Here is a 70376-nt window from a genome sequence, read left to right as displayed (position 1 = left end):
TCTGTTGTCATTTCAACAATGTTCACAGCATCTTGACCAGGAGTAGATTCCATCTCAAGAAACCGCTTTCTTTGCTCATCCATAAGAAGCAACTCCTCATCCGTTAAAGTTTTGTCATGAGATTGCAGCAATTCAGTCACATCTTCAGGCTCCACTTCTAATTCTAGTTCTCTTGCTGTCTCCACCACATCTGCCGCTACTTCTTCCACTGAAGTCTTGAACCCCTCCAAGTCATCCATGAGGGTTGGAATCAACTTCTCTCCATGACCTCCTCCCATGAATCAGGAATGTTCTTAATGGCATCTAGAATGGTGAATCCTTTCCAGAAGGTTTTCAGTTTACTTTGCCCAGATCCATCAGAGGAATCACTGTCTATGGCAGCTGTAGCCTTACGAAATGTGTTTCTTAAATAATAAGACTTGAAAGTCAAAATTACTCCTTGATCCATGGGCTGCAGAATGGGTGTTGTGTTAGCAGGCACGAAAACAACATTAATCTCATTGTACGTCTCCATCAGAGCTCTTGGGTGACCAGATGCATTGTCAATGAGCAGTAATATTTTGAAAGGAATATCTTTTCTGAGCAGTAGGTGTCAACAGTGGGCTTAAAATATTCAGTAAACCATGTTGTAAACAGATGTGCTGTCATCCAGGCTTTGTTGTTCCATTTATAGAGCACAAGCAGAGTAGATTTAGCATAATTCTTCAGGGCCCTAGGATTTTTGGAATGGTAAATGAGCATTGGCTTCAACTTAGTCACCAGCTGTACTAGCCCCTAACAAGAGAGTCGGCCTGTCCTTTGAAGCTTTGAAGCCAGGCATCGACTTCTCTCTAGCTATGAAGGTCCTAGATGGCATCTTCTTCCAGTAGAAGGCTGTTTTTGTCTACACTGAAAATCTGTTGTTTAGCGTAGCCATCTTTGTCAATTATCTTAGCTAGATCTTCTGATAACTTGCTGCAGCTTCTACATCAGCACTTGCTGCTTCGCCTTGCACTTTTATATTATGGAGGCGGCTTCTTTCCTTAAACCTCATGAACCACCCTCTGCTAGCTTCAAACTTTTCTTCTGTAGTTTCCTCACCTCTCTCAGCCTTCATAGAATTGAAGAGAGTTAAGGCCTTGCTCTGGATGAGGCTTTGACTTAAGGGACTGTTGTGGCTGGTTTGATCTTCTATTCAGACCGCTACAACTTTATCAGCAATAGGGCTCTTTCGCTTTCTTATCATTTGTGTGTTCCCTGGAGTAGCACTTTGAATTTCCTTCAAGAATTTTTCCTTTTCATTCACAACTTGGCTCCCTGTCTGGCGCAAGAGGCCGAGCTTTCGGCCTATCTTGGCTTTCGACATGCCTTTCTCACTAAGCTGAATCATTCCTAGCTTTTGATTTCAAGTGAGAGACATGTGTCTCTTCCTTTCACTAGAACACTTAGAAGCGATTGTAGGGTTATTAACTGGCCTAATTTCAATGTTGTTGTGTCTCAGGGAATAGGGAGGCCCGAGGAGAGGGAGCGAGACGGAGGAATGGCTGGTCGGTGAAGCAGTCAGAACACACACCACATTTATCGATTAAGTTCACCATCTTATATGGGCATGGTTCATGGCACCCCAAAACAATTACAGTAGTAACATCCAAGATCACAGGTCAATCATAACAGATATAATAATAATGAAAAAGTTTAAAATATTGCAAGAATTACCAAAATGTGACACAGAGACACGAAGTGAGCATGTGCTGTTGGAAAAATGGCGCTGATAGACTTGCTCGACACAGGGTTGCCACAAACCTTCAATTTGTTTAAAAAAAAGGCAATATCTGCGAAGCACGATAAAACGAGGTATGCCTGTATTGAGTAATACGTTTGCATACAGAGAAGCATTAGCCTTGCTCCAGCCTGGCTTTTTATGAGCTGTCACCAGTTTGGAAACAGTGTTGCTGCTGCCCAGCCTTTTAATCCTAATACATCTAAAACTGTGGCCCTTTATTCAGCTGGAACCTGGAAGAATTTCTCTTTCAAGCTTTGTCCCTAGCTTGATGTGACACTTGACGAACCTTTTTCTTTTCGCTGCCTGCCTTTTTGCTTTGCCTACTTAAAATCTTTTAAAAGACTGTCTGTATGTGCCTAATTCCTTAGTACAGGGACTAAGCAATTGCAATGACACACCTGCGTAGTATGCATCTGTGCTCATGCCTGAGCTAGGTGGATATGTGATGGATTTAATCTAGCAGCAATCTGATAGCATTGACAGGGCACCATCCCCAAGCCACTGTGCTCTGCTTAGGCTCAGCACTTAACTAGAAGGAAACTGCCTGGCTTCTGGACCAGAGTGCGGGCGGCATTGCATAGCTTGGATAGCAGGTAAAACAGGAATCTCTAGGTACTTACTCCTTTGAAGGCATTTGAGACAGGATTTTAAAATGTCAGAGAGGTGAGTTTGTTAGATGTTTATTAAAACTTCCCTTTTTGCAGCCCTCCTTCCCTCCCCCCACCAAATCTACTCACTGGAATAGCTCTAAGCATAACAGAACAGTGCAACAAAGTTAGTGGAGGGTGGGAAAAAGTAGGGAGTAGGCAGGTAATACTGCAGTGTCAAGTAAAAAGCCCTGAAGTGTAGTGTGTGTAATGATTTTCCCTGCTGTTTATCTTACTTTAGGCTCACGTAGCACTTTTAGAAAGCCTCCTGAAGACAGCTGTACCCCCTGTGACAGTCCCTCTCTCAGTATAAAGCACTCCAGTATCTATGGCTGTGGCTGCCAGTTCTGCTCCTACTGAAATCAATGGGAGTTTTACCGTTGACGTCAATAGAAGCAGGCTAGAGGTGGGCATGTTGGATCACAGCCTGTGCGCACAGCAGTAACCATCAACATCAAATAGGAATAGCCCTGGTGGCTTCAGTAAGAGTGGTATTGAGCCAGCAGTGGGTTGGTAATGGCAACTCCATTGAATAGATCTAGAGTGCTTTTACGCAGGTGGGGCTCCATTGATTTCGGCGCAGTCCCCATTGGGCTACACCTCTGCATATAAGAGTGAGGTCAGGTATTTAGCATGTTAGGCACAGTCCTTTGCACAGTGAGGATACTGTGTAATCATATTCTGGTGTATGGATGTGTTTTGTATGATTTATTTTTATATCCTGTAATTATCTTGAACGCTGTGAAAGTTTCTTGAATAAAGAGTCAAATCTTCCCCGCAGTGTTGTGATATATAATGATGTATACAAGTCAGACTGCAATTCAAAGGGCCAGTCATGCAACTTGGATGAATAAACTTTGATTTCAGCTGTCTTAACATCAGGGATACCTTATGTAAGTCAGGTGATTTAAATTTAGTTTGATGCTTGAATTGAATGTTGCTATGCAGTGGGAAGCTTTTCAAAATTGTTTCTACATCTGCATTCTAGTTAAACACCTTGCCTGCATTTTCATGAGGCCAAAACTGAGACATGCAAAAGCTTTACTTCCCATTTGTTTTTAAATATCTGTGAACTCCACTACCAAAATCAGAGTTATTATTAGTGTAACATAATTTTAAATCCTGGACTGCCAGAGTCGTAAACCTTTGCAACAGTCATCATATAGAAATCTTTTGCTAGTATCCTGTTAATGCTTTGCAGCTTTCTTCTTAAAGTCCATGGCATTTTTAGAATAACTGTACCAATTTAAATCACTAAATTGCATTGTAAAGGAGATATTGTGAATATTTGAGTTTTTTCTCTTGGAAAACCCATCCTTTAACAAAAGTTTGTTTCTGTTAGTAGATATTTGGTGTATAAGCAGTATACCTCTGCACAGGTTAGCTGGAATATATTAACTATTCTTCATTTTTAAAATATGTTCTTTGTTATTTTTCTACTGGTAGGCCTATATGCGGGAACCATTACCAGAGCAAATGACTGTTCGGTTGTACAATGGAATGAAAAGTATTGACCTAACTGGGAAGTCATCTGGACCAAGTGAACAGATTGCTAAGGAGCAGTTTGTAATTTTTATGTCAAACCTCTTAAAAGGGAATGCAGATGAGAAGATTACCATAATAATGAGAATGATCTCCCAGACAGAAGGGCCTGTGAAGGGCAAACAAATCCAAGAGGTAAACAAGCAGTTAAATGTGGTCTAATGAAGGGGGGCTATAAGGGAGCAGAGACTGCGGGCTGTTAATTGTTAATTTGAAGGTGATCCTTAGACCGTGAGATTCAGAATAGGGATTTCTGACTTTTTTTCCTCCACGTCTCTGCCAGTGACTTGCTGATCTTGGACAGTGTAAGCAAATCAGGTTATATAAGATGACCATTTTCAAGCATTTTCCATGCCAACCTGCTTACTTGAAAATCGGGAGCTGGATTTTTAGGGTCCCCCCTGACTGCTTCATCTGAGAGTTCACAAGTGCACTCTGAAAGGTGCAGAAAATGGCCAGAGTTGAAAGCTAGCAAATGTTATGGTGTGGCTGGCACATGATTCCTGGAACTGAGGAAAAAACACTTTCCAGAGCAATTATGAGGCAGTGTGACTCCACATGGGAGCACAGCCTGAACTGAGGGGGAACAGTCTGACCCCTTATCTGTGTCTTAGCTCATCCAACTGTCAGAGCTGTTTAACACTTTAACAGCTGTCCAACTTGAATGCAGGCCTCTGCTCACCTCACCCGTCTTCCTGCTGTGGTGTCACTGGTGGTGACGTGGTCCTGCAGGGACAGGCTAGATGTGTGAATCAAACGTGTAGCTTGCAAGGTGGGGGAGTGGGGTCTCACAAAATATTAATTCAATACTGGCTCCTGTCACTGCAAAATTTGCCCCCAACCCACCACTGTGTTTTACAGAGATGCTTTGTCAAGTAACATTTGCAAAGTGTCTTGGAAAAGGGTGTTTTTCAAAATCTATGACACTGAGATAGCGCTTGTGTTCTTTCTGACTCTTCATGAGAAGAGGTTTCTGCCACTGGGAGTACAGTATCAGTACCACTTGACTCTATTCCCGGAAAGTGTGTGGTAGTCTTTTGAAGCTCTTAGCAATTTTATTGAAAAAATACCATAATGGTAATGTTTTAACCTTTTAAGTTCACAGAGGATCTGATCATGTCTCTAGTCCATGTACTGAATTACAGGAAGGAACTAAAAGGTTGGAATTTGGAGAATACTAGAGATTCTGCAAGTGGAGTGAAGGCTTTGGCTTCTCAGCTGCTATCAGAATTGAAGCTTGCAGGTGAGCAGTGCTGGTGTAATATATCCCAGAATGGCACAGAGCTTGCAGGATCACTTATCTCACAAGGATTATGCTCTTTGGGTCATATTTGCCTTGAATTTAAACAGTGAGATCAGGATTTAAAACCTGGTAGTTTGAGAGTGACTTAGGAATTTTGGTTATTTTACCTTCCCAAATTCCTTATCTAAATGCTTTTGGTTTGAAGTCCCAGTTTAAATGGGCTTGCAAAGCTCTTTGTCATGGAACATGTGTGTTTTACAAATGCCTAACTTGCAGGTGACTGGTATTTTGATGGATCTGCATATATTTATGATTATATGTGCATTTGCAGAGCCCAGGATTACCTTTGCCTTGTTGCGATAATAGATTTCGCTATCTTACAAAGAAAATCTCATATAATTAGGAGTTCATGTTTCTTAGGCATGTTAGCCCAACCAATGGATAGCACTTATGCCAGCTAATTAATGTTGCCATGTGTCTTGTTATTTAGATGGGAAGAAACCTGTGGGTCCTCAGCTGATGGAGACCACTTTTGACCAAAGTGTCATTGAGGACTGGGTGTACCGAGTTCCGCAGATCTCAACTTTCCTCAGTGTTGTTATCAGACAAGGCTTCCATGTCTTGCATTCTCTCCTCGATCAAGCCAAAGACATAATCAACTTGGTTCCAGGCTGCAAAGGCATCAAAGGAAGAGGACTCATCAGTCTCTTTGACATCCCATCCATCATATACATCAACTCCCATCTGCCTGCAGAGCTACAGCATAAGTGGCAGCTTTTATTTTCTTCTAGAGTTCATGGAGAAAGTTTTTCACAGTTATGTGGGCATATTGTGAACAAAGGTCCCTGCATAGTGATCTTAAAGGACTTAGATGGTTATATCTTCGGTGGATTTGCATCTCACTCCTGGGAGGTGAAGCCACAGTTTCAAGGCAAGGCTCACTTTTCCTTTTTTTTGCTAATATCTCATGGCTTTGATGAACACTGTTTCTTCTGTACAGCTACAACAATCCTGTCCCCTTAATGGATACTGTTATTTTGCTTATATAACATGAAACACATTTCCTATACTTTAGGAGTATTTTCTTATGGCAAAAATAACAGTCATTTTGCAAGCATGTAAAATACATGCCAAGTTATTCTTTCCTTGTACCTAGTCAGGCATGTTACTTATGAATGTTTGTCTGTTATTTGATAAGAACTTTAAAATTACAGGACTTAATGATCATGGAACAAGTTCTCTTTTAAGTGAAATCCGTCAACCCCTAGAGTTGCACAGGTGAAAATGAAGGAAATACAGCATAGCAGATGAATTAATGTTTAAATAACATGTCCAGCAGATGGCAATCTTCTATCTCGGAACAACTGAGCCAAACACCAGGCTAAGCCTCCTGGACTCTCCTATTGCCTTTTGTGCATTTACTCTGCCTTTGTTTCCCGTTTAAAATTCTGTAGCAGAAGGTTCCTTTGGACAAACTGAACTTTTTGTTCCCTTGAAAACTTAGAGGATTTTTTTTTTTTTTTTAACTCTTTGGAAAGAACTCTTGTGACAGTTTTCAGGAAAAAAAAATCTATGGACTCTGAATATCAATCTATCCTGCTGAGAAACCTCACTTTTGATAAATAAAGCTCATCAGTTCCTACACTTGATCAATATTTGATGATTATTGCTTCACTCAGTTAGTATAATATTTCATTATGTTGACTGGACAACATTTTCTTTTTCTTTTTTACTGATAGGATAACATGCAGGGTACAGGACGATCGTGTCACAGGCCCCTCTGAATACAAAACTGGGCATAATGAAAATTGTTCTCTAAATCATTGAGCCCAAACTGATCTCTATATCTATAGAGTCAGAATGAAGGGAGTCTAGACTGGTATCGCTTTGCATGGGTCTAGCAGTAGGCCAGTTTTAGTGATACAATGCAAGCCTGTGATAGATGTACCCTTACATAGTAATGTAATGTACTAGTCATGCCTCTGACTCTGCCCTTGATCACAGCCATGTAATCCCATTGATTTCTGTGACCCTGCACAGAGTTAACTGAGAGTAAACAATAGGTCTAGATCTTGATTAGACCTCAGGATTGGCTTTCAGAGATTGCAGATGCTGCCTTTGATTTATTCAGCTGCATTTCTTCAACTTTTTTTTTTTCCTATCCTGTTTGTAGGCCAGTTACTGCTTGGCCAATTGGCTGACCTCAGATTCTTTTTCTGTTTGCAGGTGACAACAGATGCTTTCTGTTTTCTGTTTTTCCCTCTCTTGCTGTGTACACATGCACTGGATACAATGACCACTACATGTATTTGAACCATGGCCAACAAACAATGCCAAATGGACTTGTAAGTACTAAGAAACGACAATTTGGAAATTGGATTCATGGCTGATATTTGAACGTGTCCCATGTTTTTGCTTCTGCTGTTTTGAGCACATTTATTTCACTTGTTATTCTCAGAGAAAGTTTTCATCCTTTCTCTGTGCTATTTGTGACACTCTTTTACTAGGAGGTTTAGTTTGTGGGGGTTTTTTTTTGTTTTGGGGGGGGGCTTTTTGCCTTTAAGCGTCTTTAATGAGCATAAAATGTGAACTATGAATAGCTATGGAGAACTGCTTACAGTACTGGTAGAGTTTTTACTTTCCTTTACAGTTGATATTTATACTGAAGTACTAAATCAGTTAAGATAGAATATATTTGTAGCTGACCCAAGTAGTTGAGCTCTGTGCAGGTTAGGTTTATGGAGATTCTGGGAAGAAATTTTTCTCCAAGTTTGGTTATCATGCAAGCCCTTCAAGTAGTCCTCCATTCCTGTTGTCCAGAAGAACTGGCTGCACATATCCGCATCATTTAAACAGAGTGAGCTAGCTGATCTGTATAATTGAAGATTCATCCATGGGCTGTTCTTGCTGCCGCACTGAGTGCTTTTTAAAATATGGAAGACAGAGAAAGCCCAACATAGTGTACACGAGTTGTACGTAGGCTGCTGCTATTGTGTGATCTCAGTGGCAGAAGTTCCCCTTGCTGAAATCCACAGATGAGCTCTCCAGATGCAGAGGACTTTCTACACAACCACAGCACACCACCTATTTTTAACATTTTTCCAGGATTATGTGCTCATAACTCTGGGACTTGCAGCAATCTAGAATAAATTTGCTCTAAAAGTAGAGTACATCAAACTACTTTATCCTTTAACGTGGATATTTTTTCTAAACAAAAGAGAGGCAGCTAAAGCCAGTCCCTCCACCCCATTTAAAATGGGACTGTTAGTCAATAAACGAAAGCCAGCAAGCTAAATTTCTGGAACAAGATACAGCTGAAGTGCTTGCAAATACTGATATTCTGTAAAGCATAGAAGGAGGGCAGTAGCACACAGGTAAATCCTTGTTTGTCTTCAGGAATACTTGATTTGAGTACAGAAGCCCATGTTCACTCAGAATCCTTCTTCACCTGCTCGTAGGTGTGTGGAGTAAATACTGGAACTAGCAATTTGTACTCTAGGTTTCATAACTTGCCCACTGTGTTTTATAAGTGTAGCAAGTATTTCATGTGCTGTTCTGATTCACAGGGTATGGGCGGACAACACGATTACTTCGGACTCTGGATAGACAGCGACTATGGGAAAGGACACAGTAAAGCAAAACCTCGATGCACCACCTACAACAGTCCCCAGCTGTCAGCGAAAGAGAGTTTTACACTGGATGCTATGGAAGTTTGGGCAGTGGGAGACCTCCCAGAAAGTGCAGTGGTAGGTGACAGAAATTGAAACCTGTGAAATTGGGTCCTAATTGGAGTGGGAGATGTGAATAAAAAACTCCCAACTGCAATTTTCTCATTAAACACTGCCTTGTCTATTGTAATGAATATATCTCTACATATGTATATATCTATAAATATCTCTATATATTTCATTCATACATACATACAAACATATATATATATATTTTAATGGCCCTGTGGTGCCATATATTTTGTAGCAAGTAAATGGCAAAACAGTAGTGGCATTATTGAGGTTGCCAGTATGAAAGAACATCAGGAACCATGAGAGAACAGAGTCAGAAGAGCAATATTTTATTCTGAAATTCCAAAGGCCTTTCTGACATTGAGGAATGGTCTCTGAGAGGAACCTCCTTGGAGGAGTTCAGTAAAACCCATTATGTGCAAAACCGAAACCACATACTAGAAACTCACAAGTAAGCGTAATCTGTAGTTCAGGAAGAGAGCTGAGTGACCCAAAAGATTTTTTTTATCAGTAACGTTTATAATTTACTATCTTTTTACAGTAGATTATCTGTTTGTAATCCTTGCAGCTCCAATCCTAGCACTTTTTTTATATGACAGGGGACTAATAAAAACACAGGAGCTGCAGTTAAACAGCTAATACTCTGTATAGAACAGGAATGTACAAAATTTCTGGGAAGTCTTGTTTCTGTAAGGATACATAGGGAGAGCTTTGTTGCTTAAATTGTGTGTGAATAGATTTATACTACTCTTTCTGTGTCTGTTTTGTTTCTGGGAATGAGTAGGAGGCCTTTTTCCAGTCTCCTCTGTCCCTGTAATTTATTCTCTTATTAAACTGTCTGCTCTGCACAGGTGTTTTTTTTTTCCTTTTCATACTAAATTAATGTGTTCTGTCTATTCAGTGGACACAGCTGTAAATAGAAACAGAGCTAATTGTTTACAAAAAATACTGAACTATACTTGAATCTCTTCTTCAGAAAAAATTCACATCTGTACTTGAAATTGAGGTCAGATTAACCAGTGTGTTCTGGCTGTTTTTTAACCTGAATAAATATGAAATAGTCCACTGTCCCCTTAGGAAGATTTTATGACCATTTTATGTTACTGAAGCAATAACATCACTTGATGTATCCCCATGAATCTTAAATGCTGTAATTGGGAAGTACGTATGCTTCATAGTGATGAGCTTACAAATGACGTTACTTGTGGACTTTTTTGAGTATGACTGTTGCTTGTGACCTGCTATTGATTCATTTGTAATTACAGGTAAACTAAGTAGATCTTATTTTTTTTTCATTTTTAAGATAAAAGGTAAGAAGAGTATCCTGGATGTAGATCCTGAGGCTCAGGCATTATTAGAAATGACTGGAAAAAGTCGGCAGAGTGATGGTTTACGAGAACCTGTTGAAGATGATGATGATGGTAACTAAAGGAATCACAGTATCTTGAAAAACTCTTTTTACTCCTGAATGTTAATGTTCCTTGGACAGGATATTTTTCCTCATATTTTTTCCACATTTACTTAGGTATCTGGGACTAAGCTTAAGTCTAGGATTTACATAATATTTAGATCCAAGAAAATACCCTGCCTGAAGGGGTTTTGTTTGGGAGGATAGAAAAATTAACTAGGTAATTAATCATTAGACATCTGTAAGTTCCAGCTGAATATGAATTTGCTAGCATTCCTGATAGATCCTGTCTGCATACACAGTTAAAACCAAGGAACAAGTTATTGACAAAACTGCTTGTTGACCTAGAGTTTGATATGTATTTATATAAAGACCGGTCAAGACATCGATTAAGCTTCTCATACCTCAGCTGAAAGTATTTATTTGCATGCGATGGAATTTGTCAGTGAAGCTTGCAAATTGTTAGTACGTCTTTTGTACATGTAGAACAGTCCAAGTGATTCCATATAAAGGATGCTACTGATTTGCATTGCTCTAGTTAAAGCTGTAAATTTCAGACTTTCGAAGTCTGATTTCAATAAGGTGATACCATATGGGCTGTGAGAAGTACAGAATGCTACATATACAGCATCCACTTTTATAATAACACACTACACTTGCATGAATTTCACTTAATATTTTTCTGCAGAAATCAGCCTATTGCCTTTTAAACTTAGTAGAACAGAGCTGTCGGAGTCATTCAGTCATATTTGTCTCAAGAACAGGCCAACCCTGTGATCCTTGAGCAAACATACTCCAGCAGAAATTCCTAGGCAAGATAACTTTCTTTAGTAGCCTCACTTGAGATTGGAGTAAAAGATTAGGCTGTAAAAAGGAATAGGTAGGAAACACCTGTAGTTAGTTGGGAATAATATCTGCAGATAGCTTGAAAAAAATCTGAGGTTGTGTCTTTAACTTGTTTAAAGAACATTGCTGCACACTTTATTGCCACAGAATTAATGATCACTGTGTTATTGATCACTGTATTATGAAAAAAATGGCTGAAGTCTGAAAATTAACTAGTGGATTGGGGTTTTTGTCCCTGTTCTGTTGTTGTCTGTTCACCAATCAAGGTCAAGTTGTGTAAAGTCTCTTACACTCAGGACTTTTTCTACTTGAACCCATTCACATCTATCACTAATTATTGGTCTCACATTTCTAATTCTCTGTGTGATTAACTTGTCAAAAAACCCCTAATTTCTGCCAGGGATTGTCATTTCTAACTTAGCAAATTGTGTTTGGACTTGGAGGAAAAGAAAAAAATGCAGTGTTTATTCATGTTGTTAGTATGTATGACCATCAGTCTTTCTCCTAAGGAAAAGGACTTTTTTGTACTAGAGTCAGTTTGTCATAGAAAAGGTCTGAATTTCCATGAAGCTTAGTGCAAAAAATGTACTGAAACAGTGTATACAATTATTTATTGTGATTCCTGATCCTGGGGCTTTCATTCCGAATGCTATCCTACAGCACTTTCTTGTATGCACTCTTTTTTTCCCTCTGGTGCTTTTTCATAGGGCGTTGGATTTGAACATTTTAAATAATCTGCATTTGTGCCTTAATTTAGACCCCACTTACTTTTTTTACAAAATGAATTTACCTTTGAAAGGAGATCATGAAGAAAACACTACAGCCACAGATCCTAGAAATCAAAGGTGCATTTTATATATTATCTGGGCTAATGGTTGGGGCATATAAGTTACATATTCCAGTATAGAGCATGCTGGGAAAGGCCTGAGCTAATCTCCTTGTATGTTGTGTCTATTTGAATAAAACAGTCTCCAAAGTCTGTAACGTAGGAAAATGTAAGCATTAAAACTATCCTCAATTAAAACTGATCTTCTTATGTAATTGTTTTCTCCTGTGTATATTTTTAAAAGAATTTTAAATGATATACAATAGAAACTGCTATAGAAGACAATTAAGTGCATGATGCTTTCCATAAGTGGGGTGGTGTTGGCTTTTTCTTTTTTAAACGTTGTTTCCTCTAGCTTCCACCATAAATTTCAAAAATATTCTTCGCTTACACACCTAATAACCTTCTTAAATACTGCTGAAGTGGGGTGGCATATAGAAATGGGACATTGCTGAATTTCTGCAGTTGCACATTAAGCAAACTAACTAGACTTCTTTCTCCCATAATGAAGAGACTTTTCTTTGAGGACTTGAAACCCTTTACAAGGATTTCTTTAATAATGAGCAGAAACATTTGCAGACTGTTTCTGGAAAGGATGAATTGCAAAAAGCTCTTCACCAAAAAATATTTCAGTGGCTGATTTTCTCTCTGTCTCAAAATAAGTGTCAGTCTAGTGGGTTCTTTTCAGGATATCAGTCCAAAATGTAATCCTGTTTAAATATCATCTTGAAAATCAGTGTAGTATTTTGACCTCTGTAACTGTGATAAGTTTGTGTCTGAGACTCCTATCTTCAAATTAAGGTGACGGTGTTAAGTTGGGGCAAGAAGAAGAAAAATAACAATATGGTGCTTTTAGTAAATGTATCCAGGAAGCAGTATTTACTAGGAAACTACTGATCTAGCCAGCAAGCAGGATTATTCAGATTTGCTCTTTAGATGTAGAAGATTGGCTTGATGGACCTAATGATTAAGCAGTCTTTCAAGCCAATCTGTGCTGCATGTTCATGCACACAAAGATGTCCAGAAAGTGTTTGTCAGTAATGGATTTAGCTATGGTCCAACATCTCTCTTAATCATTTCCATGCAGCTGCTATTCCAGCTGTAAAGCTCAAGATCCCTCTGCTGTATGTACATGAGTCATCTTCATTCTAATGCACTTGTGAAAGAGTCTCCTCTCCATTAAATCCCTCCACTGCTGTGCCCGTTTCTCCCTCTTGCATCCCATCACATCAACCATCCGCTCTGCTCCTGTTACTCACCTGGGTGCAGCAGCTCATGACACAGGGCTCAGGTATAGCTGACAGCTGAGGGCTAGCGTTTTTGCTCTCTACTCTTCGTTTCCTTAAGAGTCTTCTTAAGAGTCTTGGCGAATCGAGGCCAATTAGCCAGGAATCTAGAAACACTATAAATTGCCCATAGGAAAAGAACTGCTAGTAAAGGCAGGTCTTTTACATTCTTCTTACTTAAAAGGAAAGAAAGGATCTAAATCAAGAGTCTCACTCAGATAATTCTCTGTAACATTTTAAAACATAGATTTTATTAATAAAAATCATTGCAGTAAAATAAATAAAATTTCAGTTTATGCATAATAGATTTTTCTGTACAGGTACGAAACTGCATTGTTTTATCTGGTGCTATCATGCCATTCTTGACATATAGATCAGTGTGTTATAAAAATATACATGATCTTGGTTTAAACAGGAGCAGCTCTGGAGGTCCCTGCAGACAGCTCAGATAGCTTAGGTAGAGCATGTAACAGAAACAGACTCTGGAGTAGGAAAGACTGTCGGCACAGATTCACCTGAACATCTTCAGAAAGGACGTGCATCGTCAGGAAATGGTGCGTTTGAATTAGCCAGCATCACAGCTCCATTCCAAGTATATCCCTAGAGGAAGCCTGCATCTGTTGCGCTCAGTTGTGATGTCCCTTTGTGTGCTCCGGTCGACAGCAGCGCTTTTCACAGAGTTTGACGAGCTCAGACACAATGAAAACCGATGAAGCCAGTCCAGTGAGAAACAGCAGGTCTGGCAAGATGAAATAGAGCAGAGTGGAACACAGGGGGCAGCTGCATTTTGTGCTAGGCAGGAATTCCCAGGTAAGGACCTTCCTACAGCAGGTGTTTGTACTGATGTAATGACATAGCTGCATGACCAGGCTAGACTTTTGCTAGCTGGTGAATTTGAGAAGTGACTGCAATCGACAAGGAATGCACATACAGCCGGTTGGTATGGTCCACCTGATGGGTGGTGACTTCTGCATTACTCATTTGGGATCACTGAACCCTGCTTCTAACAATGCGCCTAATGTAGGTACGATACCAATACAGTATGGTAGATTTTGCCTAGACTGACTGAGATGGTAAAATATGCATTGTATTTCAATGAGGAAAACATTTACCCTGCTATTTCAAAATGGAGTGACTGTGTAATGATCTTAGATAGCTTTCTTTACGCAAGACAAAGATCACAATACAGAGCTTATGGTAAATCTTGGCATGTCTGCATTTACATTCATTTATGTGCAGTAATTCAAATTTTAAGACCTAGACTGGGATAATATCATTAAATATTAACATTTGTGTATAACTATGTATATGTATATAGGTATATGAGCTGTTGATTGATTTCTCCCACCAGCGTTCTCTTGGGAGCTATCATGTAACAACTGGGCAAATCTCATCTGCTTTTTAAAGTAGCTTTAAAGAAAAAAGCATTACTTATTTTGCAACTTACCTAACACTCCTAAATTCTCCGTCTGGAAGATCTTTTGTAATGGAGGAACGTATATAACAGCCAGCTGTCCCAAAAATGACCCAAGCACAGAATACAAGAACATGCGGTTTCGAAAAAAGCCTATCTCAGATATCAGCTTTGTCTAGGGAGGGGAGAAAAAAAAGGAAATGTAATATTTCCCAGTCTCCTCATAGTACTTGTATGTCAGGCTGTTTCTGTGAAGATAAAATCTATTGCTTTTTTTGAAAATTGGAGTTACATGAATGCTAGCTCAGGCAGAGCTAGATACAGTTGAAAGTGTAGTTACAGTTGAACTATGATGGTTAGTTTTATTTCAAAAGGATGATACAAATTGTGCTGCTTTAAAAGACATTAAAAATCCTCTTCCTAGGCAAAATATTTACATGACTAATATTCATGTTAGTGTATTGAGACAAAAAATTATTGCTGACAGAGCAGTCATTCATCTTACCTGAGAGCGGCATGTCAGGGCATTGAAGAGGTCAAAAAACACAAAACATGTAAAAGTCATTGTTGTGGTTCGGGGAGTTATGCCACTTTTTGGATTCTGAAAGCATATGTGAAAATTCAGGCGCTATTTAAGGAGTGGTTTACAAAAAATATGTCAATACAATACATGAATTAAATATTCCCTTTAAGGATCACAGTCAACTTGAAGTCTAGTAAAGCAAAGGAATAAGTCTAGTTCTAGCTATTACGGGTAGCATTCATTTCTCGCTGCTAATTGAGTTGATGATCTTATCAATAGTGTTTTAAATTCTTAATGTGGAAGTTGACCAGAGAGTCTTAAAACATACTGATGTCTTATATAAAGGAGTGTGTGCAAAAGACAATGTTGTTACAGAGGAATACTTCATATACATCATAAATAGTCACATATTAGCTGGTTTAATAAGAGAATTTTTCACCAGAAACCTGGCCTTTCCTATAGCTATCAATTACATAGCTGCAATAGCAGTAATACTGTCTCAGGATTCATGTTCAAATTTCAGTGTTCCCAGTGTGATCACTGATGAACACTATAATTAATCTGCAAGGTGTTACTTGCTTATCTTCAGAAGTATAATGTTGATGTGTGGTTTATCAAAGAAAAATAATTTAAGTAATTTAATCAGAATATTATTTAACTGTTACAGTACTAACAGTCTTCACTAACAGTAAATCATTGTGCTTATGTACTTGGTACTTTCCACTTATATGGAAATCTAGAGGTGAAAAGTACCTTAAAGCCTTGTAATGATATCAAGTAATAGTTTTCCCATCCTAGATGGGAAGCTCCAAGACAGAGAAGGGATGAGGCAACACAGGAAGGCAGAAGCAGAGCTAGTAGCTGACCTTGGTTTCCTAACACTGTCCTTCCTAATCCTTCCTCACTGAACATACTTCAGAAAGTACCACATGTACTTCAGAGATTGCCCTTCACTTTGTTCTCCACCTTGATGAAAATAAGATACGATTTCCGATTTTCCTCACCTCTTTCCAGAAGACAAAGAGGGTTCCACTGATGATAATTATAGCTGACATGAAGATTTTCAGGATCAATGATTTGCTGAGTATTGTGTCCGTAATACATCGAGGGGGCTGTTTGATAGTATCCTTGTCAACAGGTTCAACTCCCAAACTGCCTCAAATAGAAGCAGAGGACCATGCTTAATTAATGCGGATCGTCCCCGAACAATACTGCTGATGAGGGAGAATGGATCTGGAGGATGAAATCCTTTGAAACAAAGCATGAGGGGTGCCAGTATTGCGTGGCAGGGCTACATAAGGCCCAAATTTGCCTGGGAGACCCATGATAAAGATCTTTTGGATAACGAACTGCTAAAATGGCATATTAGCCTACCACAGTGCATTATATTAGTATTGCAGCCCAGAGGGAGAGCTAGTTGTAAGATTATGGCCAACACCCCTTCCAAAATGAAATAGTTCTAATTAGCAGCTGAACGAGGTCCTAATGTCTTGTGATTTTGGGGCACGCATACCCATTCGTACCCGGTGCCTTATTGCCAGTCAGACCTGCAGGGCTACTAGCAGGTACTGCAACCAGGATAATGGACCATTCCCAGTCAAAAAGTGGAATACTTAAGCGACACCACCCCAAAACAGGAACATCTAAAAATCTCAGGACTTGGAGTAAATGATTTTGGAGGGAAAGGGAAGAGAAGAGCAACTTGTCTTATCTAACTACCAAATGATTGGTTCTTTGATAAGAAATCATAACAGCTTGTGTTTCAAAGCCAAATTCAGACATCTTAAAATCAATGGTTGCATCAAGAATATTTTGCTCATTTGAGTCTTCCATACCTCTGGGCTGGAGGCCCATCCATGATGATGTTAATCCATAAAATCTGCATAGCATTGAGTGGATTTGGTAGATTGAGCACTGTAGACAGAGTAATTAGGCTCAAAGCTGAAATACTCCTGCAAATCACAGAAGAGTGTTATTCTGGGTGGCCTCACCCAAAAGGTGCTTCCACTGAAATCTAAGCAAACAAGAACTTACGTGCTAAGCTGGAACCGCACAAAATTTTTTATGTTGTAAAATATTCCCTTTCCCTCTTCTATTGCATTCCTGGAAGGGAGAGGAGAATTTATTAAATAACTAGCATTCACACTATTTTAAATTGCGCTCCCTGTGAAACTTGAAAGACAAGTGCTGTTTTCCAGCACTTATTTTAGGTGCAATTCAGACCGTAGCTTAGGAGAGGGACACCAATGCAGCTTCTTAGTTAAATGACTGGTAGTTAAGCGTGGTAGACCTGGAAACACTGGTTCTTAAAGCCAGGTCTTGGTTCATAAAGCAGGCATGCGACCTATTTATATCTTTACTCTGCCCACTGTTGTCTGTTGTTATGAACCAACAGAGCATTGCAAATTACACATCTTTCCTCTGAGTTTCCTGGATGAGGCAGACAGAGCAACTTATGAACTACCAAGACTTCTAGGTGCTTTCAAATCCCCACAGTCAGCTATAAAAATGAGAAAACAGGGCTTTTGGATGAAAAGTAGCTTTGTCATCACCACTTGAAACAGAAAAGTCATTGCAGTGTATGTAACTGAAAATGAGACAGTGCTGCACTGGGGTGCCTCCAGCTACTACCTGCTGACTTACATTACCCCACAGCATTTGCAATATTTTCAGGGCTAGTCACATAACAAACTCATTGCAATGGAAAGCAAGAAAGTAGCTGAAATAAGAGGGTTCCTGATAGTAAGAAAGTAGCTGAACGTACATTACTGTTGAGAAGTCATCATCCACGAGGATCATGTTGGCAGCCTCTTTGCTGACATCTGTACCTGCTTGTCCCATTGCAATCCCAATGTCAGCAGACTTAAGGGCCACAGCATCATTAACACCATCTCCTGTCATTGACACAACAGCACCAGCCCTTTGCAAAGCCTGTGGGGGTGGAGAGATGAGAGACTGAAGCCAGGAGAAGACAAATAAGTCCTGTTGGCAATCCCAGGATTTGCACTTAATATGCAAAGAGCAGAAGGAATGCTACTCTGAGGGTCAAATGGACTTTAGCAGCCCACATCTATATGAAGTGTATGGAGCACAGGTAAAAAAAAAAATCAGACTGAAAATGAAGAGACTGGATTTTCAGGAGTATTCAATATCTTAACTCCAGCAGGAATTAAAGGGGACAGAAAAGTCATGAGAAATCAGTTTCCTGATATTATGCTTCAATAATATCTTACTAGTATCTGCTAGATGACCCAGACCAGGTCTGCAAGAGAAACGCTAATGACTTTGGTGTAAATAGTGCCAATGCTCTAGCCTGGGTTTTATTGCCCTGTAGTTTGAGCCAACCTTTTCTTGGAAAACCAGGTGGTCTGGGGAACTCCTGAGGCCCCCTCACACCTTGGTATTGTGAGGCATATAATGGAGTTGAGAGGCTCTTCGTACCTTTATGATTTTTAGTTTGTGCTTTGGACTTGTTCTGAAGAAGATGGAAACCTGCATAACAAAGAAAAAATACAATCGTGTATTAGACGGATGCTGCTGTAGATGAAACTGGACCATGTTATTGTAATCAAAAACTGTTACATTCTTGACAGTGGATGTTAGCTCTGACTCTGCCAGTTGTTCGAGCTCTTCCCCAGACATGGCTTTCAGCTTCCCATTGCAGAGACCAATATTCTGTCCTGCAAAGAAAAGCCCGGAATGACATTTGTCCTTCAGCTCTGGAAGAGGACACTTACCTCTTGCCTTGAAGAACAGAGGCAATGATTTAAGAATTTACTTGGAAATACTTATCAATCGGGAGCACCTGGAGGGGCACAGGGCCCTCTGGCTCTGAGCTGGGCCAGTCCCGCTATCCTTACTCTATTGGAGTTACGTAAGCAGTATGATACCCAGAACTTGATCTAATACTAAGGTACGTTTAACAACAAGAATTCAATTTTATTCCAGAATAACCTGCAGAAAAATTTAGAAACTTCACATTTCCAATTGCAGTAACCTCCCCCCCCCCCATGACATCTGGAGAAAAATAGGGCAGTAGTTAACCCCCTCCTGTCCTAAGTCATCCTTCGTGACTTAACTTTTAAATTAGAAAGAACAGGAAAAGCATTTCTGAGTCAACACAAAACACAAACTGCTCCCTGGGGCAGTCTGTGCTCTGCCACTAATTGCAGGAGAGCAGGGCCAATGGCCCCAGCTGAGAACTCAGTCCTCTCCTGGCTGCTGCTTGGATGGTTTTCTTCTAACCGCAAAATGCAAAGAATGGAAAGTGCGGAGATGCTTGCACTCACAACATTAGCAGGGGCCATAATCCCAGCAGTGCTATTTGTCTCATCATGGTGTATTACACTTGAGATTTTGCCATTTATGGTGCTAAAATAGGGGAATTTAGATTCCTGGAATTTGACCCCTAGTTCTTAGTTGCTTTATTACTGCATTTAATATAAATTGCTTCAATGAAAAAGTAAGAAAGATGTCAGTTAGTGAGACTGAGATTTAAAGCCTATACTGCACATATGAAAAGAATGATAAAGATGATCATTGTTAAGTAAATAACATTTGACTGACCAGACAGAAAGTATAGATTTGTAGGAGTGAAGCTAATTTTGATACCTATAGCCACGGCAGTTTCCAGAGCATCTCCGGTTATCATCTTCACTGATACGCCAGACTCGAAAAGGACTTGAACAGCCTCTCTCACTCCAGCCCTTGGGGGATCAATTATTCCAACCAGACCTAAAAATGTTAGTCTGCCCAGTTCTGGACCTGAAGCCAAAGCAAGTACTAGAAAAAGAGAAAGAAATGAAGACAAGAAGGCTGAATTATTTATTATTCATTAAAAAAACATTAAAATGAACATTTAGAGAAGATCCTAAGTTTCCAGTTTTTCAGCTGAAAAAGTGATTAAACCAGATATTCAGGTCTTGTATAGATACAAAAATTTGCTCCACTTCAACTAGCACCAGTTTATCCAGATCAGTGCATTTCTGCTTCACATTTATTTCTCTTAGGATTTATGTCTGTCTAGTTTAAATTTATCTACCAAGTCTTGCCTAAATATAGATGGATTAAATAGGGGCAGTGCAACGTTAGGGCAGACACTATTGAACAACTATGTTAAACAGCAATGCCTCTGCAGAGACTTACTTTTTTTAATCTAAAAAATATGCAGTGTAATTCCAGTTAAACGAGTGCAACTACCATCATGTAAACAACAACGCTCTGAACATTTTGTTTCTCTTCTTGGTGCCTAACCATATCATTCAGTAGTCCCTAAATAACCCAAGGATATTTTGCCAGGGGTTCGTGTCAGCGTTTCTTTGATGATTGAACCACAAGCTCACACCAGCTACCTGAGCTAATCGCTTTTCTTCAGAGCGGTAATTTGCCATTCACTACAGCAGATGATTCTGATACTGTCAAGCAAACTTCATACGTGAGCTACTAACCGCAAGACACAGGCCTGGAGAACATACATATAAACTATACCTTCTTCCAGATTCTACTGCCAAGACTTGTTCTCACCTATTTATATCCTGGGAACAGGCACAAGAGAAAGTGTCTCTATTATTGTGTGAAAAGTCTAAGATGTTTTTGAAATGATGTTTCTAGTGATGAGGGCAATGGCACGTGTATAAGAACTTCAGTGGGTTGTGCACTGACATGAGTTCAGGATCAAAAAAAGATCATCAGATTTGGTCCTAATAAAGAATTGAACCAAACTTCAAATAAAAATCTCAGTGCCCAAATCCATGTTTTGAGCCCCTCCCCAAGTTGCTTTTTGTTGCTCTTGAAACAGCTTCTCTAAAAGCAAATCTTGGCAGACCGCTGATTAAAACAGGTTGAGCGCAAAGTTTTTCAGGGCAACATTCAGACCGTATCCCAGACAATCAGAACAGTTCGTGGAAGAAAAACATTCACCATTTCCAGTGTTTATTTTCAGCTCTTTTCAATCTCACTAATTTAAACCTAGCAATAACAGATTAATGGAAAGCAAGCATCCAGCAAACCGAAGACAGCGCCCTTGGCCAATGCTGACAAGTGATCGTGCATGCCGGGCTACGGACTGAGCCTCTGTCGATCCTAACCAAAACTCTCCTCTCCGCTTATCTTCACCCCTTTCTACCTGGTGGAAGCTCAAGCAGGTAATTTGCCTAACACCGCACAGTGAGTACATAACATAAGGCAGGAGAGCAGATCTCAGTCTGTCTTCATTTTCCGGGATATGCTGCTTTGCTTTGGAGCCCTTTCCGTCAGTGAGAACACCCTGACCAGATTTTTTCTGCTCGCCAGTCTATCCACAGTTTGCATCCAAAAACAGTTAGAGAAGAAAATCAACATGGTGAAGGTAAGGGGAGGAGGGAGGCAGCTCCGCTAGACGTGCTTGCAAAAGCAGCAGCATGCACACAGCTGTACACATGCACGCACGACAAAGTACAGAAGCAGAGACTTAATAGAGCTGGAAAATGTTAGGGCATGACAACCTGTAAGCTTAAGGGACATAGACCGTAAAGACTGACCCCGTAGACCTGAGGATCCCATTCTTTTCTCTTCCTGCTGGTAGAAGGCTTTCTGCTGGGGCGTAAGTGATAATGAAATGCCACCACTGTTATACATAGTACAATATCGAATAACTTCTTCAAATGCTCCCTTCATAAAGTAAATATCTTCCTCATCCTTTAAAGTAAGGAGACAATAGACTTTATCAAAAAAAGAAAAGAGAACATTTTTAAAATACTGATAGCATATAAGGCTTTACATCTCAGATAAAACAGCTCTTTTGTTCGCTCTTTTACCTGTTTTGTGAAATACCCATATGCATGTATAATTTATAGGATGTGATATTTTTGCTATAGCCATTTTTCATGCTGGGCCATCAGAGGCACAGACAGAATGGTAATGAAAAAGGTGGTGTGTTTTTAAAACGGAGTACAGTATCAGCTAAGATTAGCTCCTTAATCTGGTAAGGGAAAAATGACTAACATTTTCTTCCAAACATTGTGCTTTTCTTCCCCTGTGAGTTTTCACAGAAAAGCTTTTGTTTTCCTGTTCAAACCAGTAAACGATAAGTATCATCTTCCCCCATTCAAATGCAGAACTGCTAGCTAGAATTACACCCAAGTTGGGAATTTTGAAGTTTGCTCAGTTTTTCTCCTGACATAGTTAATTTTTGAAAACCTTATTTGCTAAAGAGATACCATTTCATACCCATTGTTGAGTTGCACAATTAGAAACATGAAACCAGCTAACAGAACTGTTTGCTTTACCTGATTTTTCAGCATGCATTTTACAGCCATCCACTTTTGTTCAGAGCTAAACGGAATTTCCTTCTTTCTTATATAAATATCTTTTATGTCAGTTAATTCCATCTAAAATAAAGTAAAACAAAAAGAGCGCTGTAAGGCTGAACCATACTTGCATATATTTTCTATGTCACAGTATATTACAAGCACCAACCATTGACCATGTACTTTCAGGCAGTCGTATTTCACAGAGCTGCAGGAAGCATGGGGAAGATTAAAACTTACACTTTCAAAACTGTCTTCTCGTTTCGGTGCCTGATAAGGGGTAAGTTAAACTTCAGTTTGAAGCTTGCTACCTATTGCCTTCAATAAAAAACAAGAACCCCCTCATATTCTGCTGTTGCTTGGCTAATGCAGGAGGACAATTTTAATTTAGCATTTAGAGAAATACAGTGTTATTGTTTTACAAAAAATTATGGTTTCACTGTTACAGCTGCACACTTTAAAATGAGGAACCGACAGATGTTTGCAGGTAATATTTCTGTGTAATCATTTAATCAGCTAACTTTTGTGCTTTACAGCCCTCCCGAGGTCTGTGAACCGCAGGCTGAGTAACGCTGATTAGATGATATCTTGAGGTGTTTTACAGCCCTCTTTCTTTATCAATGAGCATGAATACAGTATTCAGCAGAAGTGTTTGTTTTACATACTCATGACTAGAAAAAAGTAGAAAGCTAGCAGATGACCCAACTCCAGGATGACCGTATGCCATGATTTCTAGTATGGCCTGTTCTTGCTCTTTTCCCCGCTCTCCTCTACTCCTCCTGAACTCTTAACTGGAATTGCAGAAAATATAAAAAAAAAAAAAGCAGTCTGATTTGAGCCCAGAAGAAATCCATTATGCAGAGTAATTGCACAGATTAATCAAGCAAAACAATTATTACTATTAATACAGAAGCTCAGGGAAGGTGTTTGTCTGTGACAGCAGGTTTATGTGGGAGAGATGTACATATATGACCTTGGGGAGAAGAGACAAAGAAAAACTAAAACCAGTGTGAAGACTTTAAAGGAGACTGCTCACTGCTGTCAATCAGTTCTAACAATTGCAGCTCTTTTTTTTTTTGGGGGGGGGGGAAGGGGTGAAATTTCTGGAAAATTTATATCTTAGCAATCTTACCTTCATTGCAAGGGCAATGAGAGCTCCTTCTGTGGGCTGTCCAATTACGTTATTTTTCCCAATAATGGCATTATTAACTATGCAGCCAGCCTAGAGAAAGTGACATATTTATGTAGGGTTTTTTTTTTAAACTAAATTCATAGTTTTTTCATCTCTTTTAATGAAGTAAATGTAGATTGAAAGCAGCCACATTCCAAAAGAAGAAATGTCACCAGATTTCAGATAGTCCAAATTCCAAATAGCCTTTGTCAAAAGGAGGAGAGTCAAGCAGTGAGTTTGGCAGAACATTTTGGAGCCTCAGAACATCTTCATGCCCAATAACAGCGTTCTCTTGAGATCAGTTCTTGGGCTTTCTAAACTCACTGAATCCATAGGACACACCAAAATTTCAGTAAAATGTTATGTTTTGGAGAAATTAACATGAAGCAAAACCCAAAACATATCTAATCGGCTTGACAAATCATGATAAGGAAAACCAGTCTCTCTTACTATTGCTTCTGACACGCAATATGGATACCATAAGGCCTAACCTTACTCTGAGATTCCAGTTCAGATCATTTGACTGCCCAAACAGTCTGCTTTAGCTTATACTTGAATGTGCAAATTTTATTTAATGTAACATAAAAACTAGAGACTATTGCTGTAAATTTTATATATTGGCTACTTAGCTGGATGAAGTTTAGAACCTGGCTACATTAAAAACCTGAACATGATCATAGTAATTGTTCTGTCCTCTATCAGAACTGCATTTTTACCCGAGACTTCAATGACACTTCAAGCTGACGGCTCTGGCCTCTCCCTAAATGTCTTATGCTTGCTATCTTTAACCAATAAGCTTCAGATATCTTATAATAATTACGCAAAACCTTTCTAGAAGAATGCTCTAGCAAGGCAGTTCATTTTAGAGTTATTAAAGTAACGTTTTTCACACTCATTACCCAAAGTGATCTGTGCAAGTTAAAATTACATGCAACTAGAACAGGCTGGTTCTTAATTTATACTTACCTCCACTAATTTTCCAACTGAGACGTTGGAAAATTCCTTGAGAATCTCCCTCGATGGCAAAAGATAAACATTTCCTTCTCCGTTGTAGCCCACCCCACTAACCTGAGGAAAGGAGAGAGAGAGAAAGAGCAAACTTCTCAGTATCAAGCAGGACTATACTACTATACTTTATACAGGGAATATTCTTGGTAGCTCAAAGCAATGCTTATAGTAAAGGTTGAACTAAAAGATAGCTGGGCCCTGGTGGGTCTGAATAGCAAAGTCCATGTAATTGCATCGTCCATACCTCTGCCTGGAATCCATCTGAAGTTACGAGCTGTGTCACTGTCATCTCGTTGGCTGTCAGAGTACCTGTCTTATCGGAGCAGATGACATTGCAGCAACCTGATGCAAGAAAGTTTTTAATCAGAACTAATCAGAACTAATCAATAATCAGAACTAATAAATATTGCCACTGAATGAGATTCAAGGCCCCAGAAGAGGGAGAACATGTTGCCCTGATGTTACTTAAACTGCACACGGGCATAAAAGCAAAAAACTACCAAGAAGTGGATGAGTTTCCTAAGAGGACATTGTTAAGGAAAAGATGAGGGGAAAAGAAATTCATTGCACATCAGGGTACCATGCACATAATTTGGATGTGAGATTTGGTAGAAGACAGCTGAAGAAGGCTACGTTGTACTGAGCATCATATCTTGGGCAGTCAGAGAAGGCACTGATTTCCAGAGAAGTGACCAGTGTTTCTGAGCTGCAATATTACACATCAGCAGAACAGCTATTATATACTGAAAAGAGATATTAAATTCCCACTCTGCCACATACTTCCTCAAATAGTCATTTAACCCTTGCTTCCCTGTCTCTAAATCAGAAATAATAGCACTTTCATATCTCACCAAGGGGTTGTGAGGGTAATGTGTTAAAGACTGCAACAAAAAGTACTTACAAATCAAGTGCTAAGAGCAGCAGTTGCCCCATTCAATCTCTGCTTTTTGGCAATACTATTTCAGCAAAGCACATAACAATTTGGAAGCCAGTTCACATTTGTTCCAGAGCCCATTTACACCATAATACAGCAAAGGAGTGAATTAGCACAGGGGCCTCATTAAGTCTAGTTTACACTCCCCAAAAGGGGGGAAAAGGACTTTAACATAAAAGAGAATCAGAATCCAGCTCCCTTCTAAGTCTGGATTTCTCTCGTGGTTCTGGAAGTGACCAAAGGGCTGAAGCACAGACCCTGTTAGCATGACCACCACTAGGTAAGAGCCCTGGGAGAATGAAGCAGATTGGGCTGTGATTAAATTAATTGCAGTTTTGAAGGATTAGCACAGAGCAAAGCCATCACCTCTAATATTTCATTTTTAATTATTTACAATTAAGGAATCAGATAAAGAAGCAGGATTATTTTTCTTCCTTTCAAAAGTTTAACAGACTTGGTGCAATTACTGTGCAGGAGAATACAGCTTTTTGCCACACTTAGACTGTCTTGCAGAGAAGCTGGGCATCTTGCCGTGATGTCTGTTTGGGTGCAGGCCTATTCAAATGAAATTTTAATGAGATAAGGCAGTTCCAGATGTCCTGGGTCAGGGGAGATGCAATAAAATAAGGGTGGTAGGAATTCTTTGCTGCAGAACAAACAAGGGCAGTTCAAACAGGGGCAGCACTTCCAGGAAAGACAAGTCTTAGCTGAAGGATCAGGCTCTGCAGCACATATTTGAAATTGCATGGGCCAGACCTGGAATTTAATTGCGCTTTCTGATTAGAATGCAAATTAGTATTAAATACACAGCGTGTCTTCTCCTTTCTGTAATTCCCATACTGACCAAGAAGGTCAGAGTAGCAGAGACTTGAATATGGTGATCTGGGGACAAGGGCCAAATTGGAAGTAAGGGGAGGCAGAAGAATAATTTCATTATAATCCAGCCCGCCCTGTGGCAGTGAGGATGGTCTGGATGTCTTCTCAAGGTCCTCTCTAGCCCTATTTTCCATGACTCTTTGGATGCCAGGGAAATGGCCACACAGACTGCAGAACAGCAGATGGTTTTGTCTATGCCATTAGGCTTGACTGGAGGAGTTGTAAGGTTTTCTATCCAGACACAAAAAAGGTGGGCAGGATGGACCTGCAGGATTGTCCCACAGGGTGGGGAGGAAAGAGGAACCAAGGAAACCAACTCAAGCAGGCACGTCTACAGAGAGGCTCCGGTCCCCATGGGCCTGTGCCTGGAATTGGGTTGCAGCAGAAAGAAGATGCCCCAAGTGTTTTATCTCTGCACCATTTCTAATGGAGGTTAGCTCCTGCCCATGTTCATAGCACTAAAATAAAGGAAAAGGGAGAGAAATGTAGGGCAGAAAATGTATTTAAGACTGAATGGGTTTCTCTGGCCCCATAAGCATATCCCCCCCCTTTTTTTTTTTAAATCTAATCAAGGCCCACCTGGACAGCCTATCGCTATTCAGTTCAGGCTTTGAAGAAGCCAGGCAGGTGACCAAACTGTGTGGCCTGTTTGCAGGCTTACCTAAGGTTTCTACTATGGGCAGCTTCTTCACAATCACTCTTTTCTTGGCCATCCGGAGAACACCCAGCACCAGCGTTACGGTGACCACGATGGGGAGGCCCTCGGGGATGGCAGCCACCGCCAGGCTGGGGACAGCGGAGAGAGACAACAGCTTCAATGGACAGGTCAAACCACAAGCATCTACCAAAATGTGGCAAATGGACATTTCCACGGCAAGCGCGTTTTCCTGCTTATCTGTGCATGTCTGGGAGGGAATCGACTGCCTGTGCAGCACTAACCACTGGAATTCTTGGTGCACTGTAAATACAAAAGCAGGATATTTATCCAGCCCTTCAACCTTCTTCTGGGTGATTTTGACAGAGCAATTACTTTTCTTCTTTACATTGCCAAAGAGCATTAACTTCTGGCTAAGTAGGGATTTAGGGGTTGGGTTTCATTTCATTTATTTAACTTTCTGAGGATGGAAGTTCAATATTCCTCAGCGTCACTGCTCGTTTGTTAGCTGCTGGCCTCTGGCCGTACCTACCCCCTCGTGCCCTCTCCCACACGTGGGTGCAAGCTATGGAGACAGGGAGCAAACTCCCCAAATGTCCCTATGCTGCAAGGTGAATTGGAGCAGCATTAAAAACTGCAGCTGCTGGCTTGCTAGAAAAATCCAGACACTGTCTGCTTCTGTCCCTCAGTTATTCCATGGATAACTCCGAGCACTTCTAGAAGGGTCCAAAAAGTAATCACACAGGACTTTCAAATCCATAGGCTGTTCTCCAAAGGTTAGACTTAACCGGTTTTCTTTTTTTTGCCACCATATCCCCCTAGGACACAGGCAGGTGGACACTGAGCTAGTTTGGCTTCTCTGTTGTTCCCTCATCTGTGGTCTTATTTTTATTTCCATACAATCTTTTTTTTTCTTTTTTTTTTCTTTTCTTTTTTTTTTTTTTTAAGTGAATGATTTTAGCGCCACGACAACACTGAACAACAGGTTTTATTGATACTACTAAAAACACATGGTTTATTATGTTTGCCTAAGGGGTTGAGCATGCATTTTATGTCACATAAAATGCACATTCTAATCTTTATATGTAAATGCAGTAAGAACAGCAAAGGCTAATATTTGCTGTTGCTACACTCCCACTAAATTCATAGTGCGGATAGTTAAGGACATTCACAGCAGGATGAAGTGGAAACGGTTGTGAAGATTTTTCAAACTACATCATTCAAAGGAAATAAACAAAAAATAAGATCTGAATTTAACATATCTACAAGATCAGATAAACTCCCAAACTTTAGGTCTTTTTTCCTACTAAATTCTATAGTAAAGCTCACATTAATTTTGCCAGTGCAAGATCAATACATATTTATGAAGGATCTTACACAAGTTCTTTTTTGGGAGGAGAAACATCCATTGTTTTTGAATAGAAAAATCCCTGGGACTTATTTCATTATAATACAAAGAGAAAGGTACTTTCTAGTCCTCACCTAACTCCGATTGTGAACATGCTGAGAAGATGCTTCCCTTGTAACCAGCCAATGAGCATTATTAAGCCTGGAGGGGGGAAAAAAATAGTTGATTAAAAAAACCTTAAGAAATTCGTATGTCTCTAACCTGCTATAGCTGTTGTTGGGGAACTGAGTGTGTGATAAGGCCCCCAGACCTCTTCTTCCCAAGCATCCCTGCTTGGACCCTCCAAAATCCAGGTCACCCACATCACCAGGTACATTTGAAAAAAGTGGCCCTGGAGCACAGCGGGTTTTCACAGCTGACCACACAAATATGAGCGTTTCCTTCAACTCACCAATTATGCCGAAGGAGAAAAGAGTGAGTTGTTTGCCCAGTCTATCCATGCTTTTCTGGAGAGGAGTTTTGGGAGTCTGGAAACGTTAGAAAATAGTTATTTTTCTCTGCTTGTTACATAAGATGAGAGGAACGCAGCCTGCGTGGAACGACTGACAAGCACGGTATTGCTGTTATCATTACTGTGGTCCTTAACAGCTGCCCGATACACCCCAGTGCTTAGCAAGCCTGAACCCGGCCCGGGGGTCCACCCGGCGCAGAGCATCCCGCAGAGCAGCTCTGCCTCCGAGCAACCAAGGCAGCAAGAGGCCGGAGAAACAGGAGGAGGCGGCAGTCGCTCTGCTTTGCTGCGATTTCTTGTGCTAAAGGCTCAACCACCTCAGGTAAGGGCGTTAACTAGTTCCTAGACCCTTATCTGTGTTCGCTCAGAGAGCTGGGCCATGAAGGTTTGGCAGGTGTGAAAGTAAAATTTTGGATACCTAGTGGAAATTGCGGAAACAAAGCAACCATGAAGTTTAGGTGACTACAAAGTTAGCTGCAAACTGAGCCTCAAAAGTTTAGATTTAGAAACCAAAATGCTGCTTAAAACCTTCTTTTTTGGCTATGGCCCTTTGCTAGTCCCTCAGTCACATGGGAATTTCAGAGCAGAAGGGGAAAGAGACCCCAGCGCATTAACGTGCAGAACTGCTCCTGCTCATGAGCTTTCAGCTAGGACTTCCACCATTGCAAGAGTGACATAGAGACTTCTTTACCTCTTCAGCTTGCATCATTTTAAACACCTCGCCAAACTGTGAATTTTCACCTGTCCCAATAACTACCCCCTGAAAAGAGGGGAAAAAAAAGAGAGAGATTAAAAAAAACTGGTATGATATCAATCTTACTTAGAAGATTCTGTAACTACTGTGGAGGAAAAGATGGAGGATGGCAGGACTCACTTTTCCCTTCCCATACCGCACCAGCGTTCCCATGAAAACAACATTGCTCAGCGTTGTTATGTCTCCAGCTTCCAGTACTACACCGTCCGTCTTGTTGCAAGGCTCAGCTTCTCCTGTAAAACTGGATTCATCTACCAGCAGATCTGTAACCTAATTAAACACATGCATTTCTGGCACTGTTAAGACTTGAAACTTCCAAAACGGGCTTTTGGTGTGTTACTGTATTTACCTCTATCAGTCTAAGGTCTGCAGGAACCCTGTCTCCCACAGAAAGATGTATGATATCTCCAGGCACAAGCTCCCGTGCTAGAAGGTGCTGCAGTTTTCCTTCCCTTAGGCTGCATTAGGCGAATGGAAAAAAAGAAACAAAAAGCAGGCCGTGAGCACTGTGCCGTGCTCTTTCTGCAGGCCCGGGAATGCGACTGGCAAGGAGGTGAGCGCCCTGCCCCAGAGAGCTTCCCATGCAAATAAGAACGTAAAAATCTGCGTAACAATGAGGAAAGATGATTATGTTCCCTTTTGGGCTGCTTTAATTCATAAACAGATGGGCAGATTATGGAAGATTCACCTTTCAGCAATTAGTGACTTAAATAGCATACAAGTGGTAGGTAGAAAACGCAAGCCGTGCTTTCCCCTGGCTCGCGCTTTAAATAATGCCAGGCAGATTGCTTAGCTTAGGAGACTTGAGAAGCTTTCCGAAGGCAGAATCACTCCTGGCATTTTGCTATTATATTAAAAGTGCAGCTTTTTGAATGCTTAGATGCTTACACTGTCATATTAATTGCAAAAAATCCAAACAGTGGCGTTAGCGAGATCCAAAGCTGGGTAATCTTTGGAACAAGAGCGAGCCGCACCGCTTTACAGGTACAACCTTCCTCCGAGCCTAACGGCTTATTTGTGTCGGTCCTGACGGAACCGATTTGCAAAGACACAAACGCGAAAGCATCTCCTGTAACCCGCCACGCCGGTACCGCGCGTCAAAGCGATCCGGCACGCAGGACGCCATGCAGCTCTTCCGCGGAAACGCGGGCCGTGGCGGGGCCGCGCGAGCCCCCGGCCAGCCGGCAGCCGAACGCCACGCGGGCGCAGGGACAGGCGGGCGCGGGCGAGGAAACACGGCTCACGCGCGCGAGCGAGCCGGGCTGCTCAGCCCCCCGCGGGCGTTCGGCGCCGCTCCGCCAGGGCAAAGCCGCCCGATGCTGGTGGAGCTCCTCCCGCCGCGTGGGGAGCCAGCGACGCGGCGGCCGGCCGCGCGGACTCCTGCGCCACCGGACAGCGAGCGGGGCATCTCTAGGAGCTTTGCGGTGCTCAGCGTTTGCCCCGTTCCTCCGGATGCCTCCGGGCAGATTTGGAGCCGGTGGCTCCATGGAGATGCAACCACCCTGCCGCGCTTCACGTGGGGCTGCACGCGCGCGGGCTGCCTCCTCCCGCCGCGGCGCTTGCTCCCCGCTCCGTGCCCAGGGACCCGAAGAGCATCCTCCTCCTCCTCCTCCTCCTCCTCCTCCGTCGCTTGGCGCGCCTTACCAGTTGCACTCGGGGGGCACCAGCTTGTTGAGCTCCTCCAGCGATTTTTCGGAGCGATACTCCTTGGCAAGGGGAAGGGAGGACAAAGGGGCGTCAGCGGGGGGCGGCGCGGCGGCTCGCCCCGCGCGGCGCAGCGCAGCCCGGACGTACCTGGATGAAGGCCACGGTGACGACGATGAGCACGGCCTGCGAACAAAGAGCCGTTACCGCCGCGGGCGCCGCAGTGAGCCGCGGGCCGGCCGGCGGGCGGGAGGGCCACCTACCATCGCGATGCTCGCGGCGTCCTCGTATTCTCTCGTGACGACGCTCACTAAGGCAGAGGCCAGCAGCAGGAGAATGAGCGGATTTTTAAACTAAAAAAAATAAAAATTACAACGGATGGTAGTGAAACATGGCATCGCTGAAGCTGAGCTGGCATCAGGCATCTATAGAAAGGATTGCAAACGCGGGCCGGTCTCTGCAAGCTGCCTGGAGGCACGAAGGCACACACAAAACCTTTAATTGTCTTTTTAGAATCCGAAACCAGAAATCCTCCCCCTTTTTTTGTTTTTTTTTTTAAATCTGCTAAGCTCTTCCTTGGGCACAGGGCTGCTGAAAGGAGCACAGCAGCGGTCAGGCACTTCAACCCGATCCTCGAGGCAGCCCTGGCACCGCGGGCAGGTTTCACCGAGTCGACAGGTTCTCAGGGAAAAGGGAACTTGTGAAACTTTGGGAAAGCTCCTCACTTTTTGTCATTTTAAATATGAATTTTACGGCCCTTGCTCCTACTTGAGAAAATGATAGCTCTGCTCAGCTAGCAGCACGGGAATTGGTGTCACTGAATGAAGTCAGGCAAAGACAAGACCACCTCTTTTGGACAACAGGACTGCGGAGATGCACGGTGGGAAAATCAAGGCTTAAACATATTCCCTGCTGAAGGCAAAGATTAGTTTCTCTGTATAAAGACTGGATGAAAGTGGATGCTTTACAAAAATAGCAACTGGAAGAAGCCGCTGGAAGGGCCTGCTGGGAGGCACTGCCCAAGAGCCAGGGAACGGACTGCGTGGTCCTACAGGCGGCACCTCCAGGGAGACCAACAGGTTGTGAAAGGCACTAAATATGCACCCAGTAATTCGTGTGGTGTCCTCGGAGCAGAAATACCTCGTTACAGGAATTAAGGTTTAGTGCTTTCATTAACTGACCACTGTGGCAACCGAAATCGGAGGGAGTTTCAGCTCCCGCTGGTTTTCCCAAACCTTTCACGATTTTATTGCTCTTCTTAAAGGGAATAATTGTGCTCCAGAAATCAGGTCACTGATCCATAGCTTTTGATGTGTGGGCTGCATGGAGTTAAAAGGATGTATTTTTATTTTAAGATGCTATCTCCCCATTAAATGAACCCGCATCTTAATTCACATCAGCTTTCCTGTGGGAACAGAGTGTCTCTGTACCCAGGACACATCCTGTCCCAAGACTGAATCCGTGGAAATAGAAACCATCAATATTTCAATGTACCGAAACACTCAGGCCCATTCAAAGCAGGGTCCGCTTAGCAGGTTCACCAGGAAATGAGCATCCGGGCAGAAAATCCTCACCTGGTCTAGATATTTCTTCCATATCGGCTCCGCGTTATCTACTGAAAATTCATTCCAGCCATGTCTTAACCTGCGTTGCAGCACGGAAAACTCAGACAGTCCAGTTTGCAAATCAACCTAGAGGGAAACAAAAAAGCCAGCACGACACACTGCACAGTCGTCACAGAAAACGACTTCAGGCAAATCTAGTTATGTTAGAAAACTTTTAGTAAACTGGGCCGGATATTCATGATTCAGTTCTTAGAAGTCCAGTGACTGCTCTTTCCCTGGCAGAGTGCATAGCTTTGCTCCCGATCCAGCATAGTCCTACAGGAAAAACAGTAAAGCTACCCACTGTTTTTCTGTTTATGGACTTATTTCTACTAAACTATAAAGCTTTACCATCATCCATCACAAGAGCCCATAAAGCGAGCACAAGTTAATTAACAAAACCTATTTCCAGAGGTGGGGAGCCATATAGTAGAGGGCAAATTAAAAATCTGAAACAGTAAAGGAAAGAACTGATTTCTGGTTTCACCGTACGTTCCAAGGAGGGAAAAAAAGATCGTGCTCTGACGAAGTTCAGAGAGGACAAATGGAGAAGGGGCAAGACATATTTTGCCTGCGTTAAAAGATAGCAATGTCAGACACCAAAATAATACCGAGCATTACACACTTCCTTGGTCCTGGCCTTTCTAAATTGCCATCTACTTTTCCTGTCTCTTGGCAAAGGGCTGGGAGCCCTCAGGTTTCTGGTCTACGCAATTTAACCCTTTCCGCTGCAGTCAGGGGTCGCTCAGCCACTAGAAATCCTCCCCCAGCACCAGGCGAAGCAACTGCTCCGCGCCGGGTCTCGGACGCGGTCGATCCGAGGCTTCGCCCCACAGCAAAAGCGGGTGCACCAGGCGCCCCAGAAGTTTGCACGTGAAACCAAAGACCAATTTTGCAGCTCGGTTTCTTCACCGAGTCAGATCACACTGCCTGTGTCGCTGTTTTCACAAATACTAAGAAGCCTCACGTTTAAAGCTTTTGCCAAGTCTTCTTTCTGGCATTTACAGGCATCTTTGGGGGGCAGAGCAGCCACTTCCTTCTCTTGCTCGATGACTTTCAGCTCACACTCCTCGTAGGTCTGAGGAAGAGAGATAAAGCAGTTGTCAGGCAGCACCATCGTTAATAAAAGCATTTCATTGTCTCTTTGGTTCTTCTTTTAATCCCGTTCCTTTCCCTTATCTTTTCAACCATGTGATTTCACAATTAACTAAAACACTTCCTAAATCACAGCCCTTTATAACATTCGCTAATTAAGCTTTGTTACTGCCTCGAAGCTAGGTGCATCTTCTTATCTCTTTGCAGCAAGGAATATGCACGTTAAGTGACTTGTCCAAGGCGCAGGGACAGCCAGCGGCTGAAACAGCAGCTGCGAGAGGCTTCGTCCCCTACGCGTGCGGACACACGTTTCACGGGCCGGGGGCTTCCAGGGAGGGCAGAGACAGCGTTCACCTTCATTTTGGCATGCACGTTAGATGGGAGAACAGGAAAATTGCTATACTCTCCTGACACGGGGGGCAACACTTGCAAACCCACTGTTAATCCTGTCTTTAGGGCGAACCTTCAAGAATTCAGAACAGATGTGGTTGAGAGGGGAAAAAAGGAAAAGAAGCAGAGGCTTTTACAGAAAGTCAGGAGTACAAAACCTTCTTTTATAGCCGGGCAAGCTCAGGAGTCCCAGGCAGGGATTACGGGTCAGCGATATTTTCAGGGGACACAGAAGTACACGCTGCACTTGTAACCGTGCTCCAGCAGAACTGCACCCGCGCCGTCTTTGGGGGCTTGTGTGTGGGTTTTGGTCAGCTATACCACTTCGTCCAGATTTTCCAAACCAGTTCAATAGAAAAAGGGTCCAAGATCAGCCACAGCAAGAGAAATGCCCAGCAAAGAAGGACTTGGGCACAGCTGCAGTTGTATTATGACCATGATCAAACAGCAGAAAGGGCTTTTTTTAAACATATATGCATACATTTTCTATACCTATATATGTATATATAATATTTACATATATAATATTTATTTATAATAGGGATAAATGGGAGGCATAACAGAGGAGGCATGAAATAGCTCCTACTGCAGAGTAAAGGCTGAAGAAATTACAGTCAAGGGAACGGAGACTGATCCACCGGCTAGTAACAAAGCTTCTTTGGTGTGAAATGCGGCAAAACCAGTTAAAGTCGTGCAACATCAGTTGGAATCCAGCTCACGGGTCACTTCCATTTATATGGAGAAGCCTAATTCCAGGCCACGGCAGGAAGCTCAGAGCGGCTCCCTGGAAGAGCCAGGGGTCTCGTCGCGGAGCAGGCCTGCGCCGTCAGGGAAATAACGGCGTTTTTCCCGTGGCCCAAAACCCCCCTCGGGGCCCAGCGACCTGCCGGGTGCGGGTCTCGGCCCCGCTCCGCGCCTTTGCGGGGGGACGCGCCGTCGCCAGCCGCCGCCGCCGCTCTGCTCTCCAGCCACGTTGCGCTTCAGCTGGCTGCAGTTTTTAGGAGATTTCGCTGCGATCTGAGATTCGCCAGGCTCGGCTTTCGTTATGGCTTGCACCCAGCAGTTTGCCTGAAGAAATGACTAGCCCACGAACTGTTTAACACTGAGGCTGGGGATTTCTCAGCGGACCTGGGCTTGACGAATATCCGTTCTCTTCATCATCTTCCTGCCTGCAAAGTCTGGGGATGAGAATAGCTATGATTTTTTGCTCATTCCTACAAATCTCCAAACTACTCAATGACCAACAGGGGAATCGGGCTCCTGCCCAGTTCAGAAACTTCTCAGCCGAAAACACCAGGTATTTCGGCCGGCCCCGAGCTCCCTTCCCCGAGCGCTGCGGACAGCGAGGCCGCTGGCACGAGGTCCTGCCCCGCGGCCGCTGACTCCCACCTCCGCTTTTCTCCGCGCCGCACGGGGCTGCGGGGGAAACCTGGGGTCACGCAGCCGTTTTCCTATCGAGCCCTTACAATGATTCTGATGCCGCCTCGGTCGAAAGGTCGAGCCCGAATCTCATTTGCTATCAGTTCACGGGAAGAAAAGCGATTAGGAGCCGGGTTACCGAAAAGGCAAACACCCCCTGCTCCCCCCCGCCGGTTAGAAGGGAGCTCGGGGCTCTGGCGCGTGCAGGTGTCCTGCTGCGGACAAGGGCTTTTCCCTGCCAATATCTTGCAGTCTGCTGCACACGCAACGCTCAGAACAAGGAAAACCTGTTTTTCCTCATTAAAAACATAATGGGCTTAAACTTGCGAGAGGGGAAAAATGAACAGCAAATGGGAGCTAGAAAAATTTCTGAGCCAGCTGGAGGAAGAGAAATCAGATGGGGGGGGGGGGGCCGACCCGCTCGCGCTTGCTCCGGCGTGGACAGACCGCGCTCTGCTCTGCTCCTGCCCCGGCCGTGCGCCGCGAGTCGCCGCCAGCCGGGCCCGGTCCCAGGTACCCGGGCAGTATAATAATAAATAAATAATAAATAAAAGGCCCTCCGTATCCTTTTTTTTTCCAATGCTCTTTGCAGCGTTCCCCGAAATCCCGGCCGGCCACCTGCCGGAGGCGGTGCGACGGAGCGATGGTGCAGCGCAGGGACAAGGAGGGAGGAATCTCGCCCTTCCCCAGGGACGGGAAAACCCCTTCACATTTACCCTTATTCACAAAGCACAAGAGCGTATGTTAATTAACGGCGCGTTTCTGCGACAGCCGCCTCCTGACCTACAGCTATGTGCCAGGCGGCCCCAAAAAAGGAGCTTTTGTGTCCAGCTTTGGGAAATACAAGACCGTCTCAGTGCAGCTTAGGAAACAATTTAGCCCGATGCCACTGCAGATCACCAGAGCTCCTATCTGAGGAGGCTTACGCAGCGCAAGCCTTAAAATCCTTAACTAGGGGGATTTGGTGAGCTACCCTGGTTTTTCTTTGCTTGCTTGTAGCAGCAGGGCCCTGGGTGGCCACGTTGCTGCTCCGGCCCTGGAGAAACCTCTCTGACCATTCGCACGTGCTGGTAAGAACCAGAGGTGGTTTCTGCAAGCTCTTGCTGGATGCGCCAGCAGCATTGCTAAGCCCTGCTCCTTAAAAAGTCTCCTGCCACCTCCTGGTGTTGCAGGCCTTTTTTAAAATCACTGTTTATTGACCCACAGCCCCGCTGGTAACACACGGGATAGCGGCAGGGGCTGCTACCCCTCGCTCTTCCCTTGCTCCCCGGAGGGGAAGAGGAAGAGCTGGGCCATCTGCACCTGGCCGAGCATGGCCGGGGCTGCTGCCACCAGCCCCGGGTCAGCCCCTGCTCCGCGCAAACCCCCTTGCTCAGTGCAGGAGCCGTTTTGCTCCAGGAGCAATCTGCCTTCCCAACACCCCGGCAATTCACCCCAAATCTCCAGGAGTATTTCTGCTTACACGTGTCCCTCTGCCTGCTGACCACATTTTGTGGTATTTCTCCGCTGCTCTGAGGCGTATTAGCATAGGACACTGCCCTTATTCTAACATTTGCTCAGCAAGTTGCCTTAGAAGTGACCCAAATGTCCTTCTGTGTTTAAAAAAAAAACCCCAATGATTTATCCCTACTTTGTGTCTCCCAACTCTGCATTACACCAACAGCCAGGTAAACTCCCAGTTCATCTCTTCTCCGTGACCTCATCGACTCCCACGAGCGGCGATACCGAAAGCCGCCCAGGCGTGCAGAAAGACGGACAAATCCGCTAGGAATAAAACACAGGACCGTCTCGTATAGAAACGTGCCTCGCATTCATTACTGTGCTGGTTTGATTACAGCAGCTTCCGCGGGCTCCCCGGTGCTGCTGACTCTACATACATGCACGGAGGCGCAGTTCCTGCCCCCCAAAAAGCTTATATTCCCATGAAAAGAGCCAAAGGGTGGGAAGGGAGGCAGGCGCGGGGGCACCGTGCCTGCGGTCACCCGGAGTCGGGGTAGGAGCCAGGTCTCCTAGGTGCCGGCTCGGCACGGCTGTTTACCTAGGGAAGGAGCGGAGGAAACGCGTGACAGCGCTCGCAGGGGACAAACGCGCCCGGGCGGGTTTGCAGCCGGCTCCATCTCGGAATCGATGGCTGCGCCGCGTGCCTCGGAGCCCGGGCTGCTGCAAAACAAGCCTTTGCCCCCTAAGAGTTAATTTGTACCGATTAGCTCCTGCCCGCAGGTGGATTCCCCCCCCCCCCCCGGCTTGTCCTGCCCCTCGCTCCGGCGGTGCGTGAGCCGGGATCGCGGCTGCCAAACCCGAGCCACCTGCTGGCATTCGGAGCAGCCCAGGCGGAAAAGGCGAAAGCGCAGGGCTTGCCGCAAAGCACACAACCCTAACTGCGTATTCTGGCAGAGGGCTGGGGTCAGCAGCGCTGGGGATTTCCCCCCCCCCCCACCTCTGCCTTCACCGAGATTTTGCATATTTTTTTCCCCCCATCTTAGATCACTTTGGACACGTTATGATGTTGTAATCCGGTCAAGAGTGGCCGGGGTTATTTAGTCTAAAGAGCCCTTTAGAACATTAAAGAGAAAACCTGTTCTTGTAGATTCTTCACAGCCGCTGAGAAAATAAATCCCGCCAGCCCCTAGAAAGCCTTTAAGGTCCTTTTCTTGCGCGCATGGAAGGCGAGGGCCCTGCGGCCGCATCTCGGCAGGGCCACCGGCACGGGACACGGGCAGGTGCCCTCCCGGCACAGCCTGGGGCTTTGCGTGCAGAGGGGCTGGCGCCTCGGGATTTGCTCTCCAAGCGCCCCGCTCCGTGCCCGTCCCTGGGCGCTGCTCCTCCCGCCGCGCGGCCACGGCCCCCGGCACGTTCTCGCGCCCCTCTCTGCTTTCTGCTCCTCTGGACCTCGGCACCGCGTTGTTTTTTGCGTGGGCTAGAGCCCCCGCTCACCCTGCTCGTGGATACAAGCCTCCAAATCGGCGCCTTGACCGTTGGAAAGCCAAGGGTTTTGCACAAGTGCCGCGCTAAGACCATGCCCTGCGTTTGAAGTCGCCCCTGCGGCTGCTTGAAGGCAGAAGCAAGGTCTGCCTGGCTGCAAACCCATCGCCCCTGCTTGCGCCAGACCCTCGTCGTGCAGAGCCGCCAAGCCCCGGCACGCTCTTCCTCCTGCTCAGACTCGGCTATTTGTTTTTTAAAACCTCCCAGCTCCCCCAAACTAGAAGATCGCATTGCTATTCTTGCGGGAAAAGCCTTATGCTGCCGCTCGTCTTTCCCACGAGCAGACAGACAGACACCCTGGAGGAGGAGGAGTCCCCTCACCCACCCAAACCTGCCCTACCCAGCACCACGACAGACAAGCCCACAGCAACTCAGGGCACCTGCTCATACCCCCGCTCTGCAGCAGCGAGGGGCGTCAGTCCTCAGCCCTGCTTCGTCCCAAAACACCTGCGCGAGAGCGGGGACGGCCTTAACTCCTCGCCTGCTGGAAGCTTTTCAGAACTGATAAATTTGATTTTGGTTTCTGTGACAGCATATTCCACCATCAGTGACTGTGGTAGCAATTGAGAAGGTCTGAGGACAGGACAGCCCCTAAGGAGCTAGGATGTGTTGGTCGGCTAAACCCTTCCCTTCAGCACTCCTGGACTGAAATCCCTTACGGGCTGTGTAAATAAACGTCGCGGGCACTGCTGACGTGGGTGCGCGGAGGCAAGCTCTCACTCTCCTTGCTTGCACCTGGAAAGGGAAGTTGTGCTACTTGGTTTCACTTTGGGGACATATATAAAGATAGATACCTGCATGGTAATAAAAATGTTGTGGTACAAATGCTCGGCATCTCTGGGAGGATACGAAAACGGAGCCTGTGAAACCCTCTGCAGGTAAATGTTCATTGGTGTGAATCCAAAAATGGAAAAAAGCCTAGATCCAAAAGGAATAGTAACTTAGCAGTGAACATAGCTCAGGGCTGGGAGAGATCTGCCCTCCCTTTTACGACCACTGAGCCTGGCATGGATCAACAGCAGCAGGGGAAAAGATCGAGAAGGGTTTTGGTGCCTAGAAATGGAGCGATTGCAAAGAAGAAGTCCCAGCATCTTTGAAGAAACTCTGAGGAAGATCTTAATATGCCAAAACCTTCTACCCAGATCTGTCTGGACTAGAACCCAGATCCTTCCCAAAGCGAAACCTAAGAAGAGAGAAAGATCCTAAATCATAAGAGGCCCCCGATGAGCTGGAGGTAGATCCAGGTGGGGAGGTCTTCTCCAGTCCTGGTGGCCTCTGAGACATTGGAGATGTTTCCAGCTTGCCATGCTCAATAAGAAAGGGAGCCGCGTCCTGGCCGGCGCAAAGGGCTTGCACCGTGCACTGGTGACACCTGCGCCCGGGACTCCAGACCGGTGCGGTGGCACCCGCAGCAGCTCTTTTCCCCCATGAACTCCTCATCTTCTTCCTCCTCCCCTCCTACTCCAGCCTCTTCCAACTCATTTCCACAGCTGCTGTTGTAAACCCACGTAAGGAGGTTAATATGCCTTTTCCTGGGCAGCAGGATACCCGGAAGGGAGCTCCTTGGGTATTCTTCACCCATCTCTCCATGAAACACATAGGTCCTTCTCTTATGAGCCATAAACTGCCCAGAAATTCACCCTGATTCTGAATGTGTCACTGTAGAAAAAGATCTGAAACAGCATCTAGCAGAGCCCAGATACTGGCTATATTTGAGCTTTGATGAGAAAGTTAACTATTCTGCCATCTCCAGATTGTAACCACCAGCACAGGCTGTGAGCTGGGGATCACCTTTCAGCTACCAAAGTTGCAGCTTTTCCTTCACTCACAGTAATTTTTGTATTTATCCTGTCTTCAGTCTCATCGGATAACCTGTTCAAATTGCATTTCTGATTCGATCATTTCTTTCTGAGTTCTGTCTTTGCTGAAATCACTATAAAACTAGAGATAATGAAAAATAAGAATACAGTCTTAGCGCTGCGATGGATGCTGTAACCCACAGAGTAGCTGCGATACTCAAGGTTTTATTTTGCATTGTAGACAGAAGAAACAGAGTGTGGATCATAAGTCTCATTTTAAAGATGAAGACAAAAAGCTGAGACACAAATTTAAGGATCTGCTCAAGGTCGCATAGGAGACTAGTTTCAAGGGACTGAACTCACATCTTCTAAGCACCAGGACAACCCTTTTACCAAAATACTGTACGAAGTACAAGATTGAAAGTGTTCTGTAGTATTTTCAAATAAAGAAGTGAAATAACATCCTTAGAGGAAGTGTGAGTCAATTACCAGCCTATAAAATAACCTGGGAATATGTTCTTGTTTTATCAAGCTTCTTAAGTTGTGGTACAGTTATTAAGATTAATAATAATAGTAATTATCAGTGGCAAAAATATAAGGAAGTCTTTGGTGAACTTTTATAGAATAAATTAGAAACTTTTGGGGGTGTAATAGCTGTGTTAAACATTATGCTTTCATAATACAGTGTCATCCTCAAAAATCCCCCTGCTTTGAAACTGTTTCGATATGTTCAAGCCTTACTGCGATGGCACTGTAAAAAGATCTTCAGGTGTGCATTTAAGTGAGTCTAGTATCCATATAAGCCTTGGATTCAGGTTATTCTGGAGCTGTCCTTGCGTCTCCGTAGGACATTGCATTTGCATCAGAAAGGGGGCCTGCCTGGAAGTCGTTTCCCACTGATATTTCCCATTGCTTCCCATTGCTTCCTGCTTCCTAGGCCTGCAGCGAAAGTGTTGGGCATTTCACTGGCATATTTTAAATGCATCACGCTCTGCATAGACTAGAGCTCAGACTCCAGAAGGCCGTACATTTGGAAGTAAATATTATATATTATGGTGCAACAAACATGGTACTGCCAAAGCACAGGCCAGGCTAATTGCCAGTGGCTTCCTGACTGCGTAAGATGAGAAATCTTTGCTTCGTGTCAAAGCAAGAATACAAGCACTTTCTGGAAGCCCAGCAAGACCTTCCTTTTCTGTGATTTCGAGCTACGTGGAAGTAGCGTCTCGCAGCATCACACAACACACCGTGCGGTGTGTGGGGTCAGGAACCGAAGGTCTCCCGTCCTCCTCCCTCCACAGCACTGAGCAACCACCGCGCCGCAAAGACAAGACTAGCAGAAAACCAGAAGAGAGCAGAAATGGCTGAAATGCCATCTAGAGAAAGACCGGAGGCACTCACAGGACGCAAGCCACGGCCAAATGGCCATGGAAAAGACCACAAATATCTGCAAGAGCATGGAGGGTGCTTGTTGGGATGGGAGCAGGGACTAGCCCTACGTGCCGAAGGAATGGGACGAACCAGGGTCACGCGGGAGGGCGCCCTGATCCATCCGTCATGTGGGATGAAAAAACAAGTCTTGAGCAAAACCATGAGTTGTGGCAGTGGCAGCGGCCGCAGTGGCGATCCCATGCTGCCGCTGCGCCGAGCAAACACGTGATGATGAGCTTATCCCAGCCCGAAAGGTTTCGCGGAGTAAAGAGAAAAGAAAATGGGACACCTAAAGCACCACTGGCCGCTCCTTGATCCGTCTGCAGCGGTGCCAAGGAGGGGTAGTGAAGGGAGGGGGGGAAAAATCCGCGTTCTTACACGAGCATTTTTCAAGAAAAGCAAACGGCGCTCTGAAGCGGGCTCTGCAGGGCTGAGAACCGCTGTAAAGCTCTTTTTCGGTCGTTCATCGCGAGGTGCGACAACAAATAGCAACGCAGAGGAGAACCGGGGGGTAGGGCCGGACATCGCGGCGGGTGGCCGGGGCACCCGCGGGCCGGCGAGACGCCCAGCGCCTCGCACCAAGCCCACGGACCGCGCTGCGATCGCACCGATACGCGTTTCTTTGGCTTTTAATTAATACCCTCAGCGCAGAGAATAACGCCACCGGTCCGGAGCTTGGCCCGAGCGATGCGTCCTGGAAGCATCACGCGCAAACAGGTCACCTCGCCTCGTCCCGCCGCCCGGTGTCGATTAACGGCACCGCGGGCGTCCCCAGCTCGCGGGGAGGAAGGGGGGCACCCGCGGCACCCCGGGGCGGACCAGGGCGGCGGGGGGGATCCTCACCTCCTCCTCCGGCTCGGCGCTGCCCAGCGGCTGATAGGTCTTCTGCGCCAAGCGGCAAAGCGCCCGTTTCTGGAAGAGCCGGGAGAAGCCTCCTTCGACCATGGTGGCGGCGGCTCGGGTTCCCGCGGGCGCCGGCGGGGAGAGGCAGAGCTACGGGCGCCGGGGGGCGGCTGGGCGCCGTCGCCCTGCCCCGCTTCGCCCGCCCCGAGCCCGGCCGGCGGGATCCTCCGTGCCTCGGAGGGCGGCTGCGGCTGATATAGCGAGGCGGTGGCCGCCCGCCCGCCCGCAGCCGGGGGCTGAGCCGCGGGTCGGTCGAGCCCTCGCCGCCGCCACCGCCGCCGCCGGGCGTTTCCCTCCGCCCTCCGGCAGCAGGAGGAGCATCGCCGGGTGCCACCTCGCAGGGAGGCAGCCGCCACCGCCACCGCCGGGGTTTCGTCGCCGCCGCCGCTTCGCGCGCGGGCGAAGGCGGCTCGCGCTCGCTGCCGAGCCTGTTTGGGCACTTCCCGGCTGGGGGAAAAACTCCCGCAGAAATGCCGCCGTCAGCGCAACGCCAGCGCTCGCAGGTCGGAACGCCAGGGAGGCAGCGCAAACGCGTAACGCGCGTGTCACCCGCAGCCCTGCCCCTCCCGGAGGCGAGCCCAGCTGCGGATTTGGGGCGCTTAGCTGTTAAAAAACACAAATTCTTTCTCATTCGCTGGAGGGGAACATTTTCACGATGCAGCTTAACGTACAGGCACGGAAGTTATCCGGTTACGTCCTTTCGGAGGATTTCTATCCAGCTGCCAGGGAACGCCACGCCGCAGCTCGCAGCAGGGCGCCTCGCTTCTCCCCCGGCACAGGCGCTGCCGGCGCTACGTGAGCCGCTCGCGCTTGAAGCGTCCCGTAGGCGTAAAGCCTGAAGTTGAGATTTTCCTTCGCCAGGTTTAGGGAATAAATGTCATTCCCAGGCAGGGGGAAAACATGTGTGATTTTGTTTTTCCCCGAGAGGTCGGGGTGCCACGCTGCCGGCCCAGGGCCGCGGAGGTGGTGGTGTCCCGATGGGGCCGAGGTGCCGGGCTCCCGCCTGCGCCACGGCCCGGCCCGGGCCGGCTCCCAGCAACGCGGGGTTTTCCCGCAGGCCGTTTCGGTGCCGCACGTTCGCGGCTGCCGGGTGCCACCAGCTCTCGCGAACGCTGCCGTGTCCCTGGGGAGCCGCTGCCGGCGGCTCCGGAAAACACGCGTCGCCCCGCGACGCGGCCCCTGGAGCTGGCGTCTCCGGAGGCAGCGCTCCTTCGCAGAGGCTGCGGGGAAGCCGGAGCGACGGGGGAACGCGCCGTGAACGGCGGGGCCGTGGGAAACCGCGGCCGAGGCTTTCCGGCCCACGCTGCTCCCGATTGAGAAATGCCTCTTCCCGGCCTGAACGGGCCACAGCCGCGGCTGAGGGAAGTTCCCGGATCGCTGCGATGTGGCAACGCTCCTTCCCACGGGAAGGTCTCAGAGGATAACGCCGGGCACCGCCTTGCGGCACGCCTCCGGGCCCGGCCCGGGGTTCAGCAAGGGCTGCGGCCGTTAGCGACGGCACGAGGAAGGCCCGGGCGCCCGGAGCGACTTAAACCTCCTCGGGATCTGCGGGAGCTCGGTGGCGAAACCTCTGCGCGCTCACGTACGCTTCTCAGCCGCTTCCTTCTCCCCGCGGCCTTGCGAGGGCTTGGGCAGAGGCCAGCTGGCTCGGCGTCCGCCTCGCTGCCGCGGGCCAGGTACGGCCTGGCAAGGGAACAGCTTCTCCTATTCATCCGAGGGCGCCGGCAGCCGTCACGGGCCCGGGATCAGGCTGGAAACGTTCCTCCCCGCAGGGAGGAAGACGCCCTGCGCCGTTTCGCTCTCTTCCTTCTCCTCCTCCTCCTCCTCCTCCTCCTCCTCCTTGCCACCCTCCCCGGCCCCCCGGCAGCGGGGGCTGCGGCAGCCCGGCGGGAGCCTGCGCCACGCGGGCTGCACGGGATCGCGCCGTCCCCGCTGCGGGGCTCATTAGCCCAGCGCCGACGACGGCACGGCTAATTGAGCAGCAGGCTCTTGCTGCCGATGCCTTATTTAGCCTCCTCCTCCTCCTGGCCAAAAGCTAAATCTTCTGCTTGGGGAAACGGGGGCAGCTCCGGATGAAAAGAACAAAAGAAAAGAACAAAAGAATAGAACAAAATCCAGAATATCCGTAATGGGGACATGAGGCCGGTGGGTGCTAATGCCGACGCACCCCGGATGTGCAGGAGTTGCAACCCCCCTTGCTTTTTACTAGCTTAGATTAATGAGCGCTAAGGAGGCGAAGCGATACAGCGAGGGCAGCGACAGCAACACCGAGAGGAACAAAGCATAGAATAAGGAGATACATGACTCAATCGGCATAATAATACGTGCCATGGGATTCAGGTGTCGTGGTCTGCACTTCCCGTGAAACCATTTCATCTGGGCTCAGGACCACGGCCACGTCTGTCATCTTCAGGTTCATTCAGCCCTGTAGCAGGATATTGCATTTTAGCAGCGATACGGTTGAATAAATACAGAAGGAAAACGTAGTTATCTCTGAATACTCACCATGCATTCTGCAAGATTGCGGCACCGGCTGAAGTTTTATCTTCTTGCTGCCTCTGTTTTCTGTCTGTTAGGAAATCTTATGGAAGATTCGTGTATTTGGCCATCTCATGGCTCAGCAAATGCTGGGAATGAACGGAATAAGGAGGCTAATGTTTAGAAAGTGGCCCTGATGCAACCTGTATTTCTTCATTCTGGTATAACACACACAATTTTCACACTGTTAAAGATATAACACAGCATATCCAGTAATTTGATAGCATTTCCTGTTTAACTAACTAGAAATGTCAATATTTTAAATATAAAAGATTTTTCCCTCTGCTACTAACTCCCTAATTATTTAGCATCTTGTGGGTCAGGAGCAGACTTTCCAGGCAAATATTTGCGCTCAAAGCGGTCACCACTGATTGAATAACGAAGGGCAGGGTCAGACTCCAGTTCCAAGTAGGTTATTTGGAAAAACCGTTTTTTTGTTTTTAATAAAAAACAGCTAGTAGGAAGGGGCATAACCGCAAAGCAGCTGTAATCTCCGACTAAAAAAGACCAAAAAAATTACGGCTGTGAGGGGAGGGTGCTCTTTGCCTTTCAAAGCTCCTGGCTCTACTCGTGCAGAGCTCAGGGGAGGCGCGTGCAGCCCCACGAGAGCCCTGCGGCCCCACGCCGGGGCAGCCCGAAGGTTTGGCTTTTTTGGCCCAAAGCGGTTGAAGCAGAGGGCTCAGCACCCCGGTGCTCCAGAGGGCTGCTCCGGGCACGGAGGCTTCGCCGATGGGCACGAGATCCCTGCGTAGCGCCGGTGCCTCACTCGGGGTTCTGGCACCTGGTTCCTTCTCCGTAACCAGGGGCTGTTTTACACTTTTGCTCCTCTTGTGCCACCTTGAGGGAAAAAAACTCCGGTGCATGGGCAGAATTTGCCGAATTTGCTGCAGTTCCCGTGTTCTGCGTTTGTACGCAGGTCGTGTCCTTCCCGTGCAAGGTATCCACCGCTCCCGGCGGGAACGCGGCCCTGCCTATAAGGAGGCCTCTCAGCACAGCTTTCAAATGGAAAAATCTCTTTAACTGGGAAAAGGGCAATGCTGTGCCGTGCATGTGGGGCACGCGGTGGTAGAGAGTAGAGTTTCGTGACCTAAATGCCCACAGGCAATTCCAGAAGCAAGGAACTAAGTTTTGGGTCGCGGTTCCTCTCCATCGTTTCAGCGCTACTGATAAAGGCTGGATAAAAAGCCTTGCTTTGCTAGCACTCGATGGCCGACCCTAGGGGTGTCATCAGGAAGGCAGAGGGAATTTAGCTAAATGCCTCGGTGTCTGCTAGCGCAGCCTTTACGGCTGACATTAGGAGACTCATCCGGTGGGGGTGGCTCAGGCCGGGCGATACGGGCCCCCCTGGCACATCTTCAGGCTACAGAAACTGTCAAAAGGCCTTTTTGCTTCACACAGCTTTTCTCATGGTTCGTGCTACTTTGTCTATGTAAAAAGGTAACAAGAAGGAGAAAATAATGGCAAGAAATACATACTGACCAGCAAAACATGTCTTTCTTATTTGTCTTCAAATGATGTTAAAAATCCTTTTCCATTCTCCTTGCTCTATCCTGTGAGCCTAGCAAGACATCTCTTCTGAGGTTAGAAAAACTGGAGCCACTCTTAAAACGAAAACTGCCTCACTAGCAAATCTCCCAGGTCTCCTCTGCTTGTAGAGGAATGAGGAGCAGGGAGTATTTTGACCAGCTGAGCCTCTTCTGCTGTTGCCGTCCGCCATGGACAGATGATAGCTGCTAACCTGACACCATCTCCAGAGAAAAGTCTAACCTGAGTACACAGTGCGACGTGGGAGAAGCAAACAACCACATAAATGAACAAATCCCTGCCGTATAGGGTAGGAAGAGAAACTGCCAGTCTCCAGAGACGCTGCTACGGATTGTCTCAGCCTTGTAGATGTCTTCTCTGCTCACGAAACTATGGGACAACTTTCGCAATGTAACAAAAGCAATTCTCCGTCATGGAGCTTAATGGAGCTTAATCATGGATTAATGGAACGAGACAGGTCAACATTACTTTTTTTTTTAATTCTCTTAGCTGCAAATTCTGCAGATTGCTGATCTAGAGATGCACTCTGCAGTTTCAGTGCAGACCCCCGGCAATGACTCCTTGTCAGGGCTGCAAAAGCTACTTCAAGAGTGAAAAAAGTCTGAGTTGAAGTGCCAGCATTTTCTACTCATTTGGGCCTTTTGCAAGGAATCCAAAAATAAATACTGTTGCTAAAGGATGCTGTAGTACTCGTGTTCTGGTAGCTGCACAAGATTCAACCATAAGCAACCAAAAGCAACCATAATGGCTAATGTAGTCTCCTGAGACCACCAGCTGTTTTAAATCGTATTTGATACACTGACCCAAATGGAAGTGAACTGAGTTAGACCAGCTGAGATATAACTCTTTCTTGTAGATCTATTATAACGTTTCCCTCTGTTGATTCCAGCTGCTGAGTTCATGGATGCGCTTAGAGCACTTCAGTGTCTTCTGCGTGAAAATGAAGTGTGATGAAAGATGCAGCCTCCTGTGCCCTGAGGCACAGGAGAACCTTTTCCTGAGCCTTCTTTTCATAAGCAGCCCAAAGAGACAGTAAGAAGGCCACTGAAGGTGATGGCTTAGATCCCACAATGTTTTCTACAAAGGCCACGAGCCAGCTAGACCAGCAAAAACTGTATTTGCTTGCATTAAACTGGAAGCAAGCTGAAATTAAAACATAATCAAAACATTAAAACGAATAAATCTTAGTGTTCAAAGCCAAGATACTTAGTCCATCTCACACTTCACAGCAGGAGGCATGAAGTACATACACACATCCAGTAGACTCACCGTCCTAACAGGCCAGATGACACTTGGCGTGGCCATGATAAGCTCAGGTGGTTCCAAGGACACTTTCACAGCAAGACTGAGCACCTACCACAGCACCTATTGCTAACTGCCCTACTCTCAAAAGCTACATAAAGCCTTTTTGAAGCAATTAAAAATACCATTCCTCCCTCTTTGACCAAAGCACAGGTAGTTGCTCTCTCTCCCTGTGGCTCCTCTGTTACCATTTCAAGGTAGACGGGAAAGCGATGCAGAGGGACTCCCAGCTGCACCTGCCTAGCAGGTAGAGCAAGAACAGCATGGGTGGAGCTGCTGGCAGGGCAAAGTCTCGCCTGCACCTAGAAACTCAGTGCTTAGCAGCACACCGTCTCAGTGCCAGTCTTTTCTTTCAGCTACGGTACCCTGCAGCGAACACCCGCCCCACTGCTTACCTCCGATCTGGTCTGCTTTCCTACCCTTTGAACAAGGCCGGGTAAAACAGTGCTTGGTCTCCTGCAAAACTGTCTGAGCAGCTGCTTGCGCAATGCAAACCCACCTGAGCTGACAGCTCCAACCCATCTGGCAGTGACCAGTGTTTTATGAATGAAAATGGAGGTAGCTGGGACAAGTCCCCAGCACAGGCTGCCCTCCTCGCAGTACTCTCCATCAGCTCCCCTTAGAGCAAGTGAGAAGAAGACGCCAAGAGCTGAGTGAGCTTCTGACCCACAGAGGTGGTCCATCTTGAGAGGACACCGGCAGCGGCAGATGTGTCTTGGAGGGGGTCTGTCACCGCCCTCCCAGTGGAAAATATGACCTGTGCCTCTCTGTGCCTATGTCCTCCAAGCTTTTCCAAAGACTGAAATTTAAAACCTTTGTCCTTTTTCACATAACTTAAAGCCAGGCTTATGCCAGGAATACACAGCTGAAACCAGGCATAGTTGAAAAATATACTGGACACTTTTTATTGAGCACCAAAGTTGCAGAACCTGTACATGTGTGAACACGAAGTGCACAAACAGGTACGGCCTGGGTCGGGGCAGCGGATCCTCAGCTGCCGTAAGGCAGAGCAGCTCCACGGACGCTGCCGTAACGCTGGAGGATCCGGAAGCCCACGAGCATTGCTAGCACACAGTGATATATGGAAAGTTTACTGTAGCACCAAACACGCTTTAAAGTGTACATGGGAACATTAAAAAAGAACCCTACATTAGTGATTTCCTACTGTGCTTTATAAGACTGATGTTCAGCCACTTTCTTTGGAGAAAATAAGATCAGGAGAATTCATTTGGTCTGCATCTTTTTTTCGAAGTGCGATGGACTTCAATGCTGAAAACACAGCATTGACACAAGTTTCTTCTGTAGATTTTGTTTCTCAGTTTGGCAATTAACAGGAACTTGAAAAGAAAAAAACCCCAAACATTGTAGCACCACTAGGAAGGGTGATGATGTCTTTGATAACATCCAGTAAACAGAAATTCATGAACAAGTTATTAATTACCCAACTTTCTTTTTTTCTTTTTAAGTCATTTTGTAATTAGAAGATATCTTTACCATTCCACCCAGCAAGGCAGTCAGGTATGTGCTTTCTGTAGCTATGATAAAGCAGCCACTGAAGAGGATGTGTCCACTGAGTTAAGCGTATTTTTGGATGCTTTGCAAGATTAGGCTGAGATCTGAAGTTTTAATCTTGTAAATTCATTAGTGCTCAAAACATGTTTTTGAACTGGATTCTCACGGTTTTTCAGACTCTGAATGTTTTATACTAAAACAGAACAATTTGGCATTTACTCCTTGGTGACCAGCAGTAAAGACTGAAAAGCTTTGCTAATTTTAATCAGAGTCTGACTTTCCTGCAAAAAAATATTGCTGAAAAAAGCTCAAGCTGTTTCACTGAGCAGCATCTGGGAGCAAGGCCTGTATTTCTGGTTACAAGCTGCAGCGTTTTAAGACGTCAGGTAGTGTCACTCCAGAGAAGGCAAGTTCCTGGCCTAAACTAAGACTGGGACTATGAAATATGGACTCCTGCCTTTTTAGCAGGAGTTAAGAAACCATTGCGTTAAGTTGTATATGATAATATTCTAGAAATAGGCCTGTGCAAATGCGGTGTTGCACTTAATATTATAGAACTTGGAAAAAAGCACGGAGAAATGCATGGAGTTTAACGAATGGAGATATTCAGGGAAAGGCGGAGCCCTTCATTTGTTCCTTTGCACTGTAAAGCGCTGAGGAATGTGTCTGTGTGTGAAAGGAAACGGAAAGAGCAGTTTGGCGTCTTTTATCTCTCCAGCTGCAAAGGTCATTTGCAACGTATCAAGTGTTTTATAAGCGCCTTAGCTTTGGCTTTAACCGCGTGGTGAATGGAAAAAAAACAACGTAGTTTGTGGGTGAAAGCAAGCGCTTGCATTTGTGAATCGGGTATTTACATACACCACTACTGCTCGGGACATCAAAATGCTAATTCCATGAATGCAGAGGGGGACACGTAGTAAACAAGCGAGTAAAAATGACTGCTTTTGCCTGCTGATTCTGACAGATACGTCAAAACAAAATGCTACTGTCCCTTTAGGGAGCAGCCATAGGAAAGGAAAACATTCACAGAAAATTTGTTTTCCATTTTATAATGCTAAGCATCTAAAAGAAGATGTAAGGCCCAAATACAAATAACTTATCCTTAAGGATTTGTGGAAGTCAGCATAAAGGGCCAGGACTTCTAAAGAGCAGCTGCCCGTCTGCCAGACAATCTTTTCAATCACGCATTTTTGTCGTGCTTTTGCTTTTCTAATATGTGCAATAAATATCCAGGCTTCAGTCCTCCCGTTGAGGTTTTGCAGGTACAAAAATACAGATGCACGCTTTGTGAGTATAAACTGCACGGGCTAAAAATAGCAACTTAAAAAGGCTGGCATGTCTGTGTCTCTGACTGCTTAGATATTGTAGGAAGAAATCTATTCCATCATTAGCTCTTGATCTACAGCTCACCAGACTGTGGGATTTAAGTAAAGTAACTGGATAAACACATGATAAAATTTGTTCTGCTCCTGGCTCAGAGTTTCTCAATTTTTAAGATTTTAATCTTAGGCTTGTAGTCTGGGTGTAAATCTGGTGAATCCCAGGCATAAACAGAAAAAGAAGAAGCCTGCAGGATTATGTGAAGCAGTTGTTTGAGACAGGCAGGGACTGGACTCGACCCAGGGAGCAATTCAGTGTTACAGTCTTGCTTATTTACTACAACTTAGATATAATATTCAGGTCTGATTCCGACACCACTTCCTCCATTTTTATACTACCGAATTACATTTGTGATAGGGAAATCGGAATCGGCCACCTCTGAGCTGGCCACCGAAGACGCGTCGAGGGCATGCTCCGTTCCCAGAGCCTGAGAAGGACGCCGTGGCTTGCAGAGACCAGCGCGACGCTACGCACACGTCACCTGCAGAAGGACGGCTCATAAGCGGTGAGGTTTCTTTCGGGGGATCACATTTCTCCCCCTTAAAATCCAGACTCATGCTTTTTCTTGCATAGCGAAGTCTTTTTAGCACTGGTGGGCAGGGAGCAGGGTAATGCTGGAGATGTGCTCTTGGAGATTTGGGACCGGAATCCTTCCAGAACAGACAACTAGTGGGTAAATCATTCCTTGAAAGCTGCTTAGCGGAGTGGTCCAGCTGGATGCAAAACAAAAAAGGAATTAAAATATTTATCCTCCCTGGGATGTTTGCACAGAACTTGTCCCTACGCAGCCGTGTAATCTTAACAGTCAGCCTGACGCAAGCACAAAAAGCACATACTTAACTGCTTTGTTTTAGTGACCGCCCGTTAAGCTCAAGTTTGTTTTAGAATGGAGCTTAAAGTGTTGAGAAAACCATCTTAGGACAGAATCTTTGGTAAAACAAATATTTTCACTTCTGCCTAATTCAAAGCCTGATAAAATTAATGGAGCTCTTTCAGTTAGCTTTGGTCTGGTCAGCTACAACTACGGTTACGCACAGGAGCGGGCCACACTGTTCAGTGCAGCTGTCAACACACGTAAAGTTACCCCATGAAGTCACCCATATGCATAAGCATTTGCAAGATTGACCCTTATTGCAATCAGTTTTTACTGAATTTACTTTAATTTTTTACTTCAAAAGTTTTTTACTTAATGCAGATATATCTGCATTAGAATAAGGCCCTAAACATGTCATCTGAGAACTAACTAAAACACCCCCAAAACCCAACTGACATGCTGTCTGGATAAGACAATCTTCATTTAAATGACTTTTTTTTTTCTAATTTGTGAGGCTCACAATGTTTTACAGCATTTAAAATCATTCCATCCTCTAAAGCCCCAGAAGGCAAGGGTTTTTCAAAGAAATCAGGTGCATTTTATGAAATCAGAATAAAAAATGGAGGGGAGAGGGGAAAAGATGGGAAAGACACAGACTTCTCCCTGGACAGTTTGCAGAGACCCATCTGCAACGCCACAGGATCCTAAGGCACTTTTACAGCACCACCTGCTTGTCTGCACAGGTGTTTCAGCTCATTGCACAGAGACTGATATGCACCTCTACATAGTGTTAAGGTGCTGTCCTTAAGCTAGCTCTGCGATGAGAGGTAATTTCACCTCCGACAACTATTTCTTTAGATAATTGCATCCTACGCACCAAGTTTTTTCACCTAGCTGTCCCTTTATTCTCAGGGCACTTACCCAGGAACACCTCTGATTAGCCCAAATGCTTCTGCTGGTTTTTCACATAGCCGACCACATTGTTGGAACTGCTGCCTGCAAAACAAATCCCAGCAGAGTTAGACTTTAGGTTTGTGGCAAATATTTTCACAAGGATTTCTAAGCACTGTATTTTTACTGGTCTCAATACGTAGCAGTTCTCTGGTAGAGGTGTGCTAGCAGGCTGCACTGAGGAATGAAAATCCTTTTATAGTTTCTTAAAATAAGCCGGCCAAATTTGGCTGTTTGTAACTCTGGTCACATCAAAGATGTTGTCTAGTTAGATTGGAATAACACTTCCAATCTGATCTGACTATTCCCCTCCAGATCCAGAGTTAGCACAGGGCAACTACAGGTGAAGAAGAGGGACAAAGCAAAATGAAAGCTGTGGAGCGGAAGGAAAAAACAAGGCACTGACACTTCCACCCGCCCAAGACCTTGAGGCAACTCTGATTAGACCCACTGAATCACTGTGTTATCTGCTTTCTCCAGAAAGTACCTTGTAGTTTCTCTCATGCTCTCCCTTTACACCAGCAGCTTCCTCCTGTATGAATATTTACACAGTCATTTCCTATTCCTCCTCTCGTCTCTCCTTCAACCTCTTTTGATATGGTGCCTTCAATAAAAAATGAGAGGCTGCTGGTGTGCCGAGACGGATCCATTTCTAGAGGAGCAAGACAGTCTCTTTTGCCCCCCCATTGTCTGTATCCACGTGTTTCCTCTCGTCTGTACTTTGAATTCATAGATTGGCCATGAATACATTTAGATTGGAAATCAGGAGCTTTCCAGCCACAAGAGCAGAGAGTTTCTGGAAGATGGTCCTACTAGAGGCTGGGGGGCAGAAAAGCTAGCTGTCTTTGAGATCCATCAGTCTGTGGGAGGGACCTGACGCCTGGTGAGGTTGAGATAACAACAAGGGACTGACTCAGTGGGCTCTGGGCTTCTTTTATCCTACATCCCAATACTCGTAGCAAGCTCTTGGTAAGAGACTCTGTTTTGACCGAGTTCTGTGTTCATCTGCAAGGAGTCGTAGGCCATGACCAAAGCTCCAAAGATATACTTAAAAATAACGAAAGGGTATTGGATTGGGTATTTCTCACCCCCTGGTAGGAACCCCGGGAGAAGGCTGTATCATTTAACAGAGTGTGTCATAGCTGGTGACATCTGTCACCAAGAGTCCAGTCAGGGCACTGCACCTTTACAGTAAGATCTTTTGACAAAGGCGTGGAAAGCTGAGACTAAAAAATCTCTTTTGCTATGCACAGACCTTCATTTCATAGGCAGCAAATTCCCTTTAAGCAATGCAATGACTGTAAAGCTTAGCAATAGTAAACACTTCATGCCAAAAGCTTACCAAAATATTCCTTGTAATACTTATGCCTTAGGTTACGTCCATCTGAAAAAGAACGTATGTAATGAGAACATATCCAGTCAGCCTTCATTCTGTGTGTTAAGCTTTGTGTACAGACAGCTAAATTATAGATATGGGAATAATAACCTCAGGTATGAAAACAGAGGATCTCTGCAGCTGACGTAGAGATCGAGAGATAGGCTGCTAAAAACTTCTTGTAAAACTGTTTAGATTATTGAACTATGCAGTCACAGTTCACTTTCCCTGAGAGTGGTAAACTGCTGATCACTAGAAGCTTATGTCTTTTTGGGGAGTTATCAGCTAAGGAATCACGAATTTTCTCAAATTAAAGAAAATTTATGCACAACATCAGACCATCTATTAGTGTTCTGCAAAGTTCAAGTTTCAGTTAGGTCTCTTCTGTTCACCATTTATACTGCTATTTAAGCTCTCAGAAATACCTTCAGCTCTAGAAATACCTATACAGATATACATTACATTACTTATTTGGGATTTATTTAAAGGAAAAGATACAAAAGAAGAAAATAAAAGGCCCAAAAGCTAAAAATAGAAAATTTCTTAAAGAAACAGTTCAGAGATCTGGTTTGATGCCTTCCTTGGCTTTTACAGTGTCTAAATGGCAAAATGACCTCTCATGTCTCTACATTAAAATGACTTGTAGCCTAGTCTAGACATACATATCCTACTTGTCAATGAAGTTACACATATCAAGACAGGTTATGAACTATTCTGGAAAACAGTTTGGCCAACAGGAGCTCCTTTATTTGGCAAATGTGTCTATAGAAAAAAGGCAATAATATTTTGGACGCAATAAGCAAGTTCTGAAGACAGAAGTGGAATTTGAGACTTGCACTGCTTAATGAAGTGTGTAGTAATACTCTAAATATTTCTATTTATTGTGCAGCTTAATAAAGGGACATGCAGGTTACTACCCGCTCTACCTGCACTGTCGCAGAGGGGACAAACATACAGGGCGTCCCCTTCCATGGGTATTTCACATAGCTCAGCCACTGCCAAGGGCATTAGAGACTTCAGCCAGGCGAGCCCGATTTCTGCGGGCTGGGATGATTCACAGCCAGCATTCACCCACTGAGGATAGCGGTGGCAGGGGGACCCAGTCCCGGGACCACTGAGCCCTCCCTATGGTCTAGCATCTTCCACATCAGCAGTTGTTCAACATCTCCTCCTAGAGTGCAGCTCTGTAAGGTTGTGCAGGCAGAGAGCTGCTGCTCTGATCGTCCCGTCTGCATTTGTCAAAAGGTCTGATTTAATTTGCAGGCATCACCTATATACAGCTTGCCACTACTCAGTGGAGTTCTTTATTACCTTGCACTGTCTTGGGGCTCTGGACTTTTGATCAGGCTACTACAGTTCACAAAGCACACCCTTTATAAACCACAAAAACAGATGCCCCCAGGTGTCTTCAGTGACAAACTGGCACCTCATCATCCTTGGCAAGGCTGCTTTTTGCCCTGGCATTTCTGCGGTGTTCGCTTAGCTATGAATTTTTGCCTTGCGAGCTCAATTTATATTTTTGGTAATTCAGCTACATCACACGGTTGCCAGTACTGAAAGCAGAGAAATTTGGGTTTCAAAGCACATGTACCCCTGAGGCAATGAAGAGCTGGTGCAGGCACTGGTGTTTGTAAGCTGCCTGGAGCACTGTGGGAGCTCTGCCTTAGGCACCGGGGTGCCCCGAAAACCTGGGAAGCACACAAGGCCAGATGTACCACCAGATCTGCTTTGGAGCCAGTGAGCGAGCCATGTCTTACTGCGTTTGCATGACAGAACAAGAAAAGAAGGGTGATTTCCAGCCAGCTGACCTGGATTTCCACGCAGCTTGATGCACTGGCCCCTGTTAGGGATTCCTTCGGCGGTGTTGCCAGGGTTGATGATATGGCATTCGTATCCCGTGGGGCAGTGCAGAGGCTCATCGCCATCCTCAGTGGTACTGCAGGCCTCAGCTGGAAAAGAAGCCTGCAGGTCATGCACCTCAGCTTTATCACCCGCGGGTAGCCACAACACGATAACGTGGCCACCTCCTTCTGTATCTCCTCCCAGAGATCTCAGACTACTTTCCAAGCAAGGTTACCGTATGGCTGACAAATCCAAAGAAGCCTGGCAACACAGCTGAACCAGTTCACACCTTACATAAGAAATGACCTGTCTACCCCGATACGGGGAGTGCAGAGCAGCCCAATTACCTCCAGTGCCACCCTTCCCGCAGCTTGCTGTGCAGGGTCTGAGCGAGGGCTGGAGAGCAGTGAAGACAGACGACCTCTGCCCACCACGTTCTCACTGACAGGTGGTGCCTCCAAGCTGTTATTCCCTCAGATTAGAGCAGGTGTAAATCTGTTGTAACTAGCATTTAGGGCTGGGTGAGGAAACAGGGAAAAATGACCAGGAAACCAGAGTTTACTGCTTTTGTTCTTTGCTCCACACCCATTCACTTACTTACTGGTGAATTTAAACTTTGGATGTGACTCATGATGTGGTAAGGCAGCACCACCCCCTGTCACAAACATAGGCATTGATCACCTTGACCCCTGGTATCTAGCGAGTGTGGAGCAGAATAAGAAAATAAAGCAGGACTCACAGCCAGTATTTGTGTACGTTAAATATAGAGACTATGCAGGGACACTCCCCGCTTTCATTTGCTGGGATTTTAATCTCAAGGACTCCTGCTGTAAGTCTGATGCCATGACTGATGGTTCTTATTTCACTAATTGCTCCATTAAGCTGTGATAAAGGTGATAAAATGAGATCAAATAATATAAGCATGACCAGAATGGATGGGAAGGGACCTATTTTATCTTATTTCTGTCAGTGCTAGTCCAGTGAGCTGGAGGCAGAATTTTCTCTTGAAGAACTAGGAGTTTCCATAACAGACGAGAACCAAGGTCCAGTGAGTCTGGTACTACCTGTGTAAGACTGGACGTTAGAGAAATCCTGGCCAAGAATACAATAACTCTTAGAAGATTTTTTCATTATTGGAATTCAAAGCCTTTACAAAAGAGGAGAGTATAATTCTGCCCCTTTTGTATATTGGGAAACTGAGGCACACGGTGAGGAGACTTGTTCTGGATCTCCCTGTTGATCTTCTAGTGGCGCAGTGACTCTGAGCTCACTTTTTAAATGATTACATACTTAAAGGGAAAGTCTCTCCCAGGTGCTGATCTCCTCCTGCCGTGAATGGCACCTGCGGTTCCTCAGCTTGGCATCCTGCCCTTTGAGGGTAATGTCAAACTTGCGCTGCCCTTCTAGGTATTTGCAGTCCATCCCTGGCTCATAACTTCCTCTGACATGAATCAAAATTTCATGCACTGCCAACTGCTATTTAGGCATCTGAAAGAAGGGCAGAAGAGTTGAATTTTGCCTCTGCTCTGGAGGTTTTCAGAGAGCCAAATAAAACAGCCAAGCCCTTCTATTTTAGATGCAACACGATGGTCACTTTGAAAGCTCTGATGTCACCTCTGCACTGATGCTGTGCTCACAAACCTGTTGCTGCACAGCCTTTTGCACTTTCTGTCTTTAACGGGCAATTTGCTCACTTTCCATTCCAGCTGCTTGACTGTCTCTGCATGCATGAAATGGTGTTTCAGGACAGCCTGGAGCTCTTGGCTGAGACCAGTTTTCCAGAGAGGGTAATTTATTGGCACTACCTGTGTCTGACTAAAGCTGATCAAAAGCTGGAATAGCCGTTCTGTGAAGAAATCTAGAACTTCAGCCATATAGACTGGGAGTGTCTTGCAGAAAAAAAATCCTCTTCCCACCTCCCCACTCATTCCTTTTTTCATTTTGCAGAATTTGAAAAAATTAATTAAACGATACTCCTCTATGGAATTAATCCGAGAAGCCCAATCTGAACAGCAGTCCCCAGGCTTTGATGCTCCTAGCTCCATGTCAGTGTGACATATCTTCACAGCAGCTTGCCAGGGCTCTCATTCCGAGCAGCGTTTGGACACAAGGAACTGGAAAACAGTGGAATCCTCACCCTGAGGCAGTCTGTTCGGTGGGGCTGCTCCAGATCAGGACACCTCCAGATGCACATCTGCCCACAGTCTATCAGGGAGCTGGCAGAAAATCTATGTATGTTGACAAAGCTTTTTTTCTAAAAAAGATGTATTTCTATTTATTTCAAAAACAGACAAAAATTCAGTTCTGCAGAGTATTCCTAGTGCTCTGCTGTCTCCAGGCTTTCCCCTGTGTGGGCATTTTGTGCTGGTCTGGCAGATTTGATCAGGCTACCTAGATCAGGATTTCCAGCCATATCCATAAAAAGCAACTGATTTACAGCCCAAGAAACCAGCCCTCTTGCACAACACAGGGTTAATCCCATGGAAACTCCAGACAAATACCAGCAGCCCCAAACATCCCTGTCAAGCCTGTATGTGATGAATATATTACTTTCCAAACCAGTGCCTTTTGTGTAACAGTGTTCAATTACTCATACTGCAGAGAAGACGTTTAGTCAAATGTACTGTACCTTGTAAGACCTCCTCAGGGCCATCCAAAAGCCACCCGTTTCCTCCCAGCCAGCGGGGTTTGGGCTGAACCAGCCAGTCTAAAACTGTAAAAGACAGAAACAAGCAAACCACACAGTCAAGGAGAAAGAGCCCCAGAGCACATAGTTATTAAGACTATGTCACTGATTTTTCTCCAGCAGCCAGTGATGAGGCTGCCAGGCTCCTGAAGGATGGATTTGGCTGGCAGTTTTGTAGCAAGATATTTATATTCGTGTTCCCATTGTCCCAGCGGTGAAATAACCGTGGATGTTATCCAGGGCCCCAGGATCCTGGTGTCATAAAGGCAAAAGCAACTGTTATTTCTCATCCTCTTTTCACATGGCATGGATGAGATGAGATGGTTGTAGCCGCCTGGCTTCAATGAGCACTTCCTCGGATTGGAGTTATTTCTTTTCCTGAATATATACTCCCAGGAAAAGAACTGGCATCAAAAGATTTCTGCCATTTGTACTGGTGGAAATTTTGCAACACCCACTGACCTTAGAAGAGTTCCCCTCTCTTGATTCAAGACTCATCACACCTTCAGCTCCAGAAAATCAGAGCTTCGCAATTGAACTTTCATCCTCGACTCACACTGAAACATGTCCTACCTGAGACCAGAGGCACATGGGGACCGACTACCATGATTTCTACATGTCTCCTGACATTTCTCTCTATTGCAGCTGGATCGCTGGGTCCACCCTACCTGGCGGTGGCTGTACGGACTCCAGGCAGGCATAGATGCAGCCGTTGTAACAGCAACGCTTGTGCCTTTCGCACTCCGAATCCGATCGGCAGCTGGGCACCTCGCAGGCTCGGTCGGGCAAGGTCTGGGGCGGTGGAGGGCAGCGGTCGTTCTTCTGGTAGTGGGCACTGTGAGAATGAAGAGGGTACTCATAATCCTTGCAAAGAAAAGAAAAGGAAACAAGGTTTGGCATGAGGCGAATACCAAACACCCCGTCAGTTAAATAGAAGAGGGAATTCCCAGCAGCCTTCAAGTACTCACTAGGCAGGAGAATTCACTGCTCACTTCCCCCGGCCCTGCCTTCGATACACTGAAGAGAGAGTTATATGACCTCGTACCTAGCACAGTACTTTGGCAACATAAAACGAACTGTGGGCCTAATTTTGTAATTAACATTATTGTAATGGCATTGAGGAGGTGAAGATCCCTAAGATGACTTTTGCACTGGTCTTGGAAATAGAGAGAAAGATCCCAAGCATCATCATGACGAGCACCTTAAAACATTTCCATGGTAAAACAGTCAAAAAAAATACCATTGTACTTTTTAAGGTTATGATGTCCCCAAAGAGCCCTGCAGCTAATGTCCTGGGCAGTGACTACCCATCTCCTGAACAGGCTCTTTCTCCCTTTGTCACCTTCTCGACCAGCACATAGAGGGAAGAGGTGCAAACACTTTCAGGCTTTCCAATATGAGGTCCTGGGCTGTTAAATTAAAGACCTTTTCTAAAACACGATATGATCTGGGTGAGCTTTGTGTGGGTGACAGCAGTTTAATCATAAGGAAAATGAGACCGTGACCAACTACAGCAGAAAGAGCCCAGCTGTTTATTGCACGCCAAAATGACATGGGAGTTTTAAAGTGGATTAACAGGCCCAGGATTTTACCAGAAACATTTATAAGAGGCGGCATTTAGATAATATGATTCATACTGATGGCATTTTAGCAAGAAGCCAACTCCCTCTGTCAGAGGGAAGCTGGTGAACCAGCCAAGCCCATTCCTTTCTCACCTGTGGCTAAACGATTCATCTCCAGGCTTGAGCTCCATCCCCCAGAGCAGTACAAAGTACTCAGAAAGGGCAAAATTCAGTGCGCAGATTTATTAACCCACATTAATAAGCTCTAGTCAAAGCAAAAGAGGGATTTTGAATTTGCGCTTTTAGCAGAGATCAGCATCTAGCTGAAGGTATAAAGCGAGAGCTGCCATGTGCTCTCTAGCAGGCCGTTTGGTTCGAGTCCCTGTATATACTTGGACACATCTCTGCTGCGTTTCAAAATCAGTGACAAACAACTGGGGTTGTTATTGCAAGAAATAACGTGGTGCAACTGTCCTCGAGGGGGTGTCTAGGAAATTTCACTGTCAGGCTGTGGAGAAATTTGGGGTGAGACTAATATCCTTCTTCATCTAGGTGCTGCTGCATCCTCGCTGTTGATGCACTTGAACAGCTCCTGTGGAGCACGGCTGCCTTTGCAAAACAGCATGTTGCCACAGGCACTGCCCAAGTAAATGTCCTAGGAGAGGCCCAAGGATGTATTTTACCGACATCCAAAATCCACTGGCTGAACACTCCCTTAGTAGTCTGAGTACACCCAGCAGGGTTTGCAGCTAGAAGGAATAAATATTGACTGTCACTTAGATCTGGAACAAGATTGCTTGCCAAAACTTTGCCTTCCTTTCTCTGTCACTCTCTTTTTGCAGTTTTTCCTCCTTTTCTTCTCCAAATTATGCAGTCATCCGCTTCTGAAATACATGTGTTTTGGGCACAAAACACAGCTTTCCTCTTCCCTTTCTCTTTCCCTTTCCCTTTCCTTTCTTCTTTTCATCATGAGCCCTTCACTGGGGTGTTCCCGCCACAGGGCAGCAGCAGTCCCTGATTTTGGGGAGGTTGCTGCAGCCTTCCCCTCCCCAACCGGATCCCCCCCTGCACCTACGGACACACGGTGCCGGGGACTGCCTGCGTCCCCTGGGGTCCACCGCCCTGGGGACCAGCCGTGGCCGGCGGCCTGTGCTCCTCTGTACGACTGAGCAGCAACCAGTTATCGCAAACCGTGAAAAACAGCCCAATTCCCCATTCACTCGGAATAGTTCGTAATGCAGAAAATGAAGGCAATTCCGAGGGACACAAAAAGAAATAGTGATGTACGTTTGTGCTACTGATGTGAGAAGCGTTGCTTCCACGTTCTGCCGTGTATTGTACCCAGCGTGTGATCACACTGATAACGTGGCTGTTCCTTCATCGAAGCTAATCCCGCTTCTTCGTGCAATAGCTAGGGGGAAACAGAGAACAGCAAAGTTTCTCAGACACCCGGTTTCGCTGGAGCTGCAGCCCATGATCATGTAGGAGACACAGAGCAAACTCAGAATGATCGAAAGTTTTAATTTATGGAACCAGGTGTATGTTAAGGAAAATGCAATCCTGGTTATGTTACAGCTGGTAAATAATGTGTGTGTGTGAGAGAGAGAGAGAGAAAAAAAAAAACCCTGATTCCTAATATTTCTACAAATGACAACCTCACACCCTGTTCCCAGTATCAGCCAGGTCCTAATATGGGTAAAACTCTTTTCCTTCTGCTTTTTCCTCAGCTGTTTCCATGCACTGAACAAGAAACTGCTCAAAAACCCTTCAGTGAGGCTGTTTTGCAAAGAACTGATGGGCTGTTTGAAGCACCGGACAGGTGATGAAAAAATTGTTTCAAAATTTTGATGATGTTTTGAATTTTAAAGTGTAAAACAAGCTCTTAACACGTTATCCCTGTTCTTCAAAAAGCTGAAAACACTCCAGCTTTGAACCAACATGTTTTTAAACTGAAGACATTTAAAATACAACTTATTTGTTGTTGTTGGTTTTTAAATCCAGAAAATGCTTGGACCAAGTATAATTTGGGGATATAAGATAGCATTTAACAGCAAATATTTCCAAACATTTCAATAGGTCTCCTTGTTCATGTGGGTGTCCACACTGGAAGGTAACAGTTTCCTGCTCTATTATTTGAAATGTCAGCTACAGACTGAAACGTAGGGACCAATATAATATTGGCAAATAACGGATACATCAAAAAATAGTTAATGCAGTTGTTTCACAAATGATTCACTCACCAAGAAGGCCAAATTACAATGAATAGTTGGCTCGATGAATGAGATTTCTGTTTGGGAACAATGTAAAATTTTCAGCCAAATAACTTTGTACCTAATGACCTCCCTGCTCATTCTCTCTGATCACTTATTGCTCTGAATCCCTTCTTTCAAAACCTTGTGGCCAAGAAAATATTTTTGCAAATTTGATCTAATAAAACTGTTGCCATAGGTTTATGTATGCTAAAATCCTAGTGGGAACCGGGATTCCCTCATTCACAGAACAGCCTGTTCAAGGTTGTCTCCAGGTATGGGTTACACGGTCTTTTTAAATGTTCTCCTAGGATTTGTAATTCAGCTTTGAGCACAGCTTGGATTTCTCAGTTCTACAGATTCTGGCAAATGTCAAAATTTTCTGCTTTTGAGAACATTTTTTAATTCAGGAGACAAATTGCTGTGGAGACTTATTAAGTCATTTTAATGACAATATCTGTATTAAAGATATCCAGAAACAAAGTAAAAAAGGGAAAAGTTCGGGGTTCAGCTGAGGAACCCTGGAAGCCACCAAAGATGACTAGGACAAATATGAATACAATCACTCACTCTCAACCTATATATCCAATAGAAACCAGGGGATGCCATCTGCCTCAGAAAAATCCCAGATCTCTGTTATATTATTTACTGCTGAAACTGGACCCTGGGTTTGTGTCAAAGCACAGTTTTCTGCTAATCAGCATCCTGCATGGCCACGCTGTGAGCTTACGCGTGAGGTTTATTCCCAGCCTCCGGTCCCCAGTTCTGCCCTTGGCAGGTGTTTCCAGTCAATGGCCATAAACCACCTTTTCTCTGAACAATAAGCAGTGAGGAGGAAGTTAGGGCCCTATCAAAGACCTGGCAGAATACAGAAGATCCTTAATGACGGACTTTGCGAATTTCAGATTGGAAGAGGACTGAATAATCTGAAAGAAAATATCAAAACAATAGGAATAATATTCTCCCTCTATTTATTCTGGATTAATACTTCTGGTGTCTGCAGTACTGGAAGGCTGTTGCAACATTGGGGTGGGCTCAAAGCTGCTTGACAGTGATTAGAGGACCAGAAAACAGGGAATATAGCGAAAGACTCATGTCATGAAAGGCCATGTATGCACATGGGTTTCAAAGGGGAGGCTGAGAGCTACTCTGCTCATAGGTTACTTGGGCACACGCTGAACAGAAATCTCATCGCAGGAGGTGTCCTGATCTGGTAGACAAAGAGTGTATCTAAATGTTGATGTATGACAGCTATCTGGAGAGTAAATAAGTTGTTGGAAGATCATTACAGCAGCCCTGAGGAACTCTTCACTTCTAGAAATCTTTAAAAGAATGCTGGATTTTTTCCTAAAAGACTCGATGTAGTTTCTAAAAGACTTGATGGGATAAATTCAAGACCCCTCCCCAGGTTTTCTCAATAGAAATGTGAGTTTCTTTATAACGAATGCAAGCCCGCTTGCTTTTATCAGTTAGCTTCCTCCCTCTGCCCTTTGGAAATGGTCCACAGACTGTGCAGGGGGCTGCAGAGCACCAGCTGCAAGTCACTGAACTTGATGAGTGTCCCTCTAACCGTAAAATATATGTATTTGCTAACAGCTGGAACCCCAGTTCCTCCATCCTACCGTGACTGCAAGTTTTTTCTACTTATTCGATTCCCTCCTCCCCTTCTCTGTTCCCACTTGACCCCTTCTCTCCAACCAACAGCCTTCATCAAAGTCAGTAATGAACCATTCCTGATCAGATCTCAAGCCAGTTCCTTGTCGTAATTCCTCCTCGTCATTCTGCTGCCGTCAGTTTGGTGGACGGGTTCCTCCTACTGCGGATTCCCATCTCCTGTTCTCAGTTCACGTCCTTCCCCTCGCCTCCTCGTAGAGCGCGTTCATCAGAGACCTTGCCCACGTCATAGTGGGGGTCCCACAGGGATGTCCGTGGCCCATCTCCCGTAACACCACGCTGTACTGCGAGTACCTCCATCTGTTCTCTCTCTATCCAAGTGATCCACAAATCAGCTGTTCGCCTCTGATTTTCTAACTGTAGGGAACATAGAGGGAAATGTAGGGAACATGCAAAAGAAAGCATCTCTCTGAGAAACAAGAGGGCCTGCCAAAACAGCCGATCTGCGGATAAGGGGAGGGAGAGCGGACTGCTTTCAAGGAGAAGGAAAAAGAAAGACATTTTCTGTTTTCCCTAAACAAAATGTTCCTGTCAATATGAGCAATTCTAGTTGAGTTTGCCAGATCAGGAGCACCTGGATTCACAGCTGCCAGAGAAAACATTCCTTTGAAGAGCTGCACATTGAAAGAAGAGGATATATCCTTAGGGGAGCGGGCTCTGTGCCTTTATAGAACACATTATCTGAAGATCAACATGTAAATACCTGTTCTACTCCTGTCTTACCTCTCTGGGTCATTTAATTTATAGCTCCTACTGAATTTGAGCTTTGCATCGAAAAATGATATAAGAGCATACTAATAAACACATTTTCCAGTCAGTGATTTAGCACTTCATCATTTCCCAGTTAAAATAGAAACCAGAAGATACTCTGTCCAAAGGGGGACTAAAATGAAGCAAATTTCTTGTTGGAAAATAACTGTGTACCTTTAAAATGTTAGTACAACTTTGCTGCAAAACTTCAAGGAGACAAACCCACCATATTTCATCTCATTCAGCACAGGCAAAACACATGTGCCACACTTCTGAGTCAGGAGTTACACAAACCAAATGTGTCTGTTCCCAAACAGATCACTCTGGATGTCATGGGCCAAAAAGCATCCATTTTAAACTAAAAGCCTTTGTAGGTGGCTGCAGAAAACAGGTGGAGAAATCCCCGCTGTGAAGCTGTTTATGGACACGCGACGGCTGGAGGTGCGATCCCACCCGAGCACGGGAAAGCACAGCGACTGCGGTTCTGCCTGAGCCGTTCCGGGGGCAAAAGCCTTGGGTCAGTGCTGGCTTCTAAGGGGACTTGAGTGGATTAATTCAAAGATTATTTTTTCCTTTTTAAACAGCAGGTCCTGAATGTCAAGCTAGTAAATTATTTTCCTTTTTTTTTTTCCTTTTCTCCATGGTGATCGCTGACAGGCTCTTTTGGCCCACACCAGAAGGAGATCCAGCTCCATCCCTTTCTCCACTCGCAGCAGAGTTGGGAACTCGGGTGGCAGCGTTCGGGACCACCCGGGAGCGTACCACATGGCTGGTTTTCCCCTCTAACACACTAGGTCAGGCACGGCAAGCGCTCCGCTGCCTCCTGGCTACCTAGGGATAACTGGAGCCTCTGCAGCTCAGTTGCTGTGGGGGTTTTTTGCACAAAGCCTCCTGCCCTTTGCCGGGCTGTTCTCAGCCGTGATGGCCCGAGGAGGTGAATACGGTTGGTGCCAGATGACAGTGCAGGTCTGCGGAAAGGGAGCGCGGGCAGGCAGCGCTGCCGGGCACCTGCCTGGGCCGGGCGGCACGGGGAGCTGCTGCCGCCGGGGACTGAGCGAGGAAAGGCAGAGCCACGAGCAGGGGTTTCTCCCAGCAGCTCCTAGCGTGATAGGCATGTTACGCTGTGCCTCCGGAGATTTCGGCGCTCCAGCGATTTACACAACCCCGGGGAACGCCACTATATGCTATCCCTATAGTACACAATATCACTGGGAGCTGGAGGCACTTGCCCAAAGTTACCCCAAAAGCCAGCGGAGGAACTGGGCAGGCAACCCTGCTCCCTGCCCTAAGTAATGAAGCACAGCACCTTCTTTTCAGTAAACCTGTTCTCACACATGTAGTTTTGATGCTTACAGTCACATTCCCCCTCTCTCCATTCAGGCTTCCCTTGTTGCTCTATGGATTTTCTAGGAGAAGCAGGGATTATCGCAGCACCAGTGTATTTCTCGCTGGCTGAAGCCTGCCTTTATCTACAAGTTTCCCGTTGCAGCAGCTAGGTGGCAAAAGTTTAGTACAGCTTGGGAAACTTAATGCAAGCCTGTCACAAAGAGACAGCCTGCAGATTCAAACTCTTCTTACTCTAAAATGATACACTGGATGTAAAGAATCCCCCCCATTTCACAGCAAACACCCCCAGTTCCCCCAAACAGCCCCGCTGTTGGCTACTTACATCATATTTTTCCGTCATTTTCAGATGTAAAGCACGTTTCCAGAGATTCCTTGCACAGCCCGAATCTGGGAGTAAAACTAAGACACACAAGGCTGCAGCGACGATTTTTTTACAGAAATGCATCTCTGACAGCGCCCTGGAATCCATTTTCCCAATGAGAGATCAAACACGGAGCCCAGCTTTCCAGGATCCAGACGATTCAGAGTCTTGGCAGGGAGGGAGAGAGACGGAGAGGGAGGGAGAGCGAGGGCTGATCGCTGGAGAGAGCCGCTTTTTGCTGCGCAGCTTCTGGGAAGGGAAAAGGGGAAGGAAAAAAAAAAAAGGAGCCCACAAGCAGAAGCCAGAAGCTGCTGTTGAACTTCCTTACTCCAAGTTAGATCAGGTTCTCAGCTCACATGTTCACACAAAGCACATGCTCTCCTTGAATGATAGATGGAAAGATTATTTGGAAAGATTATTTTTAGACCTTTGTTCCCAACATCTGGCATCCTCAGAGAGCCCCATTCAAAGCCAAGGCATGGGATCAGATGACAGCTGCCGCAGGGGGAAATAAAGGTCTTGGAGGGGTGGGCTCGGCAGCTCCTAGCAAATAGCTTGCCAAAAACTCTCCGAGCAACTTGGTGCTCCCTTTGTGTGCTTCCCACTGTGCCCTGAGCTGCGGTTTTGGATCGTGTTTGGATCATGTCACAAAGTGATAACTTCATACGAAGACTACTCGAAGGAAATGATTTTAAAACGTGATAAATATGCAGAGCCTTCAATTAAACCAAGCTGACATTAACTTTCTGCAAGCGATTTCAAAGAAGGGGAATATGTGGCCATTAGGGAAAATGAAATCCATAAGCATGGGTGGGGAACAGGGAAGGAAGGTGCTTTGGAAATGACATGACCAAATGGAAAGTGAGGAAGGGGACATGAGTCAGCCTGTGCCTGACAATGGGACGGATGGGGAGACTGGACGTAGGGTGTTGGACACCTACGTGAATATGCAGGCACCCAAGTGCCTCAAGAACAAGAATGACCTCATGAAATCAGACTGAAAGCATCCAGCACCCTGCCTGGGGCAGGGGCCAAAAGCAGGTGCCAAAGGAAAGAGAAGAGAGCAGGGCAACTGTTATATGCACATATATGTGTGTGTGCATATATATATATATACACACTCATACATATATATATATGTATATGTATATAATGTATACATGTCTATACTCTCTCAGCCTCCAGTCACATGCTGCTCCTGAGGCAAAGGTGAGGGTGGGTATTTTATCACCCTCTGTGAAGGATTTCGCCTCCATCAGCCTGTGCAGATCCCACCTGCAATGAAGGACGAAACGGACCCGCGTAGTTATGCTACGCCTGAGCACTAAGTCCTGCTTGCCTTCGGTTTGCCCTGGGCGTGCAGCTCCACTCCTTAGCCCAGGCAGAGCAGGGTGGAGGCTTGCGGGATGCACTGGATTTACTGCATGACTCCTGTAGGATGGGCCTGCACAGGAGCGCTGCACAGGTCAGTACTCTGTGGACAAATACGCAAAAAACTTCCACTTCTTCCTTACATCTGAAAGCTGTGATAAGTCACTTTGAGTCACGCCTAAGTGTCGATAGCAGCAGGTATCTGGTAGCCAAAGGATTTCTTCTTCAAACGTGCTGGAATATGATGATGGGAATCCGAAGAACAAGTGAGACTCAGGTTTCAAAAGCTCTGTACTTAAGTGAATACCTTTGAATTATTTAGACATAAGAGGTTTAAAGGGTTTCCAACAGTAACTGGGCTTTGAGACAGTTCTGTCCACATCTCTGTTGCTGTAGAAAGCTCCTTAGCAACAAAAGCTGCTCACTTCATGGCAGAGAATTTAATTGGTAAGAAAAGTCAAGCAGGAGCTGCTGCTCTGGGAGGAAAATTGGGGAAGAAGGGCGAGGAAAGAGGAGGAAGAGTTAAATTGAGACATAGAGGGCCACCTCTCTCCCCTAAACCTCTCTCACAGCTGCAGCCATGCCGTGGAGGCCCTCCTGGGATCGGCAGACACTGCACCGCGTTGCTGTGCCTGCGCATGGAAGTCCACGGCCTCCCACAGGACAGGAGTGTTCCTCCAGCAAGCGTCTCGGGGGGATTTCTAAGGATTGCTGCTCGCTCCATTGGCTCGCTAGAAAGGAAGAGTATTATCGGTTGTTCTCCCTTCTCCAGCTATCTCAGCCCTCGTTATTTTGGGTAACGGAGAGGTGACTGCAGATAATCACAACCCATTGATGAAATGGCCATATATCGCTTTGTGTTGCATATTCTTTATCACTGCTTGATCCATAGGTTGCTCCTGCAGTAACAACGATAGTTGTTCCTTACAGTGTGGGCAGGCTTTTGGGGGGCTGACAGCATCGGGGGATCTCACGCCACGAGAGTTTCAGGCACAGACCAGTCCAGGGAGCTATCTGAGCGGAAGAGCCCTCCAGGGCGTACAGGTTGCACCTCCCTGCCACCGTCCTGCTGAGATGAGCGTATCGGCAGAAGACCCAGCTCCGAGTCCCTGTTACATGCTCTGCACCATCTTGCTGGTTCTTCTTTCTCCCAGAGCTGCCCTCACACTTTTAAAACAGGATCTATCTTGGTTTTCCTTTCAACAGGCCATTTCCCTCAGGTATCTTATTTCTCCTGCATTCAGTGAGGGCCAGCTCATGTTCACAATTCGGTCTAAGGCTACGCAAAGTGACCAAAGCATTAGCTTCAGATGAAGGCAGAACTCAGCACCTACCAGTCACCATCATCTCCACCCCAAACTCACCTACATTTTGGCTGAAATCAGCAGCCGGGCAGGAGCTGTGAAAGGCGCACCCAGGCAGCTTTAGCAGAGAGTTCAGTACATCCGTATCACTGATCTAAGTCTTCTATTTGCGGCTTTATTTGTTGTTGCTCAGAGCTTTGTCTCACACAACAAGATGTCTCCAATTTTTTTTAAGAACAAATCTCCCTTGTCTGTTGCAATTATTAATATCTGCACCTTGATGAAGCATCTTTCAGACACAACTGGCAGCTACCACTAATGTCCTGACTCCTGTGTTGTAAGGTGACAAATGACAAGGCTGGCTGCGTAGAATAAACAAGTGTTTTTTATTAGAGTATTCCCACTTAATTTACGCTTTTGTGCTGATATTTCACTGATCTGTTCTCTCGCTGAAACCCCAAACAGCATGAAACAACAACTGTTCTCGATAAATCTCCCTAATTTCATTTTTTTGTTTGTTTCATATACTTGCAGTCTAGATTTGGAGCAACTAATTCTGAAGATTAATAGCTAGTACATAAAACCATTTACTAGCCTTTCTTTTGGCAGATATGCAGCTTTGACATTTACCCAGGAGAAACAAGAGTCTGTACATTACAGTTCTTGGACTGTATGCCGAAAAAGTGGGAATCCTCCTGCATTTCCTCTTTTCAGCAGCTGGCATGGACTTTACATAAAAATGAATGTTGGTGTTACAATACTTAGG

At 45.4% G+C, this 70376-nt stretch overlaps 3 protein-coding genes across 5 annotated transcripts in view; 1 reads left to right on the top strand and 2 right to left on the bottom strand.

Annotated features, from left to right (window-relative positions):
- MEAK7 (MTOR associated protein, eak-7 homolog) overlaps positions 1-12229 on the top strand; it is a 15538-nt gene extending 3309 nt beyond the window's left edge. For 2 of the 3 annotated variants that reach the window (XM_026092071.1, XM_026092072.1), the window contains exons 3-8: positions 3856-4086; positions 5050-5194; positions 5685-6125; positions 7421-7539; positions 8761-8940; positions 10238-12229. In XM_026092071.1, coding sequence (XP_025947856.1) covers positions 3856-4086; positions 5050-5194; positions 5685-6125; positions 7421-7539; positions 8761-8940; positions 10238-10363 — 1242 coding nt within the window. In that variant the 3' untranslated portion in view covers positions 10364-12229. Of the gene's footprint in view, positions 1-1772; positions 3303-3855; positions 4087-5049; positions 5195-5684; positions 6126-7420; positions 7540-8760; positions 8941-10237 lie in introns of those variants that run through there. The other variant, XM_026092073.1, reaches the window with a different exon arrangement.
- A 1492-nt stretch (positions 12230-13721) lies between these two features.
- ATP2C2 (ATPase secretory pathway Ca2+ transporting 2) lies at positions 13722-43089 on the bottom strand. The gene is made up of 27 exons (XM_026092053.1): positions 42988-43089; positions 33996-34106; positions 32999-33115; positions 31688-31777; positions 31575-31610; positions 31425-31486; positions 30130-30238; positions 29901-30050; positions 29718-29786; positions 28967-29042; positions 28650-28716; positions 27174-27298; positions 24947-25044; positions 24661-24762; positions 23656-23745; positions 22503-22604; positions 21756-21912; positions 19849-20019; positions 18820-18917; positions 18679-18729; positions 18002-18168; positions 17272-17340; positions 17073-17189; positions 16242-16389; positions 15220-15315; positions 14748-14889; positions 13722-14039 (listed from the first exon to the last, which is right to left on the bottom strand). The coding sequence occupies exons 1-27, from the start codon at positions 43087-43089 to the stop codon at positions 13927-13929; spliced, it is 2835 nt and encodes a 944-aa protein (XP_025947838.1). The 3' UTR covers positions 13722-13926.
- An 8756-nt stretch (positions 43090-51845) lies between these two features.
- On the bottom strand, positions 51846-67115 carry WFDC1 (WAP four-disulfide core domain 1). Its single transcript, XM_026092075.1, has 7 exons — positions 66897-67115; positions 59661-59856; positions 58936-59019; positions 56273-56413; positions 54432-54473; positions 53060-53134; positions 51846-52037 (listed from the first exon to the last, which is right to left on the bottom strand). Exons 1-6 carry the CDS (start codon positions 67041-67043, stop codon positions 53076-53078), a joined length of 669 nt encoding a protein of 222 aa, XP_025947860.1. The 5' UTR covers positions 67044-67115; the 3' UTR covers positions 51846-52037; positions 53060-53075.
- Between the last annotated feature and the right edge of the window lie 3261 nt (positions 67116-70376).

This window comes from Apteryx rowi, unplaced genomic scaffold, assembly GCF_003343035.1.
Source record: "Apteryx rowi isolate R43461 unplaced genomic scaffold, aptRow1 scaffold_94, whole genome shotgun sequence".
Lineage (NCBI taxonomy): Eukaryota > Metazoa > Chordata > Aves > Apterygiformes > Apterygidae > Apteryx > Apteryx rowi.
Note: the sequence above shows the minus strand (reverse complement) of the source record. Positions and strands in the feature narration are given on the sequence as shown.

What these genes read in the sequence shown, in the direction of transcription:
- ATP2C2 (XM_026092053.1), bottom strand. Translation starts at nt 43,089, where the DNA reads ATGGTCGAAGGAGGCTTCTCCCGGCTCTTCCAGAAACGGGCGCTTTGC. An exon ending in AAATGATGCAAGCTGAAGAG is followed by an intron (nt 29,043 to 29,717) that starts GTAAAGAAGTCT and finishes TAACGTTTCCAG; the next exon opens with ACTCCCAAAACTCCTCTCCA. An exon ending in TAACATCCACTGTCAAGAAT is followed by an intron (nt 18,730 to 18,819) that starts GTAACAGTTTTT and finishes TTTGTTATGCAG; the next exon opens with GTTTCCATCTTCTTCAGAAC.
- WFDC1 (XM_026092075.1), bottom strand. Translation starts at nt 67,043, where the DNA reads ATGGATTCCAGGGCGCTGTCAGAGATGCATTTCTGTAAAAAAATCGTC. An exon ending in CAAGCTGCGTGGAAATCCAG is followed by an intron (nt 54,474 to 56,272) that starts GTCAGCTGGCTG and finishes GTTCTTTTTCAG; the next exon opens with ATGGACGTAACCTAAGGCAT. An exon ending in GTATTACAAGGAATATTTTG is followed by an intron (nt 53,135 to 54,431) that starts GTAAGCTTTTGG and finishes TTTGTTTTGCAG; the next exon opens with GCAGCAGTTCCAACAATGTG.